This window comes from Pristis pectinata, chromosome 21, assembly GCF_009764475.1.
Source record: "Pristis pectinata isolate sPriPec2 chromosome 21, sPriPec2.1.pri, whole genome shotgun sequence".
Classification (NCBI taxonomy): Eukaryota; Metazoa; Chordata; class Chondrichthyes; order Rhinopristiformes; family Pristidae; genus Pristis; species Pristis pectinata.
Window position 1 is genome coordinate 9308850 of NC_067425.1, and position 72089 is coordinate 9380938.

The window sequence follows — 72089 nt, forward strand, 5'->3', positions numbered from 1 at the left end:
AAAGAAGATTGGAATTGGACTTGTGCTTTCATATATAGTGGTGGGGCATGGCTATTGAAGATAAGAGCAACAAAGCAGTGTAGAATTTTGACTGGAGACACGAGACAGCTGATGCTAGAGTCTGGAGCAAAGACTATCCCTTTACCTCTACAGATGCTGCTTGACCCACTGAGTTCCATCAGCAGTTTCTTTTTTACATCTGACTGGACTAAAGGAGATCCTGGTTAGATAAGCAGTTCTGGTTCTCCTGTTACAGCAATGATAGAACACAGCAAAGATTTAGTTGAGTGAGAAGTTAAAATTATGAGGAAAGACCAGAAGCTAAAATGTTAGTGGTGAATCTAAAATTTGGGATGGTTTTGAAAAGGAAGAAAGAAGTTATTTTTACTGGGTAGCAAAATAGGAACAGAGGCTGTGGAATAGTCTTTTCGTGGCCAAATCAAAGGAAAGGTAAAAAGAAATTTTCAGATAAAGGGTAATTGCCATCTGGAATTCTTTACCAAATTCTTTATCAAAATGGCACAGTGGTGCAGTTAGTAGATCTATTGTCTCACAGTGCCAGAGTCCCAGGTTCAATCCTGACTACGGGTGTTGTCCATGTGGAGTTCACATGTTCTCTCCTTGACCTCCAGGTGTTCTGGTTTCCTCCCACATCCCAAAGACATTCAGGTCGCTAGGTTAATTGGGCACTGTAAATCACCACTAGTGGGTCGAATTGTAGAATCTGGGACTAATGCAGGATTAATGTGAAATGGGTGTTTGATGGTCAACATGTACTGGATGTACTGAAGGGCCTGAATCCATGCTGTATGACTCTATAATTTGGTTATTCAATGTCAACATACCGGAAATTTAATTGTACACATCAAGAATATGTGTAAAATTAGATTTAATATGTCTACAAAATATGTCTCTTTTCTCTTGAGAAAAGACAGTTGCAGAGGAACCTAACAGAAGTCTTTGAATGATGTAAGGTTTTGATACAGTGGATTCAGGGGGAATGTTTCCATTTTTGGGCACAGGCACAACTAGAGGCTATCAATACTAGAGGGTCACCAAGAAATCCAATAGAGGATTCAGAAGAAACTTCTTTATCCATTAAGCATTGAGAATGATGCACTGAATATCATAGGGGTTGTTGAGGCAAATAGTACAGGTGCATATAATGGGTGGCTGGACAAGCTGATGAGAGAAAAGGGAATAGAGAACCACTATGGTAAACATAGAGGGGGAAAACTGGAAGAGGCATGCATGAGTAGAGCATAAACACCAGCATAGTCTAAACGTCCTGCTTCTGTGCCATATACCCTATGTAATTTTGTGTAGAATTTCTTGCTCCAAAATTTCAGCCACCTAGGCCCTATGGTTGAGAGGAAACCTCTCCTTTAAGATGCTTCTTAAAGTCTACCACTCCTGCACCTCCCTTAATATCATCTACTGCATTCGGTGCTCCAAGTGTGGCCTCCTCGACGTTGGCGAGACCAAACGCAGACTAGGTGACCATTTCACAGAACACCTGCGCCCCGTCCGTAACCGCAACCTGCATCTCCCCATTGTCACTCACTTCAACTCCCCCTCCCACACTATCACAGACATGTCAGCCCTCGGCCTCCTCCACGGTCAGGAGAATTCCAAGTGCAAACTGGAGGAGCAGCACCTCATTTTCCGTCTTGGAACCTTGCAGCCTAACGGCATGAATATTGAATTCTCCCACTTTAGGTAATCCCCACCCCACCACCCCCCACCACGTTTCTTCTCTTCTTCCCTTTCCTAGCGTCTTTTTTTCTACCTTTTTTTTCCCCTCTCTCTCCTTACCTTTGAGCCATCCCCCAGTGGATCTGCTCTCCCCTCCCCCACACCTGCCTATCACCGTCTCTTACCTGCATCTACCTATCACCACCTTGTGCCCACCCCACCTCCCCTCTTTTGTCCACCTATCACTGCTCTGCTTTTCCCTCCTATATATTGGGCTTCCCCTTTTCCTACCTTCAATCGGGAAGAAGGGTCCTGACCTGAAACGTTGACCGCCTGCTTTTCTCCACGGATGCTGCCCAGCCTGCTGAGTTCCTCCAGCATCAGTGTTTTTCATCTAGATTCCAGCATCTGCAGTCCTTTGTTTCTCTAATTATCTGTCTTAATACTTGCTTAGCAGGTTAGCTATGAAATTTTGTTGATTGCATTCTTGTGAAGTGCTTGGAATGCTTTACAAGGTTAAAGGCAATACATAACTGCAAATTGCTGTTGTTAGTAAGGTCATCAGGCCAGTGTTTCACTGCACATCCTTCAGTTGAGTGGCTTATTAGGTCACTTTAGAGGACATTTAGGTCCTGTCAACTTTACTGTTGTTCCAGTGTCACATGCAGCACACATGTTAGACCAGCAGGTTTCCTTTCTAAAAAGAGATGGATTTTTATAACCATTCCATAGTTTAATGGCCACCATTATTTGTTCCAGTTTTTTATTTCATATTTATATAATAAACGATTACATTCCTCAGTTACTAAATTGGGATTTGAACTCATGTCTCTTGATCTTTACCACAGACCTCTGGATTATCAGCTCGTGAACACCGAGCAACTATACCTTTCTGTCTTTCTATGACACTATGGTACAGGAACAAAATTATTTGCATCTGAAGACAAAAATCAAAAAAACTGTAGATGTTGGAAATCTGAAATCAAAACAGAAAATGCTGGAAACACTCAACAGGTCAGGCAGCGTCTGTGGAAGGAGAAACAGGTCAAAGGCCTTTCATCTGACCCTATGAGTCCTCGTCATAGGTTAATACAGCATGGAAACAAGAAAATTGACTATACAGGACTAGCGAAGATGTGATGAGGAAATACTGCAGTCTGGTGTGGCTTTAGGGAGAATATGGTGCAATTTGATGCCATAACAATTTCACAAGGCAAACTTTTACTCCCACCAATGAGTTGTTTAAAACTGGTCAAACCCAGATAACAGTCATAATTGCATTTGAACAATTGAGTATTAAAGTATTATGTTCATAATATTCCACTCTACTAAAGTTACCCTTGTGGCTTTTTGTAGCGACTGTGGGAGTGTGGAATTACCATCAAAGAATCAATCATGAATAACAATGAAGTTGTCTTCATACCTGCTCAGCAAAGAATGATTCACTTGTGGAATTACTGTGGCTTCCCACTGTTCATTTCCATTCACTCTCTAACTCCTATTAATACCTGGAATATGAAGGGTTAACAAGGTGGGCTAGTTTCTTAAAATCCAGCGGCGAGTACTTGTTGTCCCACCAATACTATTCCATATCAAAGCTGTTTGAATATTTCACACTGGAAACCTCTGGAGTATCTTCCAGGTACAAGTCCCACACCTTCCTCCATCAGAAACATGAGAGAGGCAACAGTGAATAGCAAAATCTTCTGAATGAACACCAACAAGCATTTACACTGCCCACATTTACTGCTTTGGTGTATTTTTTAAAGCAAGTTTTAGTATGAGTTCACATTGAGTATTTAAGAACCACAAGGATATGAAATGGCTGTCCATGTAGGTATTGACGGTGCAATAGTATAAAATGTGCATGAGCCATTCAAATCTGTTTACGTATCTCTCAATAGATAAAAATAATGAAACATAAACTGGGTTGAGTATTTGCAATGCCTATTCTGTTTTATCACATTAAAGAGAAAATCTACTCATAGAGTCATCAAGTCATAGAGTAATACAGCATGGAAGTAGGCCCTTCAGCCCAACTCATCCATGTCAACCATGGTGGTCACCAAGCTAGTCCCATTTGCCTGTGTTGGCCCATATCCCTCTAAACCCATCCTATCCATGTACTTATCCAAAAGCCTCAAACACTTCCTCTGGCAGCTCATTCCATATATGCACCACCCTCTGTGTGAAGAAGTTGCTCCTCAGATCCCTTTTAAATCTTTCGCCTCTCGTCTTAAACCCAAGCCCTCTAGATTTTAGTTCCCCTTCCTTGGTAAAAAAGACTGTGTGCGTTCACCCTATCTATACCCCTCATCATTTTGTACACCTCTATAAGGTCACTCCTCAATCTCCTATGTTCCAAGGAAATAAAGTCCTAGCCTGCCCAACCAGTCCCTATAACTCAGGACCTCGAGTCCTGGCAGCATCTCTGTTAATCTTCTCTTCACTCTTTCCAGCTTAATGATGTCTTTCCAATAAGTGGGCGAACAAAACTGTACATAATACTCCAAGTGCAGTCTCACTGATGTCTTGTACAACTGCAACATAACGTCCCAACTCCTATACTCAATGCCCTGACTGATGAAGGCCAGTGTGCCAAAAACCTTCTTCACTACCCTGTATACCTGTGACACTGCTTTCAGCAAACTATGTACTTGTCGTCTTCGTCCCTCTGTTCCACAACACTCCCCAGGGCCTGACCATTCACTGTATAAGTCCAACCCTGGTTTGACTTCCAAAAGGCAACATCTCGCACTTATCAAATCGAAAGCCATTTGCCAATCTTTGGCCCACTTACTTAGCTGATCAAGATCCCCCTGTAATTTTTGATAAGCGTCATATGAAACAGAATCAGAATCAGGTTTATTATCACTGACTTATATGTCGTGAAATTTGTTGTTTTGCAGCAGCAGTATAGTGCAAAGACATAAAATTACTATAAATTACAAAATAAATACGGTGCAAAAAAAGGAATAACAAGGTTGTGTTCATGGATTCATGGACCATTCAGAAATCTAATGGCAGAAAGGAATAAGCTGTTCCTAAATTGTTGAGTGTGGGTCTTCAGGCTCCTGTACCTCCTCCCCGATGGTAGTAACACGAAGAGGGCATGTTCCGGATGGTGAGGGTCCTTAATGATGGATGCCATCTTCTTGAGGCACTGCCTATTGAAGACGTCCTCAATGGCGGGGAGGGTTATGCCCGTGATGGAGCTGGCTGAGTCTACAACCCTCTGCAGCCTCTTTCGATCCTGCTCACTGGTGCCTCCATACCAGGCAGTGATGCAACCAGTCAGAATGCTCTCCACCGTACATCTGTAGAAATTCATAAGAGTCTTTGGTGACAGACCAAATCTCCTCAAACTCCTAATGAAGTAGAGACACTGGTGTGCCTTCTTTGTGATTGCATCAATGTGTTGGGCCCAGGAACCTGAAGCTGCTGGCACTTAGTCATATCAACTCACACATCATCCTTAACCTTTCAAAGCCAGTCCTGAGGCTGCTGGGACCTTTGGGCACCTTCATGACGCAGAATGTTTCACACTGTAATGATTCACACCGTCACCAGCAATGCTATCCTGTGAACCTCACACTTAAGGATCTTGATCTTTATGCGACTTTCATTGTAAGTAGTGTTAGAGTGATCCACAACACTGTTTTAATAGCATTAGATGATAGTATTGGAAATCCTAATACTTTGTTGGGGGAAAGTAGAGGCAGCTTTACTCCGCAACTAGCTGTGCTACAACACAATTGTTAACACTGAGTCCTTGAACAGGAGAAAAGTTCCATACCACATCACCAGATGCTCTCCTGATAGGAAGAAAAATGTAGAAAAGGATGTGTAAACCTGCCCAAGCTTGCAGCTGTTAATTACATCCTCTCCAGGAAAATTAGCAAATTTGGAAAATTGAGGAGTTGGTCTTTTGTCAAGGATTTCCACGGCAGTAAAACAGTCAGAAATCTCATCAGAGGTGCCTTTCCCATCCATCTACCAGGCTACCCATTGGTGATACTTTTAGGAGAAATGTTCCCTGGGCACATACCGGCCTGGGGTACTTGCTGGTGATTTTGGGTATAAACTAGGCTGATGTGTTTGCATCAATTATCCAAAACAACAACAATGCGCAATATTCAAGAAACATGATCTTGTAACATTTATTATTGTTATACATTAAATATTCAATGTGGATGGTGCCATAGGTTGGAGGCCACAGAATTTGCATTGCCATCTCACCTGGCAGTTGTATATTATCCAGACAGGGAATTGTTAATCTTGGCTGAAATAAGTGTTGTGGCAGAGAATGGAAGGAAACTGTCTGTTCACTAGGCATTGGAGGGAAGGATGGGTTTGGTTACCTAGTTCTGAACTTTATTTCCTTGCATTTGACAATGGCAGAGCTTGCCTAAGTGAATTATTATTTTTTGTTTCTGTAAATTGTCCTTCATTTAACTCTCATTTACCATTAAAAAAATGACTTTAAGCTCTTCACAGAAGTGTGAGAAGAGAATACCAAAATGAATCAGTGTAAGCACAATCTAACTAGTTATTAAGAATTGTTAAATCTCCTCTAGTACATCACGAAACATTGACATCTTTTGCCTGCATGGATGCTGCTTGACCCACTGAGTTCTTCCAGCATTCTGTTTCCTGCTCCAGTATATCGACTAGTCTTTTTACTGTTATACCATCCACCTTGTGTGTAAAATGCATATGTTTACTATTACCATTTACTGTTTGTTATTGCAACAAATCTGTGATTACATTCTTTACTGGACTACTTAATGGGCGTAGTGGTGAGCATTGCACTTATTCACCTCTGACAGTTGAATAGTGACTAGTTTAATCCAGTTCTGTGAAGGGTCCCAGAAATGTTGACTCTGTTTCTCTCTCCACGGATGCTGCCTAAATGGATTCCAGCATTTTCTGTTTTAATTGCCGATTTCCAGCATCTGCAGTTCTTTTGTTTTTAATTTTTTCAGTGACTATTCCAATTCCCATTACAATCACCATTTAGAGAGTGCAGCGTGTCCCAACACTAAGGGGCATTTACCAAAAACTATTAAGACTCTCAAAGCTTAGAGACATTGAACAAACACCAATCTGATGTCAGACCTGGCAGTGCAGTAATGTAAAATAGGAACTTTAATTTTTTTAGGGTATCAAAATGATTTCTACCTCCCTCTCAGTACTGGAGGGTCAGCCTAAATCATGCAGTTAAGTCCTGATCTTGGATTTAACACCAGAATGCCTGAACAGGAAATCAGTTTGCTACCTCTGCAATATGTATTCGTTCAAAAGTAAATTTCCTATATTCCAAACCTCTTGCACTAGCATTCCATTTGTTGTTTAGTAACTCCTGCCTTCTGCGCAATCACAAACCTTCCCTCTAGTTCTTCCTCTGCTTCTGTTCCAGCTCTAACTTTTATCATCTTTGTCTAAAGAACCACCTAACTGAAACTTCAGTTTCATTCTCTCTCCACAGATGCAGCTGGTGTGACTGGGTATTTTCTGCGGTTTCTGTTCCTGTTACAGTATTGTGTTCCTAATCACTGCTGCAAGGAGTGATAGTGCCACAGGTGATGTTCCACAGTGGCTGAGTCGCAAGTATGTTGAAGCCCTTCAGATGCAGGTCCCTCATGTTCCTGCATTACAAGGATTGAACTTCTCAACTTACCTCTCCAAATCTTTTATTGAATTATTGCTTCATTCTTGCCTCTTTCCTTTAAACTTCTGCTTAATATCCTCTGTTCATTTTCAGGCAGAAGCAGGTCACCCTGTGACGTTCCTGTTACTTTGACTACACAAACATCTCCTCCTCCCAACACCTCCACTCCTACACCCCCATCTTTTAGGGATAAGAATTACACTTGAAGTGGCCTGTTCTGTATTCAGAAGAAGGATGGGAATGGGGGGATTCTTGGACCTTTCACATTTTCTCTCCTGCCATCCCCCTTGTCAAAACTCCTGTATGGCAAGAGGCAAACCGTTAATGGGGCAGAATGCTCACATCATGAAATGTGAGTTAAATTATTTTAAGTTTTTGCAAATCTCAAATTCTAGACCCAACATGTTTAATTGCTGTACATTTTATTCTCTCTGTAATTATTGTGATCAGAAGCAACAATATAGTTGCCTTGTTTCTGTATTTATGGAAGAGACTGGGTGTGTGTTCAAGCCTCTATTTCCGTGACATCAGAACTCCTTACCTTCAGCATGTACATCAGCATCAATGCAAAGCATGGGTTGTGCTGTGAAGAGTCGGTGCTTTGTTTGGTTTCGTTCTTGACTTATTTCTCCATCTAGGAATCTGTCTTTTTATAAATATTTCTACTTTCTGTAAACTTGAAGTCATCCAACACTTAGCTGCCCCTGTCCTAATCCATATCAAGCCCTATTCACCCATCACCCCTATTCTTGCTGGTCTAAAGTGTCTCCTAGTTAAGCAATGCCTCCGTTTAAAAATTCTTATCAACAAGCAATATGCTGGAGGGACTCAGCAGGTCAGGCAGCATCTGTGGAGGGAAATGGACAGTCAACTTTTCAGGTCAAAATCCTTCATCCAGACTGAAAGACTGAATAAATCCCCACAATTCCCACTTCTCACTGTGGATGCAATGTCTTCCAGTCCTATTACCCTCCAAGATTCCTTGCACAGGCTGTCACTGATGGAGAGAAGTTTGCTTATCTGATTGTTCTACTTTCCCCCTCCCGTGCCTTAGTCAGCACATCACATTTGTGAAAAACCCTTTTTGATCCTTGAAGCCCATTTCCATTAATGTGCAGAGTTTGAGCTGGTCCCAGCCTCGTGATCTCCCACTGTAAACACAGCCTTCTTCCATCCGGTTGTATTTTCCATAATCCATCCCCATCCCTGCTTTCCTTTCCTGCAGGTACAACTATTCCAATGTCCTCCTGCTGATCTCCCAGGCTCCACTGCCTGTGAATTCTTCCCACCCTACTTCCATTCCTGTATATACCAAGTTACTCTCCATCATCCCTCCTTTGATGAGCCATAACAGTTCCTGATCCACCTAATGGCTCAAAATAAAATTCACATATCCACGTTTATAACCCTACAAGACTTCACCCCCCCACCCCCACCCCTGCCCCCACCCGACTCTGCAACCTCCTGAGACCTTCCATGGATCTTTCCCTCTAACCTTGACCAAGGTCCTGCTCTTTTGCTCCAGTGATTCAGATTGGCATTAAAGAGCCCTCAATAATCTCTGAGAAGGGAGCATCCTCCGCTCAGCTGCCACTACCAAAAGAAAACTTAAGTTGATCAATTGATTCACCACGTTGATGATTCAAAATGACCGTCACATTTGCCCACAAGACACCCATAACTCTGGTCCAGAATAAATTCATATGTAAAACATTACGAGAGTCAGAATGCTCTGGCCATTGGGAAGCTGCATAGTTTTACTCAGGTGCAGTGCAGCATACTAATGGCCAAAGTATTGGGCAAGGAAGTGGGCCACCCAAGACCAAACTGAGTTAGACAAGGGATGTCTAAGGCCTGTGCCTTTGTGCAAAGGGTAACACCCACTGGAGGTCCCAGTTCTAGCATTCAGCAGCAGTACTGTGGATTGAACTCAGGAATCACATACCAATCCAAGATGGTAAGGAATGCCCTGAAAGTGAAACCAGGAGGAGCCATTTACTCCTCCGGACAACCCTAATCCTACCTCAGGAACAGAACACTACAGACCATGGACTTGTCTCTGATTTTGTCTTTTATTTTGCACTATCTTGTTTGTGCACAGTCTTTTTTTCTCTTCACTGTCTGATATAATTTATATATAATTTATATCTGTGTGTTGTCTGTACACAATTATAAATTATCCTATGATGCTGCTGCAAGCAAGTTTTTCATTGTAACTGTACCCCACTGTACTTGTGCACATGACAATAAACTTGACCTGACTTGCCTTGAGGTGGAGGTGATGGGTTCGGGAAATGTTGTCAGAACAATCTAAATGAGAAATTGTGTATTTAGATGGCACACACTGCAGAAATGGTGGTGAAGAAAATGAAGGATTTACTACTGCAATCAGTTGTAGGTATTTCAGTTACGTTGATGTGAATTTAATTTATCTACAACCAGTCTCACAGATGATCCATGTTCAGCCAGAAATTCTGAATAGACACTCAATCACAGCTTCCTCCTGAGATCCCCACCATCACAGAAGCCAGTCTTCAGCCAACTCACTCCATGTGATATGAAAAATAGCTGAGAACATTGGATACAATAAAGGCTATGGGACCAGGCATCATTCTAGCTGTAGAACAGCTACACTTCTATCCAAGCTGTTCCAGCACAGTTACAACACTGGCATCCCCTCCATGGACTCTGTCTATACTTCACGCTGCCTTGGTGAAGCAGCCAGCATAATCAAAGACCCCACCCACCCGGGTCATTCTCTCTTCTCTCCTCTCCCATAGGCAGAAGATACAGGATCCTGAGGGCACATACCTCCAGGGTCAAAGACAGCCTCTTCTATCACAGTGGGGTACAGGCTGTCCTTGACGGTTCCCTTATACATTGAGATGGACTCTTGACCTCACAATCTACCTTGTTGTGACCTTGCACCTTATTGTCTACCTGCAATGCACTTCCCTGTAGCTGTGACACCTTACTCTGTACTCTGTTTCTTTTTACCTGTACTACCTCAATGCACTCTGTACTAACTCAATGTATCTGCACTGTGTAATGAATTGATCTGTACGAACGGTATGCAAGACAAGTTTTTCACTGTACCTCAGTACAAGTGATAATAATAAACCAATACCAATACCAATCTACTAGAATTAGCAGCACAGCTATCCAAGTTGCTCCTGTATAGTTACCACACAGGCATCTACCCCACAATGTGAAAAATTGCTCTGGTAGATGCTGTTTCCAAAAAGCAGGAAAATTCCAGTCTGATTAACTACCACTTGCATTGCCTCAGTTACACTTTTCAAAATATAATTTTTATTTTTTTTAGATGAAGGTATTTATATATGACATTTCAACTTTCACCTTAATCATGTATGAATCTTCTCATTTTTAGCTCTCAGTGCAATATTTAAAAAGAATTTTACTTTTTCCTTTCCGGTTCATTATGTAAGAATCCTTTAATGCTCAACTTGCTTGATGACATCACAGCTGCTGGACGCCGGTGATCCTTTTGGACTGATACCTGTCGGAGAAGGAGGTCCACACCACAAGGATCATAAGATCTTCACGAGGAGCTCTCTTCAAGGTCAGTGGCACATCCTGTTATTTTGCCAACAACTTCAAAATTTGGGCCACTATCTAGTCTCACACCTAGAATGCCTGCACTTGCATGGGATGCCAGAAGTTGCTGGCACGTAGGGGATAGATCCCATTATCAATGAGGTGATGATGGGGGGGGAGGATACAGAAGAACTTGTTTCTATGCTTATCGCTTTTTACCAAAAGGCTCCGTTACACAATGCTCTCAAGCACTAGCATGTGCCAGAAGACAAATTTGTTATTTGCAAACCCAATCTATTACCCTGGAGATTGCAACAAAATTAATGCTCAGTAAACAATCCTGATTCATTCTTATTCTGATTTATTTAGTGCAACTATCCCAGTCGCTTCATTACTTTGAAAATAAAAATATAATTTAATGAGTTATCCAGTTTCAGCAAGAACTCTCCTTTAAAATCTGGCAGGTGGCCATATGATGCTATTTGATGACTTTAATGCTTTCAGGTATTGCAGGATTTATGGACTGTGAGCTGGAAATTTTACGTGACTTCAGTTACTTTTCAGGGAAGCAAATAAAGCAATATATTTAACCTTGAAGCTTGCAGCAGCAGAATTTAAAGCTATCAGGATTTTGATCTAACTTCCCCCATTTGTCGACTCTTCTGCACAAGTTACTGGAGAAATCTCTTAAACCACACTGCTGATTTACACCGTAACTGCAAAATCTTTCCCTTAGATACATTCACTAATAGCAGGCCAGGCTAGGTGTAACATATTTACTCTTCAGATTAAATTAAACATTTGGAATATGGCCCCAAATTATCTTTATCTAATCATTTGATCAGCATAGACTTAATGTCTATAGAAGGAACAGCATCCTTCTGTGCTCTAAGAAAAGATGATATGATATGATATGATATGATATATGAAATGATATGATATATGATATGATATGATGTGACATGATGAAGGCAACAGGTGCATGGCAATGTCACCACTCCAAGACAAGATCAAGTTTATTGTCATCTGCACAAGTACATGTATGCACAGGTGCAATGAAAAACTTAATTGACAATACAGCAGCATCACAGGCACATAATATTAGAGACACAACATTCACAAGAAAGACATAAATTAAACATTAATTATACAAAATTATACAAGGAAGAACACAATTAGAACAAAAAAAGGTGAAGGCCATTATAGTGCAAAGTGGTCGTGGTGCTATACTGAGGTAGTGACTAGGGTTGTGCAGGTTGGTTCAAGAACCGAATGGTTGAAGGGAAGTAGCTGTTCTTGAACCTGGCGGTGTGGGACTTCAGGTTTCTGTACCTCCTGCCCGATGGTAGCTGCGAGAAGATGGCATGGCCCAGATGGTGGGGATCTTTGATGATGGACGTTGCCTGCTTGAAGCAGTACCTCATGTAGATACTACTGATGGTGGGGAGGGATGTGCCTGTGATGTATTGGGCACTACTCTCTACAGCTTCTTACGTTCTGCACATTTGAATTGCTGTACCAGACCATGATGCCGGTCAGGATACTTTCAACTGTAGAAGTTTGTTAGAGTGTTCGGTGACAAGCTGAACCTTCTTAACCTTCTAAGAAAGTAAAGATGCTGGCACACCTTCACTGTCACTGACAAGGAGATATTCCTTCATCACCTCTGCACCTCAATCCTGGAACTCCCTACCCAACAGCACCGTGGGGATACCTTCACCACATGGCAGCAGTTCAAAAAGGTGGCTCACTACCACCTTTTCAATAAGATGCCCACTTCTTGTAAAGTTATAAAAGCCATAGAATCCAACAACTGGGATGGAGATGATTTGGCTGATCGTCACTGTGCCAGCTTTTTCAAATTTGGATTATTCAGTAGTCAAATACTCCCCCCTCTGCTTGTCATAGTGATAGAGCACCTCAGCATAGAAACAGGCCCTTTGGCCCATCCAGTCCATGCCAGCCTGGTCATCTGCCTAGTCCCATCTACCTGCACCTGGACCATATCTCTCCAAACCCCTCCTATCCATGTACCTATCCAAACTTCTCTCAAATGTTACAATTCAACCCGCATCCGCCACTTCCGCTGGCAGCTCATTCCACACTCACACCACCCTCTGAGTGAAGAAGTTCCCCCTCAGATTCCCCTTAAATATTTCACCTTTCACCGTAAACCTATGACCTCTAGTTCTAATCTCACCCAATCTGAGGGGAAAAAGCCTGCGTGCATTCACCCTATCCATACCCTTCATATTCTGTATACCTCTATAAGATCTCCTCATTCTCCTGTGCTGCAGGGAATAAAGTCCTAACCTATTCAACCTTTCCCTATAACTCAGGTCCTCAAGTACCGGCAAAATCTGTGTAAATTTTCTCTGCACTCTTTCAAGCTTATTGATATCTTTCCTGTAGGTAGGTGACCAGAACTGCACACAATACTCCAAATTTGGCCTCACCAATGTCTTACACAACTTCAACATAACATCCCAACTCCTGTACTCAATGTCCTGATTTTTGGAGGCCAATGTGCCAAAAGCTCTCTTTACAACCCGATCTACCTGCAATGCCACTTTCAAGGAATTATGGATCTGTATTCCTAGGTCCCTTTGTTCTACTGCACACCTCAGTGCCCTACCATTCACCCTGGTTTGTCCTTCCAAAGTGCATCACCTCACACTTGTCTGCATTAAATTCCACCTGCCATTTTTCAGCCTATTTTCCCAGCTGGTCCAGATCATGCTGCAAGCTTTGATAGCCTTCCTCACTGTCCACTATGCCCCCAATCTGATCCTGTTTGCCACATTATCATCTAAATCATTAATATAGATGATAAACAACAATGGACCCAGCACCGATCCCTGTGGCACACCACTAGTCACAGGCCTCCAATCAGAGAGACAACTATCTACTCCCACTCTCTGGCTTCTCCCGCTAAGTCAACGTTGAATCCAATTGACTACTTCATCCTGAATGCCAAGCGACTTAACCTTCTGGAGCAGCCTCCCATGCAGGACTTTGTCAAAGGCCTTGCTAAAGTTCATGTAGACAACGTCCATCGCCGTCCCTTCATCAACCTTCTTGGTAACCTCCTTGTAAAACTCTATTAGATTGGTTAGACATGACCTGCCATGCACAAAGCAACCTTGACTATCCCTAATCAGGACCTGTCTATCCAAATACTTATCTATCCTGTCCTTCAGATTACCTTCCAATAATTTACCCACGGCTGATGTCAGGCCTGTAATTTCCTGGCTTATTCTTAGAGCCTTTCTTAAACAATGGAACAGCATTAGCTATCTTCCAGTCCTCTGGCACCTCACCCATGGCTAAGGACGTTTTAAATATCTCTGCCAGGGCCCTGCAATTTCTGCACTAGCCTCCCACAAGGTCTGAGGGGACACCTCGTCAGGCCCTGGGGACTTATCCACCCTAATTCACCTCAAGACAGCAAGCACCTCCTCTTCCGTAATCCGGTTACGGTCTATGACCTCACTACTCTTTTTCCTCAGTTCTATAGACTCTGTGTCTATCTCCCGAGTAAACACAGATGCAAAAAATCCTTTTAAAATCTCCCCCATCTCTTTTGGCTCCACGCATAGATGACTATGCTGATCTTCAAGAGGGCTAATTTTGTCCCTTGCAAACCTTTTGCCCTTAATATAGCGATAGAAATCCTTTGGATTCTCTTTCACCTTGTCTGCCAGAGCAACCTCATGTCTCCTTTTAGCCCTCCTGATTTCTCTCTTAAGTGTTCTCTTGCATTTCTTTTACTCCTCAAGCACCTCATTTGATCTTAACTGCCTGTACCTGACATGCACTTCCTTCTTTTTCTTTAACAGGCCCTCAATATCCCTCAATAGCCAAGGTTCCCTAAACCTGTTAGCATTGCCTTTTATCCTAATAGGAACATACAGATTCTGTACTCTCAATATTTCACTCTTGTAGGCCTCCCACTTACCAAGCATCTCATTGCTGGTAAACAGCCTATCCCAATCCATGCCTGCCAGATCCCTTCTGATGCCATCAAAATTGGCCTTTCTCCAGTTTAGAATCTTAGCCGTAGGACCAGTCCTATCCTTCTCCATAATTATCATGAAACTAATGGAATTAAGATCACTTGATCCAAAGTGTTCCCCTACACACATTTCTGTCACCTGCCCTGTCTCATTCCCTAAGAGGAGCTCTAGCATCGCGTCCTCTCTAGTTGGGACCTCTACATATTGATTAAGGAAACTTCCCTGAACACATTTGACAAACCCAATCCCATCCAGTCCTTTTTCAGTATGGGAGTCCCAGTCAATATGTGGAAAGTTAAAAATCACCTACTATCACAACATTATATTTCCTGCAACTGACTGCTATCTCTCTACAAATTTGCTCCTCTAAATCCAGCTGACTATTGGGAGGTCTATAATATAGTCCCATTAACGTGGTTGTCCCTCTTTTATTCCTCACTTCCACCCAAATTGCCTCGGTAGTCGAGCCCTCCAGTATGTCCTCACTGAGCGCTGTCGTGACACTTTCCCTGATGAGTAATGCCACCCCTCCCCCTTTAACACCACCCCCTCCACCATCATGTCTAAAACAATGGAACCCCGGAACATTGAGCTGCCAGTCCTGCACCTCCTGCAACCAAGTCTCACTAATAGCTACAACATCATAATTTTACGTACAGATCCACACTCTAAGTTCACCTTCCTTATCTACGATACCTACATTGAAATAGACGCAACTCAGAACATTAGTCCCGCTGCGTTCAACCTTTCGGTTTCCACCTTTGCTTGTAGCCCTAACATCTACTTTCCCCACAGCCTCTCCACTTGCTGCCTGCCACTCTGGTTCCCACCCCCCTGCAACTTTAGTTTTAGTTTAAACCACCCCCCCCCCCCCCCCCCACCTCCCCCCCCCCCCCCCCCCCCACCACAGCACTAGCAAACCTTCCCGCAAGGATATTGGTCCCCCTCCAGTTCAGGTGCAAATCATCCCACCTGCCCTGGAAGAGAGCCCAATGATCTAAAAATATGAAGCCCTCCCTCCTGCACCATCTGCTAATCCACATGTTAAACTGCACTATCTTCCTACTTCTTGCCTTACTTGCCTCATTCACTACTGTAACATTCCATTTTGAACATTAGTATTGAGTTTACGTCAATAATTTATTCAGGCATTATAATTCAGAACGTAACAATTTGCTGCATAAATTATGATCTTCAAATCTCATTTCCAGTCCCCTTGCCAATTACTTTAAATAATTGTCACCCAGTCACTGTTATTACGCCAATGGAAATGGATTCTCCTCATTATGATCATAACACCTCTAATAAATCTCCTCTTAATCTTCTCTGCCTGAAGGAGAATGACCCCACTTCTCCAGTTCTTCATCCTGTACTCAGATGAATAATCCCTGGCAAGAAAAACAAACTGTTCATTCATCAGTAGAGGTCATTAAAATTCCTATTCTCAGTGGACCGGGATCCACCTACCAACAGCAAGCACGGGCAAAGGGCCCATTCCTGATTCAGTGACATTCTGCCACCGTTTGTTGTACTTCTTCAATAAAATTATCACACAGGCAGTTTGGGAGTTGGGGAGATGGAAGGGGCAAGTCTCCAATATCTTGAACTTAATCCAGGAACATCATCCACAAGATTGGAACAAGGGAACTAACAGGAACATCAGAGCAGATGATGGTTTCCTTATTAAGAATCAATTCAGACTTGTAATGATCCCTTGTTGCCAACTTAATCATTCCAATATTCACAAACACATAGTGTTTGATGCAACTAAAGTAATTTTAAACAAATTACCTTGGAGTGTTGCTTGTTCTTTCTGGATTACAGGAATGAAGCTAAAACAGTTAAGAGCTGCATCCACCAAAAAGCAAAACATAGACATCAAGGGTAGATATTCCCCACTTGTGCCAACCTATGAACAGGAGCTTGTGAAGTTTATGTGAAATACTAATTATGAATGTTTACTATTTAAAATATATGGAGAAATGCCTCTGTTTGAATAACCAGAGAGTAGAGCAAACTCCTCAGTTTATATCGTTGACTGGTTGTATTTTCTATTCATTCATGGGATGAAGCAAAGGCAGCATGTGTTGCCCATCCTAAATCATCCTTCAAATGAATAGTTTGCTAGTCTATTTCAGAGAGGAGTTAAAAGGTGTTTACATTGCTGTGGTCTTGGCCAGACAGGGGAAGGATGGCGGATTTCCCTTAAGGACATTAGTGAAGCAGATGCTTTTTACAAACAATCCGCTACTCTTATCATCATCTTAACAGATGCAATGTTTTAATTCTAGATTATTTAAGTAACTTAATTTTAAGTCTCCAGCTGGTGTGGTGGGATTTGATGCCATGTCTTTGGATCAGTGGGCCAAGCCTTGTGTCTACTAGGTCAGTAAGAATTAGACTTGCACTGAACTTTGGTTAGCTCATGCTTGTAGTACTCTGCGCAGTGTCAGTCACCATGCTATATAAAACATATAATGGGGAAAGTGCAAAAATGATGTCTCCTTATTTTATACAGTTTCAACACACTCTCGCAGATTCTGACCAAGGCTGCAATCCAATTTCAAGACTGTCAATGCTATTGAGCATAAAGATGCCACTTATAGATACCATATTGATACAACGCAATGGCAGCAAAACATATATAGTGACTCCTATACTTAAGTGTTCAACTCTTGGAGATAGTTCACCTATTGTTTACCAAAACCAGATTCCACCGTTTAATTCAAATCTGTGAAATTCACCTGAAATTGTCATCATCTGGAGGTCTGCTCTACCATTCTTCTGCAGGAAGGTTCTTGTAATGAATGTCTTGGAATTCTGGAAGAGCTATAAGCATTGACTGAAACAATTAGTCAACAATGCACAAAATTTACTTGGAACTATTTTAAAATGTAGAACTTTCAATTAAGACTGAAAGACAGGAAAATGGAATTACAGTAAATAGCCCAGCTGAAGGGCTAGCACTGGCACAGTCTTGTTAGGCTGAATGGCCTCTTTCTGTACTTAATCTGTCTGATACGTAACACCTTTCATATTCTTGGGAAGGATTTTTGTCTTTTACATACAACAAAGCATTTTGAGGTTCAGTAGTGTTTGTTATGTTAACAAGTGGATGAGCCAATTTTGCACATATCAATCATCAATTTGTGTGTCTCTGGTGGTGCTAACTACAAGGAAAATACTAGCTAAAAAAAGAAAGTAAGCCCTGCTATTCTTCCATAAAATTCTTCACCTGAATCCCCCAAATGGAGCTTTAATGTCTCAAAGGATGAAAGTCCACAGAAATAAAACTCTGCAGAGCCATTCAGCGGGTTGCCAATTCACAATCAGCCATTTTACCCTGCTCCATAAGGTCAAACTGCAGCGGAGGCAAAGCTTTGCAAATAAAAGCAGCACTACAACATAGATCTGAGGGTGCTTGTTCTGCATATCTTTCATGTGCAGGGTAATATATTCAGAAGTTATGCACCTTGTTTTGATGTTCAGACCTTTGTAGTTCAACATGGAGAGCCCCAGTGTTCACGGCTGCTGGTTGCTAGGCACTCATTCCCAAATGTGTGTGGCTGTGCAGGTGGAACTGATGCTTCAAAAAAAAACCCAGCTTATTTCCTGGTGTGTTTATAACTGAGCAGCTAATGAGCATGATATTAGCTTACAAATGCTTCAGGCATTATTGCTAATGCATTGGTCTATACAAGTTTCTCATTTTGTTTTCAGGTCTGGGCAATGCTGCCTTGTTCAGCATTTATTGCCCAGTTACTTGGAGGTCCTTTCTCCTGCGCCACTGCTGCCGTTTGTGTTAATGAGGTGGCCACTATGCCATTAGGCAGAAGCTGCCAGAATTTTGACCTGGTATTGATGTAGGAAGTTCTAATTGAGGATAGTGTGTGACATGAATGTCACGGTGTTGCTGTGGTATTGCTGCTCTTCTTCTCAGAGTAAGGGTCAGAGGACTGAATAAATCTATTTTAAAAATAGCTCCACAATCTATGCCCTAATCTGACATGGCACAAAACTGTTTCTAGATTTGCACTGCAAATTGTTTCGCCTTGAGTGAATCTGTTTGGAAAATCAGCTCCTATTGGACCACAGTCATTTTCATTTTCATTCCTACATCTTGAGTACTGACAGTGACAGTAAAAAAAGTGGAATACTGGTATAGACTCCAATTCATTCCACCTCCTGTGCTGGCTGAGTGGAGTTTACACCTTCTCCCTGTGACCGCGTGGCTTTCCCTTGGATGTTCCAGTTTCATCCCTTATCTCAAAGATGTGCTGGTTGGTAAGTTAACTGGCGACTGTGATTTACCCAAGTGTAGGTGTGTGGTAAAAGAATTAGTGGGAGTAAATAGCTTTGTGAGAGAGAATAGGTTACAAGTAAATGTGGAGGAATGGAACTGATGGCAATGCATTGAGAGTTGCCTCTTGATGGGCCAAATGGCCTCCTTTCATGTCATAACAAAATGTGAGAGAAATTTATCTTGAATTCAATTAATTTATCTTTTATACTTAAATCAAAATTGCACTTGAATCAGAAATTCTGTAAATAATAGTTAAACTAGAAAACTCACAAAGCAGTGAAAATCACTAAAAACTGCAAATACTGGAAATCTAACATAAAAACAGAAAATTCTGGAAATACTCAGCAGGTCAGGCAGCATCTGTGAGAAGAGAAACAGAGTCAATGATTCAGGTCAAAGGGCCCTTGTCAGATTAGTTCTCCAAAGCCTCCACGTCAATACTGTTGGGGAAAAGGTATAACAAATCATAAATCACCACAAGGTAGGCTTGGTAAATTGGTTTATTTTCATCACATGTACCGAGGTACAGTGAAAAACTTTGTTTTCCATGCCTTCCACACAGATCATTTCATCACATCAGTGCATTGAGGTAGTACAAAGGAAAAACAGTAACAGAATGCAGAATAAGGTGCTACCGTTACAGGGAAAGTGCAGTGCAGGCAGACAATAAGATGCAATGGTCACAACAAGGTAGATTGTGAGGTCAAAAGTCAATCTTATTGTACTAGGGGTTCAATAGTCTTCTGACAGTGGGAGAGAAGCTGTCCTTGAGCCTGGTGGTATGTGCTTTCAGGCTTTTGTATCTTCTGCCCGATGGGAGAGGGGAGAAGAGAGAATGCCTGGGGTGGGTGGGGCTGCTTTACTGAAGCAGCGGGAAGTGGAGTCCGTGGAGGGGAGGCTGATTTTCGTGATGTGTCTTCCATGGAGGGGAGGTGGTCTTCTGGTTTTAGAAGCTTTTTAAAGCTTCTAAAAATTGAATTTAGACTTGCATTCATGCGCCACTTTTCAGTCTCAGGCTATCCAAGCATTTTACAGACAATGACATACTTTTGCTGTGGACTCACAGTTGCATTGCAGGACATACAGCAATTAATTTGCACACAGCAAGCTCCCATAAACAGCAGTGTGATAATAAACAAATGAGCTGTTTCAATCATGTTGATGAACATAGAACAGTACAGCACAGGAACAGGCCCTTTGGCCCACAATGTCTGCGCCAAGTATGATGCCGAATTAACTAAATCTCTTCTGCTTGCATGTGATCCATATCCCTCCATTCCCTGTACATTCATGTGTCTGTCTAACAGCCTCTTAAACACCACTATCATATCAGCTTCCACCACTATCCCTGGCAGCCCATTCCAGGCACCCACCACCCTCTGTGTAAAAAACTTGCCCCGCACACCTCCTTTAAACATTCCCCCCCTCAGCTTAAATGCATGTCCTCTGGTACTTGACATTTCTACCCTGGGGAAAAGATTTTGCCTGTCTACGCTGTGTCTCTCATAATCTTATAAATTTCAATCAAGTCTCCCCTCAGCCTTTGATGCTCCAGAGAAAACAACCCAATGAGGGGTAAGCAGTGTTTCTGAGGGGAAAGGTAAATGCCCAACAGGTTTGATCCAGGAAGAAGTAAGGTGGAGTTAAGTTTCAATATAAACACAGGGGAGAGAAGAAGGAGTATGCCGGATAACAGATGTGGATCTTAGCAAGAATTGAATTACACAGAGGAACACTGACTAGTGGAATTACCTCTTCACTTTCACAGTTCAGAGGTAACCATCTCCAGCTCAAGTGATGATGCCCTGATGTCTCTTATAACCCCACTCACCTTTAGTGCTCTCCAGGTGGCAGGTTGTCACATGGGTAATTTATGATCAACTCTTCCATGCAGACTTCCGAAGAGGTCAAAGGGATGGTCCTGTAGTCAATCCATCACAGTCTAGGTCTCATTCTTGACTACTGGACTGTGGGTTTCATTCAGGCAATCAGAAAATCCACTCCATTGTCATTATATCTGTAAAACAGACAAAATTAGAGATCGGGAAATAGTTCCAAATGCAAAACCATTTTAAACGCATGATAGCTCTTGATTGCAGATTTGCCACGAGGAGAGATTAAGCAGAGAGGGCCCATAGATTGAAATGCTGAGGGTCGCAGATCCGAAACATTGACTGTTTCTCTTTCAGCAGATGCTGCCTGACCTGCTGAGTTTTTCGAGGGTCCTGTGTTCGGGAGAATGAGCAGTGATCTTATTGAAAAATCTAATGCGACTTTATGGGGTCAATGTGGAGTTGATCTTTCTCCTGGATGGAGAAACTGTGGGTCACAGCCTCAACGTAAAGGTTTGTCCATTCAGGACAGAGATAAGGAGACATTTCTGTACCTGGACCCTGGTAAATCCCTGGAATTTTCTACCCAAAAGGCCAGTGGGGGCTCAGTCAGTCAATGTATTCAAAACAAAGATTGATATCTTTTTAGAAACTGAGGGAATCAAGGGCTATAGGGTTAGTGCTGGAAAGTAGCACTGAAGTAAAAGATCATCCATGATCTTATTAAATGTTAGAGTAGGCATGACGGACTCAATAGTCCACCCCTGCCTCCATTTCCTCTGTTGTTACATTGATAGAAGCACAGCATGGTCCATTGAGAATGCACTTTTCCAAGCAGTGTATTCTGGTGTCTATTAATCTGCACTTCCTGCCCTTCAGGTTCTCTGCATTGGCCTAGAGGTGAGGTTGATTATTGTAAGCTCATAGCAAGGGTTCGAGGTTTCCTTTGTCCTTGAAATAGACAAGTTTTGTCCGTCATTGTATACCAGTGACTGGCATTGCTCATTATCCTCTCTGCACTTATAATTGACAAGACTGCTCTGTACCATGTTCTTGTAACTGACAAGCCTCATTACTTGCACAAGTAACTGAAAAAGCTCATGTGCTAATCATTGACAGAGCTTCTATTTATGATGTGTTTGCACTCGAGAGGCTTTCTTGCATATTGTGCACTGATAATTGACATCATAGTCCTATGTGTTCTGAAAACCCAGCACTTTCAAAATAAAATCATTCATAGGATAGGGCATTTAATAACAAGGCCAGCATTTATTGTCCATCCCTTCTTGCCCAAGTAATGAGTGACTTGCTAAGACATTTCAGAGGGCAATTAAAAGTCAACCATTGGTGTGGGTCTGGAGACCAGAGAATAACAACAGGTGACCTTCCCTGCAGTCTGGTAATCTCACAATGACTATTACTGACATTGAATTATTAATTTAGTATTTATTTGACTAAGTATATTTAAATTCCCCAGGAAACATGGTGGGATTTGGAGACACAAGAGACTGCAGATGCTGGAATCTGGAGCAACAAACAATCTGCTGGAGGAACTCAGTGGGTCGAGCAGCATCTGTGGGGGGAAAGGAACTGTGGATGTTTCAGGTCGAGACCTTGTATCAGGAATGAGAATGGAGAGGGAAGATAGCTTGTATAAAGAGAGGGGGAAGGATGAGACAGGGGCCAGTAGGTGATAGGTGGACCAAAGAGCGGTAAAGGATAATGGGCAGATAGAGCCAGGTGGGGGAGGAGGACTGGAGGGGCGGTATTAGGAGACAGAGGCAGGTCCCTAACCCTAGCCCAAAGCACTTTAGACTTACTGTGCACAATACATGGATAATGTGATTCAACCACAAGTAGTATGCCACCTATTCTTCATTCTACCTTAACTAGTAACTTGATGCAAATTCCTTCAGATGATCTCTGACAGTCAGGATCTGGAATTATGGATGGCAAATGGCAATAAACATCTGTTGCGTTCCATATTTATTGTCGGCCTGGTTTTTTGGTTAGTGCAACACTTGTGCACAGTTCAGGCACCTTTTTCTGGTTACCATTTTTCAGGTGTTTTGGGGACCATTTGGGACTTTGTAGACTGCTGGTCTGATAGAGAAGGCTGGTGTACCAGGCTGTTTGGCACTGCCAATTGGTCCCATTGATGGTTGTAACATTAACCAGGCTAGTTATTGGGTATTTATAGTTGATAGGGACAGTACTTCAGCCTTTCACCAGCCACAGCTCAGTGGACCAAATTTTGTCGAGTGTTCAAATCCCACTCAAGACTTCAGCTCAAATCTTCTGACATTCCAGTGCAGTTCTGAAGGAGTGCGACACTACCGGCGGCAATGCCTTTTGGCAAGCTGTTAAACTGAGGCCAAATGAGCTGGGCTTCTGATCCTCACCAATGTTACCATGGTAGTCTAGCGGTTAGCGTAACACCATCACAGCGCCAGCGACCTGGGTTCAATTCCGGCCACTGTCTGTAAGGAGTTCGTACATTCTCCCCATGTTGGTGTAGGTTTCCTCCGGGTGCTCCAGTTTCCTCCCACATTCCAAAGACGTACGGGTGAGGAAGTTGTGGGCGTGTTTTGTTGGCACCAGAAGCGTGGCGACACTTGTGGGCTGTCCCCAGAACATTCTATGCAAAAGATACATTTCACTGTGGGTTTGATGTACATGTGACTAATAAAGATGTCTTCTCTTTATCACTCGACCAACATCAGTAACAGATTATCTGGACATTATCACATTTCTCTCTGAGATCCGGCTGCCACATTTTCTATATTACAACTGTATCTGTATTTCAATAGTATTCATTAGAAATGATTCTTTTCATCCATGTCTTTCCTTTCATTGGTAAATCTTGCTTGGACCATGTCAGAGTCAAGCTTATCAAAGTCAAAGTCGAGTTTATTGCCATATGCACAAGTACATGTATGCAAAATTGCAATGATAAACTTACTTGCAGCAACATCACAGGCATATAGAATCACATAAGCAGCATTCACAAGAAAAATACATTAAACATAAATTAAACACAATTTTTACAAGAAAGAACACAATTAGAACAAAAAAACAATGTCCATTTTAGTGCAAAGTGACCAAAGTGGTCATAGTGTTGCCAAACTGTAGTGATTAGCGTTGTGTCAGTTGGTTCAAGAACCGAGTAGTTGAAGGGAAGTAGCTGTTCTTGAACCTGGTGGTGTGGGACTTCAGGTTTCTGTACCTCCTGCCCAATGGTAGCTGTGAGAAGATGGCATGGCCCGGATGGTGGGGATCTTTGATGAAGGATGTTGCCTTCTTGAGGCAGCGCCTCCTGTAGATTCTACCGATGGTGGGGAGGGATGTGCCCGTGATATATTGGACAGACTCCACTACTCTCTGCAGCTTCTTACGTTTCTGCACATTTGAATTGCCCTATCAGGCCATGATGTAACCATGTGCTTGTATTATGGGCTTTGCAATGGACTTAGCTCAATTCTTAGTGGATTACACAAAAAAAACAAGTATTAAAGTAGGGAGAAATGGGGAGTTTCGATATTTCAATCACCCATGGGGACCTCGGGACCTTAGTCTAATATCACATCCAAAAGACATCCTTTCCAACAGTGCAGCACTGAAGTGTCAGCCTAGATTATGCACTCAGGACCTTGGACTGTGATTTGATGTGGCAACAATGCCACTGAGCTATGACTGGCAGCCATTGAGTCACCTAATTTTTCTCCTTGTCGCATTTTATTTTAAGGAAACATTATGAATTGAAACAGGAAGGATAACTGAAAATTAACTGTGAAAACCAAGGCATTCTTTACTCACTTTCATTTGTGGTTTGCATTCTCCGTTACTCAACTGACAGAACTTCGAGATTCACAGATGTTGATGTGCACAGAGCCTCACCCCTATCATCATGGAGTGCACTCCGTGACCACTGTTCCAGCAATATCAACAGACAGAAAACAATAATGATTCTTTCCTTGTTCTCCCACTGTGACTGGACCTCTGTTGGTGTCTTTCACCCAATGTGGCAGGGTGCGTGGGATTTCCTGAGACTTGGCATTCTGTGGCCACCACTTGTGCAAGCCTCGGGCATTGGGACAAGTGAAGGAACTCTCTACTTTGATCATCCTTTGTAAAACTGGTACCACAGTCCTGCCATTGCATTTTGGTCCATTAACAGAAGAAAAGCCTCTTGGATTTCACCTGCACAATATTAATAGACTAATAATCCAGAGGTTTAGACAAATAATTCAGGTTATGTGTGTTTATATTCACCAAGGGAGCTCAATATTTGAGTTGTGCTGAAATAGTAAAACACTGGAATCATGAAAAATAAATATGATGTTGCAGGGTTATTAGAACTGGCTCACTAATGTTCCTTGGGGAAATAAGACATACTGTCCTCACCTGGTTTGTCCAAGATGTGCTGCAATCCTGTTGTCGTGACTCTTTAAATTGGTAAATTGGCTTATTATCGTCACATGTACCAAGGTACAGTGAAAAACTTTGTATTGCATGCTATCCATACAGATCATTTCATTACACAGTGCATTGAGGTAGTACAAGGGAAAACAATAACAGAATAAAGTGTTGCAGATTATGGAGAAAGTGCAAGTAGACAATAAGGTGCAAGGTCATAACGAGGTAGATTGTGAGGTCAGGAATCAATCTTATTGTACCAGGGGACTGTTCAAAAGTCTTATAATAATGGAATAGAAGCTGTCCTTGAGCCTGGCGGTAGGTGCTTTCAGGCTTTTGTATCTGCCACCCAATGAGAGGGAGAAGAGAGAATGTCCAGGGTGGGTGGGGTCTTTGATTATGTTGGCTGCTTTACCGAGGCAGTGAGAAGTGTAGCAGAGTCCATGGAGAGGACACAAGAGAGACTGCAGATACTGGAAATCTGGAGCAGCACACACAAAATGCTGGAGGAACTCAGCGGGTCAGGCAGAATCTATGCAGGAAAATGAACAGTTGACATTTTGGGCTGAGACCCTTATTCAGGACTGGAAAGAGGCAGAAGCCAGAATAAAAGGGTGGGGGGAGGGGGAGGAGAACAAGCTGGCGGGTGATGTGAATCCAGGTGAGGGGGGGGAGGGTAGGTGGGTGGGGGAGGGGGTAAAGTGGGAATGATGTGAGAAGCTGGGATGTGGAAGTGGTAAAGGGCTGAAGAAGATGGAACCTGATAGGAGGACAGTAGGCCGTGGAATAAAAGGAAAGAGGTGGCGAACCAGAGGGAAGAAGGTGTGGGTGATGGGCAAGTCATGAGGGCAGGGGAGGGGAGAGAGAAGGGGTAAAGGGATAGGGAAAACAAAGGTGGGGAGGGGGACAGAGGGAAGTGGTTACCGGAAGTTAGAGAAATCGATGTAGATGCCATCAGATTGGAGACTACCAAGTCGGAATACGAGGTGTTGTTCCTCTAATCTGCGTCTAGCCTCAACTTGGCAGTAGAGAAGGATGTGGGAATGGGAAGTGGAATTAAAATGGCTCGTCACCGGGAGATCCATGGAGGGGAGGCTGGTTTCTGTGATGTGCTGAGCTGTGTCCACAACTCTCTGCAGTTTCTTGCGGTTTCAGGCAGAGCAGTTACCAGACCAAGCTGTGATACATACGAATAGGATGCTTTCTATGGTGCATTAATAAAAATTGGTGAGGATCAAAGGGGACATGCCACATTCCTTTAGCCTCCTGTGGAAGTAGAGGCGCTGGTGAGCTTTCATGGTCATGGCATCTACTTCGTTGGAACAGAACAGGCTATTGGTGATGTTCACTCCTAGAAACTTGAAGCTCTCAACCCTTTCAACCTCAGTACCATTGATGTAAACAGGAGCGTGTGCACTACCCCTTTTACTGAAGTCAATAACCAGCTCTTTTGTTTTGCTGACATTAAGGGAAAGGTTGTTGTCATGACACCATGCCACTAGGCTCTCTATCTCCTTCCCGTTCTCCGACTCATCATTATTTGAGATTTGGCCCACTACGGTGGTGTCATCTGCAAACTTGTAGATGGAGTTAGAGCAGAATCTGGCCGCTGTGATAGGGTGAGGCTAGGGTTGCTATGTGGATAAGCCATCATTAACCTATCAACCAGATAACCATCAGCAGCTTATCAACTGTATCCTTGACCTTGTCCTATCACAGATATTCCCTTTGTCCTCTCCATCCCTCTCCCATCCTCTCTACAAGTTAAAACTGACTTGGTTTCCCATTCTGACAAAGAGTCTGTGACCTAAAGCATTACCTCCCTTCTTGCTCCACAGAAGCTGTCTGCCTTGATGAGTGGCTCCAGCAGTTTCTGTTTTAATTTCAAATTTCCAGCATCTTTAGTTTTAGGATTTTCACCATTTATTCAATTTATTTTTCTCTGAAATTTTCAGCGGTCTAATTCAGGCTGGGGACGGTGGCGAGTGTGAGGAGAGTGGGCATTGGAAAGGGGGTGCTAGGCAGGAGGGGCAGTTGGAAGCAATCATGCAACACCTTGTAATGAAAGCATCTGCTGCGTATGCTCTCTGGGTCCAGCAGCAACCTCTCTCTGCTTGTGTTTATACAACAGTCTCCAGACTCCAGCTCTCTTCTCTGTGTACATTTTACACCGCTGCATTATTTGATGGTAAATATTTCTTACAAGACCACAAGCATCAAAGAGGGAATTTAGGGGTAAACAGTACAAACCAGTTGAGATTAGGTTGTATTCAAACTTTAGTCTAAGTCAATACATAGCGACAAGTCTGACCTAACACCCACACCAAGGGATCAATTGACCAAACACTCCATACTTCTCTGTTCTAAGTCTGCTTACTTGTTCTTGCAGGGTTGCACCTCTCCATGGGCCACTTTCTCTTCCTTTGAAGTCCATTTCACATCCCCAGCACCACCCTCAGAGACTTAGTATCCAATGGGAGCGAAAAACAAGCTCCTGTCGAGACCTGTAACGTTGACTATTCCTTTGTCTCCACGGGTGTTCCCTGACTCACTGAGATCCTCCAGCAGCTTGTTTTTGATGCTCCAGATCCCAGCACCTGCAGTCTCTTGCATTTCTAGTATCCACTGGGGTTCATTGAAACCATGATGTGCACCATCATGCTCCTATGATAGAGAGTAGGTTCAGGCCATGGCCATTGGAAACCACCAGATGGAAAATGAGATACATCGAGCCCACAGTGTGACCAAAGACCCACAAATGTTAGAGGGTTGTTAGTGGCACAACGTGAATTTTGCAGCACTACCTTCTAGACTAATACTGCTGTTAAACATTTTAATCCTCTCCCTAAACCTCTTCTCTTCCCTCTTCTGAGATTCTTTAAAACCTTTCACAAAGTTTTAGGCTGTCTGCCCTAATGGATCCCTATGTGACTTAGACCCAAATTCTGTTTGATAACTCTTCAATGATGCATCTTTGAAAATTTTGTAAGTTAAAGATAATTTCTTCTTATTTCTGTCTATAAAATGTATACAATGAAAACTTGGTTTCATTGAAAAATGCTGTTCTTATTTAAATATGGACAACTCCCTTCACCCATCGGCCCTGTGCTCACAGATCCACATTTGCTCCAGGTTTGGCAAAGGCAAAGTATTAAAATTACTTCTAGTTTCCCAATTTATTTGATCTGGTCCACTTCTTTGATCCATTCTGACATCTCCTGAAGGTTGGAGTTAAACTTTGATAACATTGTAGTGCCTCCAAGCATTTTGCTTTGCCAGTGGCATGGTAAAAATTAGATATGTTTTGAGGTCCTTACAGGCCAACTACTTACTGCCCAACACAGGAGTCCTCTGCACATTTTACAAATCCCATTCCTTTTCTCCATTAATTCCCACGCTGCCACAATTTATGCTGATTAATGAAAGCTCCCAGAGTAGTAACTTAGTGATCCCCATTTAATCTGACTACAAATCTCCACTTCCTTTACTTTTCCACATTTTGGAGACCTGGGTGCCCTTCCCGACAATGGAAGAACATCACATCTTTAAGTGCTGTCTCTGCCACTTTCCCTTTCAACTGTCACCACACTCCCCGTTCTAATCTTTCCTAATCCATTCAAGGCATTATATTCCAATATATTTCCTTTCCAATCCCATGTCTGTAACAGGCCGTCCTGGAAAGTAATTCTTTCCAGTTTCCCCCATATACTCCTTTCCCTCATTCCATGAATTGCACTATTAGACCTTTTTTTTCATTCTTATGTACAATATACCTTTCCCACATAGTTGGTCTACACCGTCATAAGACTAATGAACGGTCCCCTAGTCCGATAAAATGGACTCTTGACCTCACAATCTACCTCGTTATGGCCTTGCACCTTATTGTCTGCCTGCACTGCATTTTCTCTGTAACTGTAACATTTTATTCCTGATGAAGGGTCTCGACCCGAAACATCGACTGTGTATTTCCCTCCATAGATGCTGCCTGACCTTCTGAGTTCCTCCAGCATTTTGTGTGTGTTGCTCCAGATTCCAGCATCTGCAGAATCTCTTGTGACTGCACTTTATTCTGCGTTCTGTTGTTGTTTTCCTTTGTACCACCTCAATGCACTGTTGCAATGAAATGATCTGTACAGATGGCATGCAAACCAAAGTTTTTCACTGTACCTCGGTACATGTGACAATAATAAACCATTTTATCATTTAACTTTATTCTTCTTATAAACAGTTTTCCTTGGGAATATTGTCCTCATCAATTCCTCTTCTTACAATGGTTTTCTCATTGCAATACATTTTGCCTTTTAAGTTTCCACATACAATCTTCCACTTTTCCACATACACCTTCCACATACAATCATTTTCCCATTACATCTGCTCACTTCTTGCGGACATGTAACCCATCCTTGTGGAGTATCTTCCATCTTCATTAGAACCAGTGGCTATGCCTAACACAGTGCAAACCATCTTCCTAATGCCATTCCTTCAGCCATTGAGTTCTATAAAACTCCTCTCCTTCCTTATTCTGGGTTGTGGCAGGAGTGACAATAGAAATCTATTTATATGAAAGTAAAGAGAGAATTTGCATTTATAGAACTCCTTTTATGTACTCAGGATATTGCAAAGCCTTTCATGGCCAGCATTCACCACAAGGCAGCATCCAAATATAGATGTGGAAATCTGAAAAAAAACCACCGGACATCTAAAATAAAATGAATTAATTCTGTGTCTCTTTCCACACATGCTGCCTGAACTGCTGAGATTTTCCAGTATTTTCCGGAAAATCTCAGCAGAGAAAACACCGGCAAATCTCAGCGGTTCAAGCAGCATATGTGGAAAGAGACACAGAATTAATGCTTCATGTTGAAGGTCATTGCCAGAACTTGGAAAATAGAGGAGACAAGTTAGTTTTAGGTGACAGGGAGAGTGGGGGAGGGATAGGACAAAGGGAATGTCTCTGACATTACAGGGTCAAGCCATCTTTTCAAACCAGATACACATGAGCATAATAGCGTTAACACTCCAAATATGGGTCAACAGTTTGTTTTTCCCTAGATGTGGTGAATGACTTAAGCTGGTGAGGAATACTCACTGCAGTATGTCAGTCTGGCACAGTGAGTAACATTGCCGACAGCAAGTCAAACTCTTGTGGGTTAAAGCAGGATCTGGGTTACACTGTAAAAGGTGACTGTTAACATTGAGCCTCTATTTGTCTTTTTCTGTGGTTCACAAGGGCATTAATGTTCCAGTAGTTTTGTATAAGCAGAGCAGAGCAGAGCAGAGAAAATTTCCTGGTGCCCTGCCTTGTAATTCTAACTCAACACCAACGAGGACATAGCGAAGCCTTGTTGAGTGCAAAACTACCAATGGTCTTGGTTGTATAACAAGTTGCTTTATTTCAATGTGACTCACTGCACCTGAGGCACCTTGAGATGTTTTTAATGGACATAATAAAATGCTGCATAAATACAGCACATTATTTTCTTTAAAAAAACATTATTAGAAAGGACACCTGAGACACCTGTGACAGAAGACCCTTTCAAGCCAAGCTCCTGTTCCAGAAACTCTTTGAGTTACAGACCAGTCTCACCTGCCAACTGATGATACTCAGACAAATCCCTCATGCCAAACACTGTAGTTTACACTCAGTTTCACCTCCGAGTTTCCTTTTCACTTCAGAAACCCATTGTTTAAATCCAAAAAGGCTATAATAGAGTTATAGTCATAGAGTTACATAGCATGGAAGCAGGCCCTTCGACCCAACTCATCCATGCTGACCAAGTTGCCTACCTGAGCTGGACCCATCTGCCTGTGTTTGACTAATATCCCTCTAAACCTTTTCTCTTCATGTACCTGTCGAGGTGTTTTTTAAATGTCATAATTGTACCTGCATCTATCACTTCCTCGGGCAGCTCGTTCCACATACCCACTGCCCTCTGTGTGAAAAAGTTTCCCCTTTTAACTCTTTCTCCTCTCCTTAAACCTATGCCTTCTAGTTTTAGACTCCCATACCCTGGGAAAAAGACTGTGGCTATTCAACTTATCTATGCTCACCCCCTCCCCCCATGATTTTATATACCTCTATAAGGTCACCTCTCAGCCTCTTATACTCTAGGGAAAAAAGCCCCAGCCTATCCAGTCTTTCCTTATAACTCAAGCCTCCTGTCCCACTGTAAGGACGTTCTCTTCAAGTGGTAAATGTAGCAATAGAGTTGCTTGGATAACTGCTGTTTGATATGAGGTCTGGAAAATGTATACAATAGTGTCAATACTTCAATCATTTTAGTCCCCACTCTTCATATGTGACAGGTTTCTAATTCCCCTTCTCATTTCCATAACTGTAATTAATGTACTTAAATTCTCTGAATCTCATACCCACTAAGTCATACAGCACAGAAGTAGGCCCGTTGGCCACGACATCCATGCAACCATCAAGTACCATCGATACAAATCCCATTTACCAGCACTTGGTCTGCTTTCTTGGCGATTCAAGTTCTTGTCCAGATACTTCTTAAATGTTGTGAGAGCACCTTCTTCTACCATCTTCTCAGACAGTGCATTCCACACCCTTCGCATGAAAAGAAAGTTCCCCAGACCTTCTCTAACTCTCCTACCCCTCACCAAAGACGTATAGGTTAGGAAGTTGTGGGCGTGCTATGTTGGCGCAGGAAGCGCACTCTACGCAAAAGATGCATTTCACTGTGTGTTTTGATGTACATGTGACTAATAAATATATCTTATCTTATACCTATGCCCCAATATTCAGTTGAGTTTCTTCTGACAGCCATCAATCATAACTCTCTCCTTACAAAATCTCCAATTTTTTAAAGAATCTCCACACGCATCATTGCTACTTTCCTTATGGTGCAAAAGCAATTTCCTGCAGATGCTGGAAATCTGAAATAAAACCAGTAACTGATGAAAATACATGGCAGGCCAGAGAGACAAACCAAGTTGAGGTTTCAGGTCGACGAATAGAACTGGAAAAGAAATTAGAGATAGAACAAGTTTTGATCAAGAGACAGAGGGGTGGGAAGAAGAGAGTACAAAAGGGAAAGTCTGTGGTCGTTGGAAGTCAGGAGAGATTAAATTATAAAGGGGAGTGATAACGGGATAAGTAAAGAGACAAAAGGTGGGTAGAGAGGAGGTCTAAATGGGAACAGCAGGAACATTAACAAAAATTGTAGAATTCACTTTGAGTCCATAAGGTTGGAAATGGATTGAGTTAAAGCTGAGATAAAATTGAGTGTCATTGGTACTGCACAGGATGCCAAGAACATAAGAAATAGGTGTAGTTTTGGCCCTTTGAGCCTGTTCTGTAATTCATCAAAATCATGGCAGATCTTCTACCTCAAATCCATTTTCCTGCATCATCTCATTGGACCATAAGCCCTGGGAACAGGATCCCATTCTCTAGATTCCCTTAATATCCAGCAATCTCTCGATCTTTGTTTTGAATAACCTCAGGAGTTTAGGGTAGGTTTCCCACCTTCAGTGTGAAGACATTTCTCCCCTCCTCTGTGTCATATGGTCCACCCCTTGTTCTGAGACTGTGAGCAGAGGGGGCTGAGGGAGGACTTGATTATCAAATACACAATTACTAAATTATGAGGGACATAGATAGGATAGATAGGGAAAACCATTTCCACCCACCACCCCCCCCCCCCCCCTTTAGCAGAGGTATCTATAACCAGAAGGCATGAGTTTAAGCTTAATGGTCAGGGATTTAGAGGGATTTTGAGGAAGAATCTTTTCAACCTCGGGTGTTGAAATCTGGAATGTACTTCCAAATGGAGTGGTGGAGTTATATAGTCACAATTAAATGTATTTAGATGAGCACTTGGAGTGTCATGATGTAGAAGGCTACAGGCTGAATGCCGATAAATGGGTTTAGTGTCGATAGGTATTTGGTGGCAAGAACAGACATGGTGGGCCAAAGGGCCTGTTTCCTTGCTATCTGACCCTCTCTGTGACACAGTTGTATGATTGTCACTGAAACTCTTTAGAAGCTCGTTCCTTGGAGACTGTAGCAAGTGACAAAAACCCACAAAAATAACGATGTGTGAAGTGAACAACAGATTCAGAGTTGTTCCTCCATGCGTTAATGCGGAACTTTAACACAGGAAAACAACCACGGCTCTTCAGCACGATGTCATAAACCTGTTATTTCAGTAAGCACTCAAAGGGAGTCTTCCCTATTACTTTCTAATTGCAGGATGTGTTTTAACAATGGAGTGAAAGACAATAATCTCCTTGTATATTGTTACTTCCCCCCCCCCCCCCCCACACACCCAATGATCTCCCACAGGGGTGACGATTGGTTTTTAAGCCGTCACACAAAAAAGGTTTTCCTGTGCTTCTCTGTGGATGAAGCTGTGTTTCCCTATATTTTACTGTGGTATTTTGTTTTTGTTAATATTTCATCAGTTTCTCATATTCCTTCCAAGTGAAAACTTGTGGCAGTTTCTGAGGCCATCAAACTGTTATCACTTTTGTTAAGTATAATATATTCATTGCTCCCTAGACCTGGCAATGTTGGGACATCCATTGCCAACTTCGGTGTTGTTTAAGATTCTGGGAATGCAAAGGCATCATCTTCCAAACTCTTCATCGAAAACACTGCAGATTTGGCCTTGGCTTCCCTACTTCCATCTCATTTTGGCACATTTATTCCTGTATTATAAGATGGTTGATAACTAGGCATGTTACTTGTATCTTAATCCTGTTGTTTCCTAGAAGAAGCATGGGGTAATATTTACCATTTAGTGTCAAAGTGAAAGGAACAGCTTTCTCTCTCACTTCAGTACAGGTCTCAGCACTGTCAATGTGGTCACCACTTTAAGTGGGGACTCTCCATTTAACACCTGATACATTCATAAAAGGCTCTTGGAGGAATTAGTCTATTTCTATCTACACTTCCCGGTTACATCAATCCTGCTTTGTAAATTCTACAGAGAATCAACATGTTTCCTAAGAACGTGGAGAGAAAGGGGAAGTAGAGTCAAATAATTAAATCTGCATGAAAAATTCAAAACAAGCTTTTAGCTACCTGACTAATGAAGTATGCGTCAATTATCTGTTGTTATCAGTGATCCCTCAATTCAAGGTGACAAACCCCAGCACAGTTCACTGACAGATGCTTAGGTGACTCGGCAATCTGATCCATGACACACAGAAACTGCAGATGTTCCCATGAGTGAGGCCTGCCCAGTTCTCTTTCCCTCAACATCACTCCTTTCATTTCTGGGGGAAAGGCGATTCTCTTCAAAGCAGGGTCCACTTGATGTAGGTTAGGGTGCCAATGAGATCGATTATTAGATAGTTTGCATGTTTTTGAATCAATGATATTAAGTATATACAGTATGTTGATAACTACATTTCTGTCTATAAGGTCCGAGAGATGGTTATCCTGATTACCCTTACTTACTACTGTTATTCTTATTTGTGACAGAGGTGGAATGCAAATTTCCTCAACCTCTTATAATAAACAGTTAAATGGCATTTAACCTTCAGTGTATATCCATCAGCTCTACCATGGGACAGATATAACATGATGCATGCACTGTTATGAGTAAAATGTATGTCATCATTTATCTCACACACTCGTATCCAGGCTATTGGCTAATGGTTCACAGGGCTCTCACTCTGACTTCTACAAATGCTGTTGTTTAATTGGTATTGTTAACAAAATATGGTAACTCCACAGACACCTGTCCCCGGAAAGGAGCATCTACACAACAGGATGATCAGGATGGTCTTTGCAATGAAGCAGATTGGATAACAAAGAGGAAAAGCCTCGCAGTTCATGTTTCTGTGCAGAGGTAGCTTATTGGCCACTTTTCACACATCACACAGACTAAAATCAGGTTCACTAAATGGCTATTGTTTATTTTGCTGAGTGGTGTTCAAAACATCATTCACACACAGAGGTTTCAGCCAATCAGAATCAGAATTATTATCACTGACATATGATGTGAAATTTGTTTTGTGGCAGCAGTACAGTGCAAAGACATAAAAATCTATAAGTTACAAAAATAAATAAATAGTGCAAAAGGAAGGAATAATGAGGTAGTGTTCATGGGTTCATGGACCGTTCAGAAATCTGATGGTGGAGGGGAAGAAGCTGTTCCTGAATCATTGAGTGAGGGTCTTCAGGCTCCTGTACCTCCTCCCCAATGGTAGTAATGAGAAGAGGGCATGCCTCAGGTGGTGAGGGTCCTTAGTGATGGATGCCGCCTTCTTGAGGCACTGCCTCTTGAAGATGTCCTCGATGGTGGGGAGGGTTGCGCCTCTTTTGATCCTGTGCATTGGAGGCTCCATACCAGCCAGTGATGCAACCAGTCAGAATGCTCTCCACCGTAATCTGTAGAAATTTGCAAGAGTTACTGAATCCACAGTTTACTGAATCCACACTTTAGTGCAGTGTTGGACCATGTACCATTTCTAAATGAATCAGAACAAGTACAATGATTAGTGTTGAAGTGGCTCAGAGCACATAGGCACATGAGATTAATATTAAGTGTTGCCCTGATGGAGGGTCCTGACCCAAAACGTCAACCATCTCTCTGCTTCCACAGATGCTGCTCGACCCCATTGAATTCCTCCAGCAGATTGTTTCTTGCTCCAGATCCCAGGATCTGTAGTCTCTTATGTCTCCATTTATATTAAGGTGCCGAGTCAGGTGGAAGGGGTGTGAAATGAACTCACGGTCACCGAGAGGTATTTTGAACCTTTTTGAAAGGAAGAAGGGAAAAACAAGGGAATAGGACTAAATGACTGAAAGCAAACTGCTGGAAGAACTCAGCAGATCAGGCAGCATCTGTGGAGGCAAAGGGATGGTTGATTTTTCGGTTCAAGACCTTGCTTCAGGACTAAAGGACTGTCTTGTGATGGTGGAGCAGAGAGTGGACTAGCTGTGGGGGAAGAGAGTGGGATACCATATACAATAGGTGAAGATCACTCAGATAAGGAACAACACTTTAACCCTGACTGAAACATTTCATTTTTAATCATCCTGTTCACACTCTGGCTGTTTTTAATCATCATCCCAAGATAAATATAACTTTGACTCAAGGCACTGATAACAAGTCACACATGACACATCTGAGCAGGCTTCACAAAGGATGTGCAGTACATCACTGATCTTATCAAAGTCTAGTGTCCGTAAGTGACTGAGCAACTGAAACCTCAGCTGTCATGACGTTTCTTTTTAAATTGCAGACTCTGCCCTTCAGCTGAATAGGTAACAGCTTTCTGCATGAACAGAGCTCGTTTTGTGATGTGCAAAAATCAGCCAAAATGTTGTGGCTTTGCTGCAGGACTCTCTGCAGTACTTAGACTTTTCAACATTTATTCCAGCACATCATAAAGGGTACATGTCATGATCATCCGCCTGACAAAATAAAGCCTCATTCAAGTTCAAGTTCAAGTTTATTGTCATAGGCATGCATACACCGGGCATAAATACCGTGAAAATGAACTTTTTGCAGCAGCTGTACAGCACGTTGCAAGACGAGGACAAACATAAGTTAACATAAACTTAAATTGACATAACTTATACATCATATACACGTGTGCAAAAGAAAAAAAAACAAAAAAAACATAATGACACTAGTGCAGCCTGTCAACAAAATATTGCTCAATAACCTGTACTTTAACTCTGGGGCTTTTGATCAACAAGTTGAGAACCATAGCCACCAAAGTACACCAGGCACAGCTTTCCATCTCTTGCCTGAAGTATTAAAGTATCTGTGAGATTTGAAGTTGCCCAACTTGGTTGTAATTTTGCACACACAGTGGCCCTCTGGAATGTTGTGGACATGTCTCCTTTGAAGTATAGTGCCATGCTGGGCAAGCAGGGTCAGAGGGACATCAACATGGGTCTGCTGGAAAAGTTCTCGTGAGCCTGTGAGTTTTACAGTCCAACTCAGTACTTGACACCTCCTCTACAGAGGGAGTGCTGCATTGTCTATCAGGTGACCTAATATAGAGAGTGTACTAGCTCTGCCAGTTCAGGTAGATTTTTAAAGACCATGCACTCCTCTGGTGTCCTGGCCAATATTCCTCCCTCAGCTATTCACCATCAAAGCAGGTCACTCATATCATTTCTACGCTTTGATCTCGGGATATGGGTGATATCACTGGGCTTTGTTTTATTTCCCCTCCCTAAGTAAAGGTCTTAAAGGAAGGCATACATAGTGCCTTTCACAACCTCAGCCTGTCTTGTAGCACCTTACAGACAACTAGTCACTGTGGTAAGGGACACACAACGAGACAGACGTCAAGTGCTGCTGGGAGATCATCAACTCGGTGAGAGGCACTCTTTGGTCTGCCCGAAACTTGTTGGGTCTTCCAGCACAGGGAGATGTCCGTGAGGGAATGCTGCCCACTGGCACATTTCAGGCCGCAGGAGTATGTGCTGAGGCACCACAGTCTAGGCCCCTTCCACTACTGGACATGGAGGGGCTGAGTCGGGTGGGGAAGCCCCTCAAACAATGGAAGGTTGTGTCACCCCAGGGGTCCACATGTGGCAATGGTGTCATGGTTTAAAAAATGTTAAAACTACTGAATGTATTGACCAAATGACACTAAGAGTGTAAAATGTTTTGCACTGTGTTTATTCTTTTGTATATATATTTTATTATATATAAAATTTATTTTTAAATTAAATATGTCACAGTGGTAAGGCAGGAAATAGAGCAGTTGACAGCAAAGTCTTCGAATCTGTAACGTGAAAATGATCAGATAATCTATTCTAGGTGTTAGTTAAGGGACAAATGTTGGTCAAGGACTCCCCTGCTCCTTTCGGGATATTGTTGGGGGATCTCTTACCTCCATGTGGGAGGGCTGACAGGGTCTCTGAATAATGTCCTATACATCACAGGCACACCCCTCCCCACCATCGGTAGTATCTAAAAGAGGTGCTGCCTCAAGGAGGCAGTATCCATCATCAAAGATCCCCACCATCTGGGCCATGCCACCTTCTCGCAGCTACCATCGGGCAGGAGGTACAAAAGCCTAAAGTCCCACACCACCAGGTTCAGGAACAGCTACTTCCCTTCAACCATTCAGTTCTTGAATCAACTGGCACAATTTTAAATACTACAGTTTAGCAACACTATGACCACTTTGCACTAAATGGACTTCATTTTTTTTTTGTTTCAATCGTGTTCTTTCTTGTAAAAATGATGTATAATTTATGTTTAATTTATGTTTTTCTTGTGAATGCTGCTTATATGATGCTATGTGCCTGTGATGCTGCTGCAAGTTTTTCATTGCACCTGTGCATACACGTACTGGTGCATATGATAATAAACTCGACTTCAACGTTGACTTTCGACTTTGACGTCTCATCCAAAAGATGCCTCAAGATGCTGGCAGTGAAACATGACCCTGAAATGCAACAGTATTTGTTATGATGGTAGTCTCACAGTGGGGGTATTGGGGAATTCTACGGACAATGAAGAAATGGCAATATCTATCCATAGTCACAGTGACGGAACTTCAAAATTAATTACATTTGAAGCGTCCTTTGACCGGAGGTAAGGGTCAGTAAAAGCAAATTACTTTCATACCAATTGATCATTGGATCCAAAATTATCTTGGCAAATAACAGGCAATGCTTTCTGATGAAATGATGGGCATTGTCTTCAATGCCAAACAGTTTGCAAGGTTTCAGGCTATTTTCAGTACCAACTTCCTGTGAATAATCCCCTCCACAGTTCAATACAACTGCAGGGCATGTGTGGGAGGCTAACAGGAAGACTGTCACTTGATAACCATGCCATCAAACTAGAACAACTTCTTTGCAAGCAGGAGTGTAACCAGTGAAAGGATTTTTTTTGCAACTGTTCGATTTGCACATCAGTTGATTTTGCAACAGCTTAAATGAACAGAGAAACAACAACCAATGAAGTCTAACCACTGAAATCCAATACTAAATCAAAACTATTTCAATATACAGGAATTTTACTATCTACAGGGCAGTGGCAATGATGTGGTGTAGTGCAGGAAAGATCTGTGCACTGAATGTTGCAGATGCATTAAGATTCACACTTACCTTACACACCCCAGACTTGCATTGTCAGCTGCAGCTTTCTTCACTCACAGCTCGGAAGCTGGGAACACAACATTCAATTTGAATTCAATGGAACTGATTTTATAAAGCATGGCCCACCCCCAAACAACTGTCTCCCTTCCACCCACAACTGTCAGTGACCACATTATGTAGGAATTGCTCACAAACTTTCCTTGAAGGCTGCTTGAATGTAAAATATTTGTTTTTTAAAGAATCATCCATTTAAATTTTACAATGTTAATATAAGCATGAAGAGTTTCAGAAATCCTTTTACCCAACTCCCCATCACAACCACGCATTACAAAAATAAAATAGACCCCGGCCAAATTCTAGATCCAATCACTTAGGGCTACAGATGGACTTACATATAAGCTTATAAGTATTAAAAATCTACAAGGCATCTGGACCGGACAAGGTTTGAAAAAACGAGACTGAAAGTAACCTCAATGCAAGTCAATAGTTTCCAGAATATTCCAAAAGGACAAGGTCAAATAGAAAGGAAGGAACTTGATAGCCTTACAAATGTAACCAGGAATATTCTTGGGAACTAGTGCAGAGATACAGTAGTCATGGTACATTATAGCATTTTTTCAAAGTAGTCAAAGTCAGTCAAAGTCGAGTTTATTGTCACATGCACAAGTACATGTGTGCACAGGTGCAATGAAAAACTTACTTGCAGCAGCTACACACAGTTTTTTACAAGAAAGAACACAAATAGAATGAAAAAAACATCTATTTTAGTGCAAAGTGGTCAAAGTGATCATGGTGTTGCTAAACTGTATTGATTAGGATTGTGCAGGCTGGTTCAAGAACCGAATGGTTGAAGGGAAGTAGCTGTTCATGAACCTGGTGGTGTGGGACTTCAGGCTGCTGTACCTCCTGCCCGACGGTAGCTGCGAAAAGATGGCATGGCCCAGATGGTGGGGACCTTTGATCTGTACCAATGTCTGGAGGGTTTCCTTTCCCAACAAGATCTGTTTTAAATGTCAGAATCAGAATCAGAATCAGAGACAGGTTTATTATCACTGATGTATGTCGTGAAATTTGTTGTTTTGTGGCAGCAGTACAGTGCAAGACATAAAGATATACACACAACGTGGTGGGCCGAAGGGCCCATATTGTGCTGTATTGTTCTATAAAAATTACTATAAGTTACAAAAATAAACAAATAGTCCAAAAGAGGAATAATGAGGTAGTGTTCATGGGTTCATGGACCCTTCAGAAATCTGATAGCAGAGGGGAAGAAGCTGTTCCTGAAACATTGAGTGTGGGTCTTCAGGCTCCTGTACCTCCTCCCCGATGGTAGTAACATGAAGAGGGCATGTCCCGGATGGTGAGGATCCTTAATGATGGCTGCCACCTTCTTGAGGCACTGCCTATTGAAGATGTCCTCGATGCCAGGGAGAGTTGTGCCCGTGATGGAGCTGGCTGAGTCTATAAACCTCTGCAGCTTAATTCAATCCTGCACATTGAAGCCTCCATACCAGGCAGAGATGCAACCAGTCAGAATGCTCTCCACCATACATCTATAGAAATTTGCAAGAGTCTTTGGTGACATACCAAATCTCCTCAAACTTCTAATGAAGTAGAGCCACTGGTGTGCCTTCTTCATGATTGTATCAATGTGTTGGGCCCAAGATACATCTCTGAGATGCTGACACCCAGGAACTTGAAGCTGCTCACTCTTTCCACCGCTGACCCCTCAATGAAGACTGGTGTGTGTTCTCCCGACTTCCCCTGCCTGAAGTCCACAATCAATTCCTTGGTCTTGTTGACATTGAGTGCCAGATTGTTGTTGCGACACCACTCAACCAGCTGATCTATCTCACTCCTGTACGCCTCTTCATCGCCATTTGAGATTCTGCCAACAACAGTGGTGTCATCGGTGAATTTATAGATGGCATTTGAGCTGTGCTTAGCCACACAGTGATAAGTGTAGAGAGAGTAGAGCAGTGAGCTTAACATGCATCCTTGAAGTGAGCCTCTGTTGATAGTCAGCGAGGAGGAGATGTTACTACCGATCCGCAATGACTGGTCTCCCGATAAGGAAGTCGAGGATCCAGTTGAAGAGGGAGGTACAGAGGCCCAGGTTTTGAAGCTTGTTGATTTGTACTGAGGGGATGATGGTGTTGAACGCCAAGCTGCAATCGATAAACAGCAGCCTGACGTATGTTTTGCTGTTGTCTAGATGCTCCAAAGCTGAGTGGAGAGCCAGTGAGATTGCGTCCGTTGTAGACCTGTTGTGGCGGTATGCAAATTGCAGTGGGTCCAGGTCCTTGCTCAGGCAGGAGTTGATTCTAATCATGACCAACCTCTCAAAAATGTTTCAATGTAGTAGCAGTTGCTTTCTCAGACCCAATTACCACTTCTGATTGTGTGGAGAGGAAATGTTCGAATCTTCTTTCTAGACTAACATTCAGTGCAGTGCTGAGCAAATGTTGTATTGCCATAAGTGATACCTTTGGATGAAATGTTGAGCCAGCCCTGTCTGCTCTTCCAGGAGGATGTAAAAGACCCCATTATACTATGTCAAAGAAGAGCAGCGGAGTTATTCCCTTGTGTTCTTACCAATATCTATACATCAACTGTCAACAATAAAATATATTGTGTTTCTGAGAAAGCAACACACGTGAAGCTTGAGACTGTCCAGGACAAAAAAGCCCTTTTGATTGGTACCATTCAAAATATTCCATCCCTCTACTACTTGTGTACAACAACCACAGTGTGTGCCATCTGACAGCATCTCCCAACCCCATGGCCTCTACCACCGGAAAGGCAAGGGCACCAAGTTCACAGGAAGACTGCCACCTGCAAGCTTCCCTCTAAGGAAGGCATAAGACATAATCCTGACTTGGGAATATCAGCACTGGGTCTAAATCCAGGAACTGCCTACCCAGCAAAGCTGAGGGTGGACTACAGTGGTTCATGGTGGCTCTGAACATCCCAAGTGCAATTAGGGATGGGGAATAAATCCCTGTGACATCCAAATCCTGAAATAAAAAGAATACGTGGCAGATTTTGGGGAATTTTGCTCTGGATGATCCTCGTGGCCTTGAAATGTTTGAGTTCAGCATCGGCGAATTCAATGTGATGGGACACATTGTTAATATCTCCTAGAACATACTGCCAGTGCAGCCAAAACTTTGGGCATGAGTTAGTGACAATTAATAATGAGTTCACGGTGTCAATCAATACCACTGTTAATGCAAATTATAACATTCCATATACTCGGGAGGGGAACAGTTGTCTGCATGTCATTTTAATTTGTGGCATTTAAATCTGATCTTTGCAAATAATTAATTGAAGTCAATGCCTGATTTTCTCCTGAAAAGAGGGGAATCATTAGATATGTAGGTCAGGGTATTACTGAACATGCTATGTGACTAGAATTTATCTTTCAAATCTAATTTCCAGGGTTGTATGTTGCAGCCTTCCATTAAAGCTCTAAGTACCCTAGTATTAACCCTTTCTGTGAAAAAAAACAACTGGAACATTGACAGAGTAGGCCTTAGTTCATCAATGTGTCTCCTTCACAGCAAGTCCCTACTATAGTTGCTGCTGTAAGTCATTGTCAGCTGAAACATACCAGAAAATGGGCCTTAAACTTAATATCCACAAATCAAACATTCTCAATTAAGACCCCTCTCCTGCACAGCACTCCATGTCCAACATCAGACTCCTGAAATGGACACGCTTCTCTGAGATCTGTCAATCTATGATTCCCAAAATGGAGAAGGAGCATTCGGGGTGCATCGAGAACCTCGCGTTTATTATTGGGAGCCCACAGAAGCCCAGTACAAATGCTGGAACGAGTGCACTACCTCCCAAATTATCTACCTCACATTTCTAAACAACTACCTGCACTGTTTTAATAACTTGAGGTTAAAGTGGTACAGTAGCTCCAGCAATTACATAAGGAAGGGTCTGTGCTTAATACTCACTGATTAGCCTTTAACGCAAAGAGCTTTGAATGTTTTGAAGAAATTAGTCTTGCCATAATTCTGACAAAGGTCTTGGACCTGAAATGTTAACTCTGTTTCTCTGTCCACGGAAGCTGTCTGACCTGTTGTGTGTTTCCCACACTTGCTGTTTTCATTTCCGATTTCCAGCATCTCTAGTTTTTTTTGATTTTCTTGCCACCAAATGTAGAACCAAAGAGAGGTATGCATTTTGAGTTCCAAACCTAAGGATATATTTGCCTTAAAGAAGATGTAATGAAGGTTCCCTGGATTAATTCCAAGAATTAGGGATTGTCCTTTGAGGAGAGATTAAGCAGAATTGTTTTATATTACAACTTCTGGATTTAGCAGAGTAATAGATAATCGAGTCAAAGCCTGTAATAAAATTCTCAACGATGTTTGACAGGCTGGATGCCGAGAATCTATTACCCCTGACTGAATAGTCTAGAATAAGGGAGCAGAGTCTGAGGTAAGGGCCATTTAGGACTGAGGTGAAAAAGGAAGTCACCCATGGCTTAATGGATAAAATCAGAAGTTTGTAGGTTCATATCTCACACCAGACATTTGACTACAAATATCAAAGCTGTGCCACCAATGCAAGAGTGCTGCACAATTGGAGTTGTTGATTTAAGTTGTCCACTGTCTCAGGTGGTGGCACAGCTTCTGATGGCTCTGTTTAGAAGAGCAGTGGCATCTTCTCTGGTGTTCTCACCAATATTTAGACACTCAGTTAACGTCACAAAACCAGATGATCAGGCCACTATCATGTTGCTGTTAGCGTGACCTTGAAAAGTGCTGTCATGTTTCTTATATTAGAACATCGATTGCAAGTACTGCATTGGGTAGAGGGTCCTTCGTCATGACCTGGGGTTTTTTTGACTGCACTCCCCACTCAGAAAGTTGTGGCTCTTTGGAATTAGTTTGCAGACACCTGAGGTTTTGGAAGACGCTTGCACCTGGAGAACAATACCCCAACCAAGCACTAATGATATCACAAGGGTTTAGAAAAGTGTGATTTAGCTAAAGTAGCTGAATGAGCCAAGGCCTGATTGTAACCTTGGGAAGTGCAGGAGGTTTTGTTTGGAGAATATTTTCCTTTTCTTAGTTTGCCACCTCCTTCTTGCATTAGTGTCAGTTCTTATCCACCCAAGCGTTTACCACTGTCTGATTCCTCACGATGCTTTGACTGTGATTTCGCAACCTGTGAACACCGGTTTAATATTTTCTAGGACTCATAACAATATCGCTCCACATGACCCTCCAATTTCATTTACTCCAAAACCCGCGAGTTTTTAAAACCTAAGACTGGTGCCCACTTCATCTGAACTTCTAGATTTATTTTCTGCTCCCTCTCTTCCTCTCTCTTCAGTCTTGCCAGGAATGTGGGCTCTGGTCATTCCTTGGTAAGGAAAAAGAAGCCACATACCATTTCTCAGTCACAGACCAGTCCCCGCGAGCCCTGCTGCTCTCAAACAGTTAAGTGATTTGACCCAAATAGCACAGTGATCTGACGCTTGCATCTCAGATGTGTCTGTATATTGAGGTTTAATCCGTCAGCTCGAGGATTTATTTGATTTGCTAGAACCATCTGCCACAGGAGTTGAATAATGCACTGGCTTTTATTTCAGGAAGTGCAGGATTACAGATGCTGCACTATACAGGAGGCTGTATTCTGCGTTGTGCAGCCTGGAGGCAGAGCTAATTATTCAGATTCCTCCCCTTGTTTAAGAAAAAATAGCAGCCAATACATTTGGCTTTTATTCCATTAGCAATCCAATGTATTCCTAAAAAAATGTCCAAACCCGCAATCCATGAATGAACATTCTAACATTTCCATGTCAAAATGTCAAAATATTTTTAAAGAAATTGTTTCTTTATTGAATTTTAAATTGATTAAGGTGCAATCAGATTACCTATTACATTACAGAATTTTGATTTTAAATTAATCTTATTTAGGATCATTTATCAATCTTTCTTAATTTCCCATTTCCTTTTTGACATAAACATTATCTTGAACAAAGAAATCAGCTCAGGTAGAAGCTACAAGTTTTCTGGTTTCTCTTCTCTGCAACACTAGTGATTGAGTGACAATTCAAATAAATCTTTTTAACTGAAAGGATTCATATAATTTAACCTTGTCAAAGCCGTGATTAAATGCAGGAAAAGGTAAATGTGAGCCAAATGAAAGAGGCTTGAATGTTAGACTTAATCTTTTCTAAAAAAAAACCTGTTCACAGAACCTGAGCAAAACTGTTGAAGACATTTTTTATCCACACATTTTGCTGTGCATCCGATGTGCATCCAAAACATCTACCACATAGGAGGTGGTGGGTTCTGTTCAGAACAATTAACAGCCATGCTTAGCTACTGTGAAAGATATTAAAGAGCTGAGAATAAATATTTTTAGCAATTCTGATATTTAATGTGCTTGCAAATGTTTGTGTTTGTAAGTTTAAAAGTCAAAAGTGAAGAAATTCACCTAGGATCACAAGTGATAAGCAGGTGTGTGGGCATTGTCCATGACTGTGCTCCCTATGCATATTCACCTGCACTTCCTTTCATCCAGTCCATCATCACCGTGTGCTGCTTCAGGAAGGCTAACAGTATCATGAAGGATGCCTGCCACCTTGGCCATTCCCCCTTCTCTCTTCTACCTTCTGGGAGGAGATACAGGAGACTGAAAGGCTGGACAACCAGACTTAAGAACAGCTTCTTCCCCACTACTATCAGAATTCTGAACCAATCACCTCTTTCACATTCCCTTTCCAATGGTGCTGCCTTGTTCTTGAACTCTTAATTCTACGTCTTCTGTTATTATCACTTTAGCATTTCTTTTTACACTACCTCAGACTGTACTACAATCTTTGCACCATCCTGTTGCTTTGCAATCATCACTATATTTATTGTTGTACTTGTTATTACCATGTACTATTCTGTGAGCTTCATGCACGCAAGGAATTTCATTGCACACTGGTGTATATGACAAGAAACTAATCTGAATATTTACTTGCACTGTGGTGACTATAACTGGCACACACATAGACCAAGCAACAAAGAAAGGCTTTTCCTCACAAGATTTATCCTGGTAAATTTAGTACAGATCCTTTTCATAGGAAGTCACTGGGAGTTCAGATGCAAGGTATCCAGATGTCCCAACATCCTTGTACCCTTGGGAGATGCTGCCTTCTGTAGCATTGACAGGCAGAGTTTAGTGATGTACCTCTCATCACACAATTTCCACTAGCAATATTTGACCTACTGCTGACTCCAAACCAATTCTCAAAAGGAATAGTAGTTACGATACCTCAGTTTAGCCGATGGCACTCGGAATCAGAATCAGGTTTATTACCACTGACATATGTCGTGAAATTTTTTGTTTTGTGGCAGCAGTACAGTGCAAGACATAAGGACATAAAAATTACTATAAGTTACAAAAATAAATAGTGCAAAAGAGGAATAATGAGGTAGTGTTCATGGGTTCATGGACCGTTCAGAAATCTGATGGTGGAGGGGAAGAACCTGTTCCTGAAACGTTGGGTGTGAGTCTTCAGGCTCCTGTACCTCCTCCCTGATGGTAGTAACATGAAGAGGGCATGTCCCTGATGGTGAGGGTCCGCAATGATGGATGCTGCCTTCTTGAGGCACCGTCTCTCCTGTCTGCAAGTCAGAAGATTATGGGTTCACCTCACACTGAAGACTTGAGCACAAGAATCCAGGCTGCCAATCCAATGTAGTACCAAAGGAGTGCTACACTGTTGTTTGTGCAGCCTCTCCTAACTTTCCAGTTGAAACATCAAACAAAATTTATCAATTAGTTAACATCATAAAGGGGATTAGTTCAATTAGGCATTTAATAACTAGTTTAGTTAGTTCGGCACAACATCGTGGGCTAAAGGACCTGTTCCTGTGCTGTACTGTTCTATGTTCTATACAGAGGCACATTACCTAGGCATTATCACATTGATGTTGTGGCATCTTACTGTCTCCAAATTGGACAGCATTTACTAAATGACGCCAGTGTCCACACTTCAAATAACAAAAGACACTGGAATCTGCAGCAACAAACAATCTGCTGGAGGAACTCAGCAGGTCGAGCAGCATCTGTGGGAGGAAGGGAATTATCAATGATTCCTTTCCTCTCACAGATGCTGTATGACCTGCTGACTTCCTCCAGCAGATTGTTTGTTGCTTCAAATAACACTTCACTGGCTGTAAGAAGTTGGGATTTGTGGAAGAAGTGAAAGGTCCTATAGAAATTATGTATTTTTTCCTTTCATGCACAGTCCTTCAGTCTCCAGAGGACCTATCCATCAGTTCAAATGAATGTGAAAACTTGGAAATAGTGTGTCCTGAAAATCTTGAGTCCCTGCTCCCAGAGAGTAGTGATCCTCAGTGGGACGGTCTGGCCACAGAATCAGCATTGCACTTGCAAACAAAATAATACAACTTTAGTGAAGATGTTGCACATGAGGTTTTCACAAACGTTTTCCATAAACACAAATACCCTATGGTTGCTATAGATCCTCCACTAGCTGATAATCTGGTATCCATATGAAAAATCAAATCCTTAAATATAATTATACTAAAGTCAACCTTCATGAACATTATTTAAAAGAATGAGGTGCTCTGATTTTCAGAGACATTTACCCCGAAATTCCTGGTGTGCATTTTACTGGCATTGATGATTCAGAGTCATACAGCACGAAAACGGAGTCATACACCTTGGAAACAGGCTCTTGGACCCATTGAGTCTGTGCCAACCATCAAGCACCCAGATTCTACCCCTCACCTACACACCAGGGACAATGTATGGTGCCCAATGAACCTACGAACACGCACATCTTTGGGATGTGGGATGAAACCAGAGCTCCAGAGGAAACACTTGCAGTCACTGGAAGAAAATGCAAACTCCACACTGACAGCACTGGGGGTGTGGGATTAAACCAGGTCACTAGAGGTATGAGGCAGCAGCATTACCAGATGCACCACTGTGCCGCCCCATGGCACAGACCATTCTTAGACTTGCCTGCCCCAAGACCCTGTCTTATATCCTAGGGATGGTAGGCTGCAGAACTGTTCTGCTCTTCTCAGATCTGAGACCACAGATCTTTAGCCTTGTCTGGTAAAGCTGCCATTTAATGCTTACCCCAATTCCCTTAACTAGTTGACGGAGAATCACCTTCTTGATCACAGTGGTCTGCGAGGTAAATGTACTCCCATGGTGCTGCTGGGTAAGGAGTTTCAGGACTTCTATTCAGTGATGATGAAAGAACAGTAACACTATCCTCAAAGCAGGAAGTGCAACTTGGACAAGTGCGACATGCTCCTATTATCCACCCAGTTGTTGAGGTTGTGGGTTTGGGAAGTGATGTCAAAGAAGCACTGAGGAGTGGCTGCTGCGCATCTTGTGGATGGTGCACACTGCAGCCTGGTTGCTCCTGTGGTCAATGGAGAATATTTAAGCCTGGGATGACAATTGAGCAAAGTGGAGACACAGGAGACTGCACAAAGCTTTATCCTGTATAACTATACATACAGATCTTAAAATCCCAAATTTAATATTTGCTATTTTGTCAAGATGCAGGAGAGGAGAAAATTGATCTCAAAAATAACAATTATCAATACAATGATGTCACAAGTAACAAGTAATTGGATTATGATTTTAATACTTTTTCAGGAGAATAGGATTCCTTTAGCATTTAAGTAATAATCATTAAGTCATAGAAGGAGGTTACACAGTGTATCATGCCTTTGCCAGTGTTTTCAAAGAACCATTGAGTTAGTCCCACTTACATACTCGTCTTCAATTTTGTTCTCCAAGTCTTTATCCAATCCCATCCTGAAGGCTATAATTGAATTACTAAAGCAATAATCACAGCTTGTATTTAGGTGTCATTCTGAATCTTAACCTCTTGTAAAGCAAAATAATTTTTTCTTCATATCGCGCCTGATTCTTTGTCCAATCATCTTAAAGCTGTGCTTGCTGTTTATTGACCCTTCACCCACTCACAAGAGTTTACCTTCACTTAATCTATTTAAATCCTTCATGACTTTAAAGATTTATATCAGTTCTCCTCTCTGCATTATATTTGACAAAGATTCATGAATGCAAGTAGAAACTAACAATTTAATGAGAAACTTAAAATATCTAACACATCTCTGATGGAATTAATCATGGGTATTTTTATTGAGGCATAAAAATACCAATGAGCTGTGCCTAGGAACATTAATGGATTTCCATCTTACGCAGTGTAGACTTCCTGCCAGTAGAGGGTGATCCATCATGTTATTTGAAAAATCCAGATTATGGCCTCAAATGCAACATTCCTAGCCCACAAGGCAAGGTAACTTGTCCTCACAAAGTATATGTTCATATATAATTCTACATGGTACGACCAAGTGCTCAACCCTTTATTTCAAATGAAAATACTTGTTCTTACATAGTGCCTTTCATAATTTCAGGGTGCCCCAAACAGGTAATGTTTTTGAAGTGATGACTTTGTTACGATATGGAAATATTGTTGAGTAGATAGTCCTAAGTAATAAGGTCCTGTAATATTTTACCAATTGTTCAATAGATGGCATTGAGTTCTGTACAGATGCTGAAAGGCCAAAAGTTGAGTTTCTGGCTGAGGTTAACTTACACATAGCAATTGCATTCATTTAATTATCATGAAATTAAAGAATCCACTTGTTTGCTCAGTCATTAATGAAATGAGTATTTTCCTCCTTGTTGATCTACCAGATGATTGCAAACTCTGTAGCAAACATTCTGTAATAAACTGTCTGCTCTAACATTTACCATTGCAGAAAATAGGTTGGTTCAATGAGATTCTATACAATGTTGAAGAACTTTCAATGGAGTCAACTGCCTCCCATGGACAGAATTACAGATGTACCAATCTTTTCTCTACCGTTACCACTGGGCAGAATTTCAATGTTCCAGACGCGACCCAGACAACATAATAGCATGAAATTCCAGCAGTAAGTTACATCCCATTCATTCCCATCCTTATTTTGTACATAGAGAGACCACCCAATTAGGAAATGTTCTTCAGTTTGGTATTATTTTACACTCAGACTGTTCAGTCGATATTTTTGAAGTGATTGAAGGGGGTAAGTTCAAAGGAGATGTGCGGGGCAAGTTTTTGTTTTACACAGAGAGTGGTGGGTGCGTGGAATGTGCTGCCAGTGGTGGTGAAGGCAGATATGATGGAGGGGTTTAAGAGACTCTTAAATAGGCACATGAATGTGCAGAGAATGGAGGGATATGGACATCGTGTAGGCAGAAGGGATTAGTTTAGATAAGCGTTTAATTACTAGTTTAATTAGTTTGGCACAACATTGTGGGCTGAAGAGCCTGTTCCTGTTCTGTACTGTTCTATGTTCTATGATATGTGTTCGCAATCAATGTACTGTGTTCTTCCCATTAACCAAAATGAAGACAAAAATATTTATTATCTAAAATTTCATTACAATGGTGGGGTTGTTATATTTCAGTGGCCTTGGCTAACCCTGAGACTGCATAATCCAAACTCTTATTTTCTGAACAGTCCTACATCTGAATATGTATTTTGTTGAAAGGACAGCTGTATACAAATATATTCTCCTTTCTTCATTAAACAAGCTTAGCCAATTGAAAATCAAAGAAATGCAGACAATCCCAAGTTAAACAACCTGCTTACATCGACTTTATTCATGCCTCTCACCACTTACAATGTAAAATACCAAACATGCAAAAATTGAGAAGCTGAATGAAAGTCAGCTCATCCATCAATCCTGCTCTATCACCAGAGAAAGACTAGAAATGTCATGCCACATTCTCCCAACCTCACTACATGCAACAACTCCTTGTTCCCATAGGCAGGCAAATCTCCTAATACATTAACTGGTAATGGATGATTCTAGTTTCCACAATTTTGGATTTTGGGTTTGAGAAGGTAATTAGTACAAAATAGGTTGTCAAATCAGTGAAGAGGCTGATCATCACCATTAAAGAAAGTATCATCTACTTGTCTGCTTGAATTTCTTCTGCCATTCAATAAGGTCGTGACTAAACTTCTATCCTACATTCATGCATTGATTTCAGTTTTGAATATATACATCACATGAATATCCGCAGCCCTTTTAGATTTAGAACCTGTGAGCAAAGAAATTGTTGCTTGCTTCAGTCCTAACTGGCCAACCTCTTATTCTGAGAACTTCAATACTCTGCAAACAATCTCTTAGCTTCTGATTTATTAAGCCCTCCTCAAAAGAGAAAAGAAAGGATCTAAGAATATTTTCTCACACAGAGCATTTTGGAATACGCACTGTAATATAACACACCTACTGAGGTGGAGAGTGTAATATCATTTGAAATGGATCTGGATAAGAAGGTGAAAGGATAAAGACACAGGTCAGGGATCTGGGATGGGAATGGACAGCTCCAGTTAAAGGACCGAATAATGGGCTAAAGAGACCAGATTTCATGCTGCAATTTCTGATTCCACACTTCCCTGCTCAAATTATTCTCTAGTGAAGGGTTCAAATCATTCTGCAACCTTGCCCAAAGCAGCCAGATTTATTCCAAGAATTATTCACTCTCAGACATACAGGATGAGTAATAGCAGATTCACATGTCAGTTTCACAGCTAGTGAAAGTGACATTTTCCATTAGTCCACTGGTTGGTCGGGCTTGGAAATTATATCCGTTCACTTTGATTACTTCACTTTTAACTCTGAAAGTATGGCTATTATGCATATACATTTTCTAAAAGTCAAAGGGAAATATTCTTATTCTGATCTTCTAATGGACCACTGACCTCCTCATATATTGAAAGAACCTCCCGATGATTAAAAATGCACTCAAACTCCTTTACATTAGATTAACCAAAATTAATGACTAGTCTGTATGTCACAAGTGCTGTCTTTCATAATGCAGAATTAAAGTGCAGAATCAAATGATTGAATGTTTATAATGAAATGACTACTATTAATTTACCTTTGACTTTTTTTAGTAGATATTTCAAAAAGGATTTCGAATTGAATGTCTGGAACATATGCTGTTCAATAAATTATTCAAAAATCATGCTTCGTTAGAGCTAATTAAAGGTGAGCTGATTGAAAAAGTATCTGGTTTAGGGAAAGAGACTAAACTTTAACTGGAAATTGGAAGTTCATTTAGAGATGTGTATATTTAAATAAATTAATTTGTTTGGTACTTTGGATGAGGCTTTGTTCAAGTATGGCTTGTGAGGGAAAAGAAATGGAAAATGTACATTTATATAGCGTCTCTCACATCTCTTTAAGGGTGTCTGAAAGTACATTACCACCAATCAAGTACATGGGAAGAGCAGAATCCATCTCCACTGACTGCACTATGATAACAGCCAGATGACTGTTCAATGAGATAAACATTGGTCAGTGAAACAGGGAAAACCCCATTACTCTACCTTTAAATAGTTCCAACCAGTCTATTATCTAGCCAAAAGAATAATGGCATCTTGACCTCATGCCCCATCTGGAATACAGTACTTACAACTTTCTCATTTGTGCACTGCAATATCAGCGTAGATTTTTTCTGCTCGAGTCTCTGAAGTCGGGTTTGAGCCCAACACATTCTAATTTGGAGGCAAAAGTCTAACCACAAAGCCACAGCTGATATCTTGTAAGAAGCGTGAGAACGTTTACTTCTGTTTTATCACAGCAGTCATTTTCCATTTACTAGAGGCATTTGCTTCACATCAGCTGTTGTTCCCATCCCCATCCGACACACACAAACACACTTGCACATGGACACAAACACATGTACACAGGCACCTGCACACACAGTCCACTTAAGTTGCTGGCTGGATCTCCCCCTCTCTTTCTCTCTATTTCGTGTAACCCTTTTCTTTAATGAGGGAGGTATTTTTTTTAGGTATTGATCATCTATTTCCAATTCTGACCAACTTTGATAAACTATCCCTTGATTCTAGAAAATATCCCAGAGGGGTAACAGTCTTTAAGGCTATTGGAATGTCTGACAATTAGCTTCAGAAACCTGCTCATCTTATTCTTTTAACTGCTGTTAACGAAAAGCTACTGGTATTCCATTGACACTGTTTCTGCAAGCTTCATATTCCTGCCACCCCACACCACTTAGCTGGAATGTCATTGGCTTATGCATCAGAGTCATAAAGTTGATGTATCAGTGAAATTTATAACAATCCTTATATCAAACATTTGCTCATTGGAAACTGTTGTTTATTTTCCTACCCTTACTTTCCAAGACAATGTAGAATTTTGTGAAAGGAAGAGTAATTATAATATTTATTCTGGTCTTTTACAGTTCAGATTGGATAATTTGGGAGTAAAACAGTCATTCAGTAGATAGAAAGGACCACATTCTATTTTGACTCCTTCAGTGCAATGTCCAATCCTATTTTATGGTTTAAAGCACAATAAATAACATTTGGTTATTTAAAGCATTGCACTTCCCTTCTTCAGAAAGATGGCAATAACAAGAAATAAAAAAAATTCAGGAGAGAGGCTGCTTGATTTGTCGCTCTTGCTTCAACTCCCTGAAGCCAAAAGGTGGTTCAACTCAGAGGACAGCGGGTGAATATTGGTGAAAACAAGCCCAGCCTATCCAATCACTCCCCATAACTAAACTCATCCAATCCAGGCACCATCCTGGTGAATATCCTCTGCACTCTCTCCAGCGCAACCACATCCTTCCTGTAGTGTGGTGACCAGAATTGCACACAATACTCTGTGCGGTCTAATGGTGTTTTGTAAAGTTGCAACATAACGTCCCAACTTTTCTATTCTGTGCCCCAACCTACAAAGGCAAGCATGCCATATGACTTCTTCACCAATCTATCTACTTATGTCAGCACTTTCAGGAAACTAGGGACCTGAACCCCAAGTTTCCTCTGTTCATCAACATTCCTTGGTGCCCTACCATTTACTGTATATGATTTCCCAAAGTGCATCATTTCACACTTGCCAGGATTAAATTTCAACTCCCAATGCTTCCCCCAACTTTCCATCTGATCTACATCCTGCTGTAACCTTAGACAACCTTCCTCACTATCCACAACACCACCAACTTTCTTGTCATCCACAAACTTACTAATCAAACTGAAGTAAACTCAGCTTCTGATGAACGTTGGGATACGTGAAATCCAGTGCAGAGAAGGAAACCAGAAAAAAAGACAAGGACTGAGCCACAGCATAGCACCTGAGAGAGACCCACCTCAAAGCAGATGGCACCTGCCCATCATACATCAAATGGGCCAAAAGCAAAACTGTGCAGATGCTGGAAATCTGAATAAAAACAGAAGATGCTGGGAATATTCAGTTGGTTAGGTCGCAACAAGATGGGTCCAGCAGTTAAATATTCATCAGTGCTAGATTTTAAATCAGTAACATCGTAGGCTTGGCTTTTTCAATTTACGGCACGGTAGTGTAGCGGTTAGTGTAACACTTTACAGCGCCAGCGACCCGGGTTCAAATCCGGCCACTGCCTGTAAGGAGTTTGTACATTCTCCCCGTGTCTGTGTGGGTTTCCTCCGGGTGCTCCAGTTTCCTCCCACATTCCAAAGATGTACAGGTTAGGAAGTTGTGGGCATGCTATGTTGGCGCTGGAAGCATGGCGACACTTGCGGGCTGCCCCAGAACACCACGCAGAAAGATGTATTTCACTGTGTGTTTTGATGTACATGTGACTAATAAAGGTATCTTATCTTATGTTATCTTACAATTCAGTCCATATAAGCTTTGTTGACAGTAAACCAAAGAGCAACTACATTGGTTGGGAGAGAAATCTCCATTGGTAGGTTTCTTTATTCACGTAGCTGAATGACTGATCTCACTGTCCTGAATAAGAGGTGGCATTGGTGGGAAACTGGATAATACCGGATTATAGGAATAAATTATTCTGGCATGTATGCAGGTAATTGGAGGATAACTTTGTTTGTAAAAAGTTCAAAAAAGTCCAATTGTGGATCTCCCTGCTATTTGGATTAGCAAATTAGAGATTGATAACAAACATGTTGAATGACTTGTAAAATTGGTTACCCAGGAGATGCATTGATTTTTGAGTGGACCTTCACAACTGCCTACAGAAAGACAAAATTTTACATTTGCATTTATATAGCACTTTCATCTGCAGAACAGCATGTCACAGGAGCAATAAAAAACAAACTGTAATACTGAGCAAAGTTTTAGGACTGAAAACTTGATCAAAGAATAAACTTTAAGTACTAGCTCTTCCTTAGAGCTAAGTCTTCCTTAGAGAAAAGAGAGGCAGATTGGTTGGGAAGTCCAGGAAGATTTTTTCTAAAGCTCAAGTGCCTTTGCATGAAAAGGCAAAACTATCATTGATAGGCCTATTAAATTCAGGCAAGATCAAGAGACCAGAGTGGGATGAGTGCAGATACTTCAGAGGGTTATAGCACTGGAAGAGGTTACAAAGGTGAGTAGCAGAAAGAAAACATGGGAATTAAAAAGCATGAAGAAAAATTATAAAACTTTGACATTGATTTACTGAGAGCTAACTTGGTTCAGCAAGCGCAAGCGGCTATTGAGTGAGAGTTGGTGTAAGTTACGAAAATAAGACCTCTATAGAAGGTGGAAAGAGGGAAAAGCAGCAAGAAGTGCACTTGACTGATCAAGCCTGGAGGTAACTAAACATGGATAAGGGCTTCACTAGCAAAGAAGGTGAAGGTGGAAAGGAACGAGAAGTGGAAAAAGCTGTCAATATATGATATAGGCACATGATTTAGCTTCAAAGTTTATTGATTTCACTTCAGCATCTAAATATCTATTACATCAGTTAAAAAAAAGGATAGGCTGTTCACACATGAACTCCATGCCAACCACAAGAAAGCTCTTGACTTTTAGTGAACGGTTTCAACATACACTGCTACTTATGAGTACCCAAATAAATCCTGGCTATATTCCAAGGGCTTATGGTTGGATGACCTTGGCTTTTTATACAGAAATTTGTTTTGTTGGTGTTGTGTTCCTGTTGAATTATGTATATGATAAATTAAATCAGCCTTGCATTTTCATTTACTCTGGTGATTTAAATCATCTGTGAGCTGAATTTTCTTTTGACCTTTTTGAAATCAAATCATGCTGCTCGTTACCAAGCATTTTCCCCCAAATTGTCTCCAGAATAAAAGCAGCTAATTAGGAGAGAGATCACGTGGTGTGCTGATGGAGGAACAGGCAGTGCTCTAAAGCTCCTGGGGGAAATTGGCTTTTTTACTGCTTCCGTGGCGTCGCACATGATAAGAGCTGCATTCTTCTGCTGAGAGTGTTTAGACACATGTGTCGTAAGGACTACATCTGGAGACCACAGGATAATGGGGACGAGGAAAACTTGTGAAAAAAAAATCACCTGTTGTTGGGATGAAGTAAACCAGCCTTCTTAGCCATGGTTATGAAGCAGGGGACCCAGCTGAAAGAACGGGGTAAAAATTCCTAAATACTCCAGCCAGCTGTTTGGATCATGCAACACAGAATCATGCACTGGAGTGAGTCTCTGGCGACACAATGTTGTGACTTTTTTTTTGTTGTTTTGGGTGTACAAGAGCAAAATATTCAGCCAAATTAAATTACTTTCAAGCACATTTCCCGGAATACTTTACCTAGTCCTGAATAAAGTATGGAGGAGTCATCATACTCAAACAGGCATTGGGTCGGGGGGTGGGGGGAAGCGTAGAATGGATCAAAGTGTAAGCACTCACTGAGCCACATGAGATGAGAAATAAAACAGTCTTTAGCATCACAGGAGCAGCTGTTACAGATAGATATGGGATGCTGGTTTTCATTGATGAGCCACAAAGTACAATGGCAAGGAAGATATGCTAAATCGTTATAAATTACTGATTACGCCTCAGCCGAATTGAGTAAAATTTTGAATACTTCACCTTAGGAAGGATGCCAAGGCCCTGGAAGGAGCAGGAGAGATTTACCACAATGGCCCCAGCATCAAGGCACTTCAGTGGAGAGTCTGGAAATCTGAAATTGTTCAGAGAAGATTAAGCGAAGACTTAATGAAAACGTTCTAAACTATGAAGTGTTTTGATGGCTTCGATCAGAAGAAGTTGTTGCTGCTGGAAGGCAGCCAGTAATTAAAGAAACTGTTTTAAGATAATTAGCAAGAAAAACAGGGGCAGTGAAGGAGACACTCTTCTACTGATTGTATTGTGGTGGGAGCAGTTTCTATAGTACATTTCAAAGAGAGTTGGATATACAAGGGTAAAATTGACATGGACAAATTAGATAGCTCTTTTAAATAACCAGCACCATATTATAGACTAATAGCCTCTTCCCATCCTATCACTCCAAGCATCTGTCTCAACTTCTCATGAGATATTTGTAACCAGCTCGAGAAGATAAAACTCTGTCATTTTCTGGCAATGTTGAGGGGAAGAGTGCACCAAGTTGTGAAAGGCACAGTTCAGTGAAATCAGGAGAATTCTTCACATGATGGGAAAGGTCAGCACTGTAATAGTTTGACAGCAAGAATGTGCCAGGGACCTGCTCATATTAGGTGCTATAATGATGTAACGCAATGATTGGGTTAGCGATATGGATGGATCCAAAAATATGTATGACATGGGGTCATGGATGCTTATGCACATGTTTGCCTCCTAACATTCAGGACAAGTGCACATACTCTCCTAAAATTCGGCACTCCAGCATAAGGCCCTGAATGCATTAAGCAAGCTTCAACAGAGCTGCCTATATCTCAGTAATCCAGCAAGAGACAGCACCTTCTGGAGAGTGGAACAGAATGGGATGGTTACTGAACCATCCACTTAGCAATCTGTTTTTAGATCTCCCCCTCCAGCACCCCTCTCCTCATCAGTGGTGTCCTCGTTATCCAGTAGTAAAGGAAGGATGAGGGAAAAAGTGCATTTGGGAGGAGGAACAAACTTTGATTTACTTGCAGCCCCCTGTAATTCCTACAACAATTTTCTTTTCATTAAGATCACAGTTAGAACGTAGCCAGCTATAAATCCAGACTGAAGCCTGGGTTTTGTGCCTGTAGCTCGGCAACCGAAGGAAGTGGAAAGTCATTAGGGAGGCTGGTTTTGTGCATTAGAAGATGAATATTGCTGAAGTTACTGCCTATATAATCTATGAAGAGGCACAGAGATAAATCCTCTGTTTGCCAAGCATAACAAATCCCATCGCAGCTACTGCTGACAAATCCACTTAACATCAGTACCCAGACTGTCGGCCCAGGTTTGGGCCAAGAGCTGTTATAATGATTTCTCTTTAGATCTTACGCTTGTCAGAACGTAATGGCTCATAATACAACTGGCAGATCTGAGCTTTATTGTGTGAGGGCTTTGTCAGTCTGGTTATTTTAGTATGGCTTCATTCCTTGTCTTGTCAACTTAATAATACTTAGTCTTGGCAAAGAAAATATCTGCTGCTATTACAGATGACAGTCTTCACTATTTTATTCAATGTAACTATTTTATTCTATAAAATCCAGCTGTCATAAAAATCTCCAAGAAGTATATCTTTAGTTTCAGAAATGTCCTTGTGAATCGTGTTACCATTGAGAAGGAGAATGCAGAGGCATTTGTAAATCTTTAATCTGCTGAGGTTCCTTCAACACAGATGTTCCACTCCTACCCCCTCCAACCTCAAAGCGCGTGTGTTTTTATATCTACTCAAAATATCCCTCCAGGCTGTGGGGTTTAATGCTGGTGATGCTCTCACTACAGGAAACCTTCTAAATCCCCTGTAGCTCAAGAGTGCATAGCACTGAAGCCCGGTTTTGGAAGCTCTGTATTCAATCAGCTCTTAAATTAGTCTAAGTGAGGGATTCAGTCTCAGCTGGTGTCCCAAGCTCCAGCAACACAGTGTTGCTCGCACCCTTCACTTCTGGCTTGTGACAAGCAGTGTATGGTTAAAAAAAACTCAATGCCTTTTTGGAAGGCAGAGGAGAAAATCAAAAGGAGGATTAGCAACTCAAGCTTTATGAAATAGCCAAGCTGGTTAACCAGGTGAAAAACTCTGGCTAATCTTTAACATTATTACTTTACTGTAAAATTCCTACTATTGCCCTGAAAGGGTTAATGGTGCTAAATAAAATTTAGTGCTTATCTGACTTAACATCTCTGGGAACTTGCTCAAGGCCCTGAGGTCAACATGACATGGTTTCCCTAACAGAAGCTGCAGGCTTCTAGATTCATGAGCCAAGTATACTCTCCATGGCATTCCACGCATAACATAATACTTCTAATTAATTCACAGGATGTGGGAGCTGTTGGCATTTCTTACCCATCTCCAGTTGTCCTTGACTTTCTGGACCACTACAGAAGGCAGTTCAGAGTCAAGCATGTCATTGTGGGTCTGGACTCATGTACAGACCAGACGGGTAAAGGCAACGAGTCTCCTTCATCACGAGACATCAGCAAACCAGATTTTTTTCTGGTAACACTAATCCTTTAATTCCAGATTTGTGCAATGAACTGAATTCAAATTTCCCTGCCACTGTGTTGGGATTTGAACTCACGACTCATGTCTTTGGATCATTAGTTCAGGGATCAGAATTACTCATCCAGTCATGGAACCACTATGAACTGTATCTTGACGTGGCAACTGATCTGCCCAAGACCACAAGAAATTGCAGAGAGTTGTGAACAATCGGAAGAAGCTATTGCTGCTGGAAGATAGCCACTAATGTAAAGAAACTGATTTACGATAATTGGCAAGAAAAACAGGGTCAGTGAAGGAGAAACTCGAAGCTCCTGTGTTTTTATATCTCCTCAAGATATCCCTCTGGGCTCTGGGGTTTAATGCTGGTGATGCTTTCATGACAGGAAACCTTCTAAATGCCCCGTAGCTAGAGAGTGCATTGCACTAAAGCCTATTTTTGGAAGCTCTGTATTCAATCAGTTCCTGTGAGCACAAGGAATTGCAGAGAGTTATGGACACAGCCCAGTCCATCGCGCAAACCAGCCTCCTCTCCATTGGCTCTGTCTACTCTTCCTGCTGCCTTGGGAAAGCAGCCAACATAATCAAATACCCCTCCCACCCTGGTCATTTTCTCTTCTCCCCTCTCCCGTCAGGCAGGAGGTACAAACGCTTGAAAGCTCACACCACCCAGACTCAAGGACAGCTTCTATCCCGCTGTTATCAGACTCTTGAACGGACCTCTCGTATGCTAAAGATGAAATCTTGATCTCCCAATCTACCTTGTTGCACCTTTGCACTTTATTTGTCTCCCTGCACTGCACTTTCTCTGTAACTGTAACACTATATCCTGCAATCTGTTTTCTTTTTACTACCTCAATGTACTTATGTCTGGTATGATCGGCATGGATAGCACACAAACAAGGTTTTTCACTGTATCTTGTAACATGTGACAATAATATACCAGTACCAATATCCTATGCACATGGTGCTGAACCACTGATTTACATTCCAGAGCCAGGCCTACACTCGGAGATCATAGATAGATATGCCTGCCCTCATTATCCCAGATAAAAAGCTGGGGCTGCAACCACAGCCAATAAACCAGATCATGAGTGGCATTTACAGCTTTTCCGACTGAAATATCCCGCCACAGATGAATCAAACAACCTGTTTCAAATAGCTGCCTCAGGCAACAGGTAATTCTCAAACTTCCTGCCAGAAAATTTATCCTGAATTCTCCCAATGCTTCATCTGCTTTCTGAATCGATAATTCATGGTATTACAGCATGTTAATATCTAGACCATGGAAGTTCTTGAACTAGTAAAATGCCATGGTATCAGAATCCTAACATGCAACAGCATTGAGGTTGTCCTTGATAGTAGTGATGAATTATTCTCTGTTTTAAGAATATAAAGACATAAGAAATAGGAACCAAACAATTCCTTGACCCTGTTCGCTATTTAATAAGATTGTGGCTGATCTGATCCCTTTTTGCTTGACCTCCATAATCCTCAACTCCCCTGCAGTTCAAACCCCAGTCTTTCTCAGCTTTGAATATATTTAATTACAACCTACACAGCTCTCTAGGGTGGAGAATTCCCAAGATTTGCCACCCTGTGAGAGAAGAAATTACTCCCGAGCTACATCTTAAATGGGCAACTTCTTACTCTAAAACAATGCCCTCTTGGTTTACATGGTATTACAATGAACTTGCAGCACAAAAGCAACCCATCAGCCTAACAGTTTATACCAGTAGTTATGCTCCACACAAAACATCTACGTTACTTTAACCAAATCAGTACATCAATATTGCATGACTAACAGGAATCACATCAGCTGAAAGGAGGACTGCAGGAAGTTGGAGAAGAACAAAAAAAAGTTTCCTCCACCTGAGGTAAAATCTACTATAATACATTTTCTAATCAAATATATCTAAAATATTTAAAAGTTGGACCTACTCTCGCCAATGAAGAATACACAGTATGTTAAGATTCAAGCTCTCTAATCGTACTGTGATTGCACTTTGCTCATAACTTGCACTTTTACAGAAGCATCATTGATTTATGACGAAGGTGATAGTCTAATAGAATTACAATGTAAACTCTTTCTGCAGGAGCAGGTTGTAAAGATTAATCAGTGGTTATATTGTTCTCCCCCTGGGTGGAAATGTTACATCTTCTGGAAGGCCTTCAGACAGCAGATCAGTACCATGGAATCAAATAGGTGAGAAATGTGGCTTTAGTCACTGTCACCACAAACGTGCAGGAGTATCAGCCACCAATGAGCTCACCCACTGCCCATTGGATTCTGAGGACAACAGAATGGAATGAGAGAAGGTGAGTGTAACTGGTGGCTAACATCCTTGCCTAGATTAGACACCGGTGATCAAGGACAAGTTTCGCTCCCACACATGGTGTTCCCTTGGACAAAAGTTGATAGACAACTAAATATTTCACTGGCTCACTATGATGGGATGAAGATTTCCTCCTTCTGTCAACTATATAGGGGCACTATGTAGCGAAGTTACCTATAACTTAGGCCAAGTTGACATGAAATAGCCAGCTTCAGAGAGAGATCACAAGGATGGGCAGTATGACATGAATAAAATACTTTTCAATGTGATTCTGCTATGTAAAGCAAAATTCAGGTACAATTGTTTGTTACAATTGTACAGGCTTCTCTGTGTATTATACCAGATTAAGGCATTTATTTTTATTTGGAATATGATTCTGGTGCAATAGTGGCCAAATGAATTCAAAACTGGTGTCCATTCACTTAAAGAGGCAACAGCACTTCCCTGATTATAATGTGTATTTGACATCATATTATCATTAAGTCAGCTTCAACTTCCTCTTAAAAAGTTTTCTTAACTAATATCTGGCATTTTATATGTCTCAAGGTATATAAAATACCATATAGTAATCAAACAAGATTCTGGAACAGGATAGGCTGAGACTTTTTTCCCTGAAAGGTAGGAGGCTGAGGGATGACCTTATAGAGGTTTATAAAATCATGAGAGGCATAGATAAGCTGAATGGTCACAGTCTTTTTCCCAGGGTAGGAGAGTCTAAAACTAGACGGCATAGGTTTAAGGTGAGAGGGGAAAGATTTAAAAGGGATCTGAGGGGCAACTTTTTCACACAGAGGGTGGTGGATATATAGAACAAGCTGCCAGAAGAAGTGGTTGAGGCAGGTACAATTACAACATTTAACAGACACTTGGACAGGTACATGAATAGGAAAGGTTTAGAGGGAAATGGGTCAAACGCAGACAAGAGATTAGCTCAGGGAGGCACCTTGGTTGGCATGAACAAGTTGGGCTGAAGGGCCTGTTTCTGTGCTGTATAGATATGATTCTATGACAATAATCCACATAAGAATTATGCAGGCAGATAGCCAAATGCTTGGTCAAAAGGAAAAGTTTTAAGGATTTAAAATTTAACAATTTATATTTTAGTACAGCTAGAATAATGTATTCACATAGGGGAATAGAGAAGATTGAGCAGCAGTGAAAAGAATTCAGGAGCCAGACACATGACTGAAGACATTTTGAAGAAGCTTCTGACAGCAGGAAGACATCACAGTTATTCATTCCCTCATCATGACCTTGCAATATGTCTTTTGGGCCCCTCTCCCATTCTCCACTCTAATTTACATTTGATTTTGTAATTGCATTCCTCTTCCAACTTGCTACTCTCCTACTAGGGAGGCTGCCCACTAGTTTGAAAATCTAGGCTTTGGATGCACTGAAGCATTTCATCGCCAATGAAGTACTTTTTGAAGTGCAACTGTACAACAGCAGTCAATAGTCACACAGCGAGATCCAAGTCACAGTAAATGGAACGAGCAGCCATTAATATGATTGTTTTTGTTAACTGAGGGATAATTTTGTCCAGAACTCTGGAGGAATTTCTTGCTCCTCTAAGAATAACATTGTGGGATCTTTACCTTGCATGTGGAGAGACGGATAGAGTCTGGCTTTAGTCCCTTGACCAATGGGTGACAATTTAAAAATGTGGTCCATTCGCTGCTTGCCTCTGAACAGACTTCATTGGGTACTCAATCTCCGAATATGGCTTGAGCCCTGAATCAAAGAGCTGACCCCCAATGACACACAGTGAGCAGCTGATTCCTGGGGTCTGGCAAATAGCCAGTGTCTCAGTGTGACTCTAAGCATAAGAATCACCAAGACATCCAATATGGCTGAATTTGATATTGATTACCAAATATCTAAAAACCTTTGTGTCCTGGTGTCACAGTTGGGGCTATTAGATGGCAAAACCTTGGGGTGGGGGGGGGAGGTGGAGGTTGCAGAAAAAAGGGTCAGACCTTAGACTTAGATCACACAAAAGTGAATTATGACATCCCAATAATGTTCTATCCAAGATCACTTAGCCCAACATTGACCAATGATTTATAAGGCTCATTGCCAAATTGTACTTAATGTTTCCTTACTTTATAAAAGTCCAACAGATGTTACATGGATTAATTCAGATAGCAAACGATCTGGAAACTCTTGACATTTAGCACACCCTTTGTAAAAATGACAACCATTTAGAGCATCCTTCTTGAATATAAATCAGGAAATAACCTTCTATTCTAACCTTGCTCCATTTGTGAGTGTTTTATTTCAATCACCTTGTGATAAACTGGTTCTCATTCTTACTTTTTTTTTGCTCTATCAATACTAGATAGCAGTTTATTGGATAATAAGGCTTCATGATTATTTTACTAATAAAGTGACAAACTTGTGTTCAGAACTATATGGATCTAGGGGATCAGCCTTCAGAACTTTAGTAGCCTGCTGGTTAATGGGGGTGGGGTGGCTGAAGTGAGTTCAATAGTTAGTTGTGTTTAAGTGAAGTAGCCTGTAAAATGCAACAGCCAATTGTTAAAAGAGAAATGTAGTAGGCAGCTGACAATTGACACCTGGATGAGAGAATCCTTGATATCTCAAGCATTTCAGTCCTTAGTGCAGAATAGAACCTTACAGCCATTTTCTCACCTTCTAAAAACAGACTAGTGCTGGGGTGTTGTCACTATATTAGTTTCATCACACCTAGCCTCTTGTTATCGTGAATAGCCTGACACAAAAGCTCTCATCATGTTTGGAATGGTACTCTGGGGTATGTGTCACTGACAGATGCTTTAGGGTGTGTTATAGCTGAGGCATGGATGCCTCACAAGATGTGTCTTGTAAGCTGTTGATATCAAAGGAAGAGAAAAACATTGGCAGTGCAATGATTCAGAGTGTACTGAATGGATTTGAAGCCTTACGCTGTACCAGTGTAGTGTCTTACCAACAATTCAGGTCCTTATTTGGGGTCTGAGGCCTTTTCTGCAGTGTGGGGCCTCAGTATTGTTTATCCTTGCCATATGTATTGCACCTAATTGTCATTGTGGTAACTAGTTGCTGGCACTGTTCCCTATTGACAGTGTCGAGGTTTACTGCTGGAGATCTGAGGTCTTACTGGATGCGTGAGATCCTGGTGATTAAGTCTATTCAAAGCTGAAATAGAAGACTTTTGGTTTGGGACAACAGTGGAATCTGGGTTTATAGGGCTTGGCAAAAAAATGGAGTGGCCAAAAATTAAAAGAGCTTTGATCCCATTGAATGATGGAACAAGCCAAAGGACCATATGGTTTGTCCCTCCTCAAAATTCTTATATTCAGTTTGGCCAACACTGTATCAGTCATCAAAGTGCAATCAGTTCTGAATTTTGGACAGTCAACCAGCAACTGGTCCCAATTAATGTCATATCTTCCTGATTTCCATACGAAAAGGGGTTTAATGCTGACTGGACCAGTAGAAAGTGTTTCTCATCATCATTGATGTTATTGGAGCACAACATTAGAGGAAGGAAGGGAGAACTAAACCCTACTTTTTGTTCACTGTCTCCTGCCCCCACAAGCATCCCCCCCACCCCATGTATCTACTTAGATTTGGATCTTACGTATTTGGTTGGATTTCACATCACTGGAGTAATCTAAGATGGTTCACAGCCTTCTCCCTAGGCTTCAATAAAATTGTCTGGTTCACACTGTCTTGTGAAAGCCTTTTTTTTGCATTCCTGAGTGATGAGGTGAGAGATTTTCACTTTTACACCAAGATCCTAGCTGATTATAAATGCATCTGTGGACTGACTTCTAAGCCAAAAAAGAGATTTGTATTAATACAGATTTTCAAAGACTGAGGACTGTGAGGACTGTGAGGACAGAGTGGAAGTGAGATGGGGAGTTAAATGAACAGACGACAGGAAGCACAGGGTCACAATGGCAGACTAAATGGAGGTATTCTGCAAGGTGGTTATGTCACCTGCGTTCAGTCTCCCCAGTGTAAAGGAGACTTTGGTTCAGTAAGGGTATTAAGGAATGTGAAGCAAAGGCTGTTAAACAGAACTAAGATACAGATAGCCATGATCTAATTATAGGCTTAGGGGTTAGTTATCTATACATTATCTGGTGAGATGAGCAATTATGATGGGACAGTTACAGTACAACGTGGAAGGAGCAAGAAGCCTGTACCAGCTTCTTGCAACAGCAAATCCAATTAGTCCCACTCCTCACTCTTTCCCTATATCCTGTTCTTCTCTTTAAGTGCTTAATCAATTCCTATTTAAAGTTACAACTGATTTGCGCTCATCACCTTTCAAGGACGAAGGGAGGAATTTTGGCTAAGGGACTCACAGAGTTTCTGCTCTTCAATGAAACAGCACAATTGGTACATAATTCATGTTTAATTTATTTCTTTTGTGAATGCTACTTATATGATGCTATGTGCTTGTGGTGCTGCTGCAAGTAGGTTTTTCATTGCACCTGTGCATACATGTACTTGTGCATATGACAATAAACTGAACTTTGAACAGGTAGATGGGGTTTCAAATTCTTTCAATAATAAACCATAAAACTATCCACAACACTAAAGTCTAGAAATCATGAGCTTTAATCCCTTGCCCTCATATGATCTGACTAGAATGTATAGCATTAAGCTCAAATTGACTGCAGATAAGAGAAGCAAAATGTGCCAGAAGCCCTTAACATAATGTCACCTTGACCAATTAAAGCACTTCTATTACTCATGAAACTGCAATGGCCTAACACAGAATAGTTCAGTAGTTGACTGGATCTACCTGCTGGGTGTGCCTTTGTATCACATCACATGTCTTCTGAGACATCTGTAGGAGTTCCTCTTCACCACTGCCAACTGAAATGCTTTGTGAAATACTTGGATTGTTCCATACTTTTGTCAGGAGCTCATTTTTCATACAACTGTTTCAAACACAATTTTAATTGCAGCCTAGTATGATGTGCAAGATACCCCATCTTTATTAAGAGACCCATCTTTACCAGGTCATGCCCTATTTATATTGAAGACAACATAAGGTGCACAGAGAGAAACTGGCACTGCGTAATGTGGGAAAAGAGCCTCAAGCTACAGTTAAAATTGCACAGAATGGAGAATATGGAGCAGAGGGTCCTTCCTGTCCCTAAGCCATTGAAATGCCTTATTTAAGTACAGTTATATTTTCCTTTAAAAGACAAATATTTGGTCATTTTCACCTGGATAGCCAGTCAATGCCTGATTATTGAATTTCCCAGCTGTTCGAACTCCAGATCTCAAGTGAACAGGGTTTAGATTCCATGCATAGCCTAGCAATCACACACGCTGACTGACTGATGCCATGTTTCAGATAAGACAGCTCCAAATGTTCCCTCCAAGTCACATATCATTCACCATTCCTTCACCATCCCTGGGTGTAAATGCTGGAATTCCCAGCACTATGGGAGTACATTCACTACACAGACTGCAATCGTCAAGAGGATAGCTCACCACCATCACCTTTGCACAAAAAGTTAGGATGGAGAATAAATGTTAGCCTTGCCAATAACCTCAACGTCTCATAAATGAACAATATAATAATGGGACATTCTTAGCTGTATTCATTAAGTTTCTATGGGAATTTGAAAAATCTAATTTCTGTGAAGAAAATAAACAAATTTAGAAGTGCCATTATTAATGGACAGAGTGAATGAGAGAATTTCACTGTCTCCCCTGGAATCTGGGTTTGGATCCAGTTGGATGAAACAAAACTATTCTCCCCAGTAACTGTCAAGTACCCTTGGTGAAATGAACTGATAGGGATCTACAGAACAAAATTGCTCATTTTGGGGCAATAATTGGCCCCAATTAGGCAAGGTCACTTAGAGAGACCACGGGATTGATCGGCTTAAGAATAAAAATAGTATAGTATTAAGTATTAAAAGATACTGCCAGGGCAGTCTAGGGAAATGCTTGAAGCTCTGTATAGCAAATAGCTCATGCTGCACTTCACTCAAATCAGTTTAATCCCAATTTACACTTATCCTTTAGAGAGCTGAAGAATCAAGTTTGAGAAGAGACAAAGGATGATTTCCTTGATAGCATCAAATTCATTGTTGTCCCTCAACTAAATTCGGTTGCCACTTTGGTTATGAGGCTGGAGGAGCCCACATTTTGTGAGTGGAGGATCTGTACAGAAACTTTCTGTACAGAAACTGCTCAGCCAATCTCCTAGGCAGTCAATGAAGTGCCTACAGTCCTATGAACTTCAATTGTAACTAATAATGTCTTACGAGGAACTTCATCAAATGTTTCTGGAAGTCATAGACATAGACATACCCCTGTTTTCGTCACCTCAAAAAAATACAACTTGTTTGGTCAGTCATGAGCTGCTCTTTATAAATCCATACTAAGTGTCCTCCATCGACTGAAAATTTATGAGGTTTGCAGCAAGTCTATCCTTACTGGTAAACTCCCATAATTTCCCTGAAGCAAATTTTAGGCTAACAGATCTATAATTCCCAGTTTTCCTATCTTATCTCTATTAAACAGCAAAATGGCACGTGCAATTTTCCAAACTGAAGGATTGTTACACATCAAAGTAATTTAGGAATGTTACCTGCAACGTTCTCACCTGCTTCCTTTAAACTGCTGGCTTAGAACCATCTGGCCCTGGGGATTTATGACTTCTTTCAGTGACCATTTCTACCAACATCATTACTTTGCTAATGTTATTTTTGGCAAGTACCTGTCCCAGATTTAATATTAGTTTTCTTAAGATGTCCAGGATATGTTCCTTTTTCTTTGCTGTAAATAATGATGCAATGTAATTGTTCAACAGGTTTGACATTCTACCTCCATTTATGTTATCATCATTGTTTTTAAAGTGTTCACCTTGCTTCTGACCACCCTCTTTTATGTTATATAGTCATTACGAAAACTGTTGATTTTTATATTCTTTTCATACTCCCTTTTACTAGTTTTATTCTCTGTTTTGTGATCTTTTATTCTTCTATATATCTCAGCCAGCAGCAGTACTTACACATTTCTGTGGGCATTCTCTGTATTTGTATATTACCCCTTAACCCCCTAGTCTTCTATTGCCATTTTATCATATGCTGTTTGCCAAAAATTATTTTTTGAACCTCTCCCACAGCTAACTTTTCCCTTTAGCTGATTGGTCTAGTTTATCTTGGACAACCTCTGTCTTGTCACATGGAAACCAGCCTTACCTAGACCCTAAGACCTAGCAGCTGTTTTGCATTTTCCCTTTCAAATTGAATTCAATCATATTATTATCACTATTAATATCATAAATAATAATGCATTGCAAAATAGTTAACTAGGTCTAACTCATTACACAATAAAAAATTAATATGGCCTGTTCTCTTATTGGTTCTAGTGCTTACTTGCAGTAGATTATCAAGCATTCAACACAGATTCAATATCTTTCCAACATGATCTAGTCTGCTTATCCCAATCTCTACTAAAGTTAAAAGCCCTCATTATACTCACTGTTCCTTTACTACACAATTGTCCAGTTGTTTTTATACAGAATTAGAATCAGAATCAGGTTTATTATCACTGACATATATAATGTGAAATTCGTTGTTTTGCGGCAGTACAGTGCAACGACATAAAAATTACTATAAACTACAAAATAAATAAATAGTGCGAAAAAAAGGAGTAACGAGGTAGTGGGTTCATGGACTGTGCAGAAATCTGTTGGCGGAGGGGAAGATGATGTTCCTGAATCGTTGAGTGTGGGTTTTCAGGCTCCTGTACCTCCTCCCCGACGGTAGTAATGAGAAGAGGGCATGTCCCGGATGGTGAGGGTCCTTAATGATGGATGCTGCCTTCTTGAGGCACCACCTCTTGAAGATGTCCTTGATGGTGGGGAGGGTTGTGCCTGTGATGGAGTTGCCTGATTCACCTCCACTACTGGAGGATTGGCACATAATTCTCAAAGGAATCTTAAAGCCCTTTTTTTTATTATTTAAAGAATTTGCTGCTGTTTCTCTTCAGCTAAGAATCAACATTGTAAATAGGTGCACCTTTTTTCAATTACAGATGGTGGGGTCCAGTTTCCTTAACCCTTCAGCATTCATTTCTTCAATGGAGCCCTTGTGATTATACACACAAGAAATTGCCTCTTTTTTGCATTTTGCTAATTGTTCTGGTTAACTGGTCTATTTATTGTCTATAATAAAAGTTAAGGGATAGTTAAGCTCCTTTGTCTGTGTAATGTTTTGTGAATGTTGTAAAGTCTGGGTAATGTTGTCTAGTTGGGCCTACTGGAAGCTTAGAGACACAAGAGACAGCAGATGCTGGAATCTGGAGCAAAAATAAACTGCTGGAAGAACTCAGCGGGTCAGGCAGCATCTATGAAGGCAAAGGGATGGTCGACATTTCAGGTTGAGACTCTGCATCAGGACTGGCAGTTGAAATGATGGAGGGAAAACAGTGAGAAGGAGACTCACAGAACTCCTGTCTTTGACAGGAGAACTTCTTCAAAGTGGGCATATCTTGAAGAGATTTCACAGTGGGGTAATAGATGCAGGGCCTCAACCCAAAACATCGACCATCCCTTTGCCTCCACTGATGCTGTGTGACCTGCTTAGTTCTTCCAGCAGTTTATTGTTTGCTACTGGGAACTTAACTGTCCCTTAATGGCTACATTACTCCACCCCATCAGAGAAACTCCCTTTATTCCACCCATTGCCCTCCCCTACCTTCTCTCCTACCTAGATTCATTTGTTTCCTTGCCTTCTCGGTTCTGAAGAAGAGTCTCAGACCTGAAACATTAACTGTTTCTTTTCTCACAGATGCTGCCTGACCTGCTGAGTATTTAAAACATTTTCAGTTTCTATTTCAGATTTCCAACAATTACAGTTTTTTTTTGATTTTCTGTTTGTTGGCTCTCCTGGTGGGTGCAGTCAAACTAACCACTTAAGTGGTTTAACCCTAAACAAAGTAAGATGGAGGTTTAACTACCTTCATGTTCAGATCGTTGAAGGTTTTGTTGCTAATTATCCAGCTGACTTTGGTCTGATCAGTAGGGAGAGGGGGCCATCCAGGCATCTTATTCAAAGCTCCTTTACTGGATATATGACCTCTGAGGGTGGCACTGGTCCTGCATGTAGTGCTGATCCAGTGACCAAAGTTCAATCCTAACCTCCAGTGCTGTCAGTGTAGAGTTTGCATGTTCTTCCTGTGACCGTGTGGAGTTCTTCCACAAGCTCTAGTTTCCTCCCACATCCCAGGAACGTGCTGGTTAATTTGTTAATGTAAATTACTGTACAGGGAAAATAAGTGGGGGAATGGGATTTATGGGATGGCTCTGAGAGCTAGCATGGACTTGATGGGCCAAAAGGCCTCCTCCACTGTCATAAATATGAATAAATTCTCCATGCTCCACCTTCTTTTCCCATCAGACTCCATCATCTGAAGCCCTGTGTTACCTCTACCTAACACCTCCCAGCCTCTGCCACTATTCCCACTCTCCCCTCCTCCATCTGCCTATCACCCCTCGTCACCTGGATCCACCTATCACCTGCCAGCTCTTGCTCCACCCCTTCTCCTCACCTCTATATACTGGCTATCTCCCCTCTCTCTTTCAGTCCAGATGAAAGGTCTCGACCTGAAACATCAACTGTCCACTTCTATCCACAGATGCTGCCTTACTTGCTGAGTTCCTCCAGCAGTTTGTTTTTTTGCTCCAGATTCCAGTGTCTGCAGTCTAATTTGTCTCCATGAATAAATTATCTATTGCCCCCACCCCTTTTTATATTCTCCACCCTTTCCCTCCCCACCCTTTCCTTTACCATT